The sequence below is a fragment of the Budorcas taxicolor genome, chromosome 9 (genome assembly GCF_023091745.1).
Source record: "Budorcas taxicolor isolate Tak-1 chromosome 9, Takin1.1, whole genome shotgun sequence".
NCBI lineage: Eukaryota > Metazoa > Chordata > Mammalia > Artiodactyla > Bovidae > Budorcas > Budorcas taxicolor.
The window spans coordinates 78,450,500-78,521,509 of NC_068918.1; the positions used below are offsets into that span (position 1 = coordinate 78,450,500).

At 48.0% G+C, this 71,010-nt stretch overlaps 2 protein-coding genes and 1 pseudogene across 2 annotated transcripts; 1 reads left to right on the forward strand and 2 right to left on the reverse strand.

Moving 5' to 3' along the window:
- Positions 1 to 12,788: 12,788 nt before the first annotated feature.
- LOC128053169 (UL16-binding protein 1-like) lies at positions 12,789 to 16,869 on the reverse strand (annotated as a pseudogene).
- Positions 16,870 to 29,331: 12,462 nt separating this feature from the next.
- On the reverse strand, positions 29,332 to 34,493 carry LOC128053443 (retinoic acid early transcript 1E-like). The gene is made up of 5 exons (XM_052645960.1): positions 34,421 to 34,493; positions 33,151 to 33,414; positions 32,629 to 32,910; positions 31,643 to 31,782; positions 29,332 to 29,373 (listed from the first exon to the last, which is right to left on the reverse strand). Exons 1-4 carry the CDS (start codon positions 34,491 to 34,493, stop codon positions 31,673 to 31,675), a joined length of 729 nt encoding a protein of 242 aa, XP_052501920.1. The 3' UTR covers positions 29,332 to 29,373; positions 31,643 to 31,672.
- A 13,620-nt stretch (positions 34,494 to 48,113) lies between these two features.
- LOC128053436 (UL16-binding protein 3-like) lies at positions 48,114 to 59,389 on the forward strand. Its single transcript, XM_052645954.1, has 5 exons — positions 48,114 to 48,186; positions 55,112 to 55,375; positions 56,841 to 57,116; positions 57,730 to 57,886; positions 59,224 to 59,389. Exons 1-5 carry the CDS (start codon positions 48,114 to 48,116, stop codon positions 59,387 to 59,389), a joined length of 936 nt encoding a protein of 311 aa, XP_052501914.1.
- The last annotated feature ends 11,621 nt before the right edge of the window (positions 59,390 to 71,010 follow it).

Below are 71,010 nucleotides of genomic sequence, written 5' to 3' on the forward strand. Positions count from 1 at the left end.
GAGGGGGAATTAAGAGTCAGATAATGTAGACAACGGAAGAACAATCAAATGACTGGCAGGAAAATTTTAAAAATCATACTACAATCTATTGAGACTAAAGGTGAAATAAAGCTTTTTTCCAACAAAATCTGAAAGACTTGACCATTCACAAACCCTTAATATTAAAAGATGCTATGTGTGATTCAGGTTGATGTTTGGCAGAAGCTAACACAATACTATAAAGTGATTATCCTTCCTTTAAAAAATAAATAAATTTAAAATTTTAAAAATTAAAAGATGCACTTCTGTAAGAAGGAAACCTAGAAAGAAGAATCAGTATCTAAGAAGTCACATTGAACAAAGACATTGGCAAACAGGTTGCTAATTTTAAAGAATCAATGACTGTCTGAAAATAACCCCATAATAATAAGAGCAATTATGACAGTAGAGGGAGGCATAATGTGGTATAAAGTATAAATAAAATAGAATTAAATATTATATGACCTATCTTGGAGCACTGGGGATATATATCTTGAGTTACAGAATTCTGAGTACTTTGCATTGTGCAGGAGGAATCTAAGTGAGTGATTACACTCAAAATATTAAAGTCAGGTAGGTATATTGAATCTTTCTACTAAAATAATTGAAATAAGATGTATATTTCCCAAGTAAATGGAACATAGAAAAAGAGGGGAAAAAAGAAGCAAAGACAAATTGAAGTACCTAGAACACTCAAAATAATGAAAATGAATCCACATATATCTGTAGTAATCATAAGTATAAATGGTCCAACATTCCTCATTAAGTGTAGAGCTTCCTAGATTAGATAAAACCGCAAATCCAAACTATGTGCCATTTATAAGACATATGAAGCATAAAAACATGAAAAGATGGAGTGTAAAAGAATAGAAAAAGGAAACCCAAGCAACTATTTGTTAAACAAAGGATAAAAATTCCTAGATGGCAGAAACTGTGTTTCTCCTTTTATTGACAGACTTCATTTTTAGAGCACTTGTAGGTTCAGTTGTAGCTTCACAGTGAAATCGAACAAGTATAGTGAAGTTCCCATTTATCCCCTCCCTCCATTCCCACAGCCCCTCCAACCATCAGCATCTACCTCCAGAGTGGTACATTTTTGTAAATCAGTGAACCAACATTAGCACATCATTATCACCCAAAGTCCACAGTTTGCATTACGTGTCACTCTTGATGTTGTATGTTCTATAGATGTTAATGAATGTATAGTGACAAGTATCCACCATTACAGTATCACATAGAACAATTCCACTTCCCTAAAAAAATCCCCTCTGCTTCACCTGTTCGTTGAGGGTATATTTTCTATTTATCTGTCTTACTCACTACAGTGCCATGATTATCTTAGGGCTTTGAAGTCTATGCTAGGATTTAACTGTTTTTCTTAGTCTCTTCTGATTGAATTCATGATAATCAGAGAAAATGAAAAAAATTTTGGCATTTCCAAATATTAAACCTATAGTGACAGTGCTACTGCCACCACCACCAAGTAATGAAGTCTTTTCCAGACGATTCTCAGAAAATGATATTTCTTCCAAAAACAGAAAATAAACATTTTCAATATTATCTACTAGAATTAGGAATTCTTAGACTGCCTGGAAATGTCCCTCTAATGTTATTCAAATAATTTGAATGTTCTGTAAAGGATTATCAAATGGTCTTATTGTTTTTTGAGTTTGTGATTATTATTAGACAAACTATCACAAGTCACAGCCCTATGTGACAACCATCAGAGATCTTTGGACAGAAAGAGAGTCATCCATCAAGTTAACCATTTATCAATTGATTTTAGCAAAAGACTTCTATAATATTTATACACCTAAATTATATTGAAATTCTCTGTATTAGTTTTTTATTATGCATAATAAATTACTCTAAAACTTTGTGGCTTAAAACAGTTTATTATGCTACTGATATTTAAATCAACATCTCTGTACTCCAGGAAACTTGAAGTGTTTAAGATTTTTGTTTGCTAACCCACAAGAGAGGTCATGATGTTTCACCATTTCTCCGTCTTATGGGATTCAGTGCACCTGGAGATTCTGAGGAAACAGGGTCTGAGAGGACACCCTGTGTTCACGGCAGCGCTGCTCACAGTAGCCGGGAGCTGGAAGCCACGTAAACGTCCACCCACAGGTGAATGGATAAAGAAGATGTGGGACATATACACAGGGCAGTATTACTCAGCCGTCAGAAAGAATGAAATAATGCCATATGCAGCAATTTGGATGGACCTGGAGATTGTCATATTGAACAACATAAGTCAGACAGGGAAGCAGAAGCACCTTCTGATGGCCCTTATATGTGGAATCCAAAAAGTCGTGATACAAGTGCTCTTCCTTACAAAACAGAAAGAGACTCACAGACTTAGAGAATGAATTTATGGTTGCCAGGGGGAAAGGATGAGGGGAAAGGGACAGTTAGGGAGTCTGGGATCAACATGTACACACTGATTTATTTAAAATGGATAACCAGCCATGACCTACTGTATAGCACATAGAGCTCTGCTCAATGTTATGTGGCAGCCTGGGTGGGGATGGGAGGGGAGCTGGGGAAGAAGAGATGCATGTATGGAGGTGAAAGTGAAAGAAGGTTAGTTACACAGTCATGTCCGACTCTTTGGGATCCCATGGACTGTCAGCTGCCAGCTCCTCTGTTCTTGGAAATCTCCAGGCAAGGGAGTTCTGGAATGGGTTGCCATTTTCTTCTCCAGGAGATCTTCACGACCCGGGGATCGAACCTGGGTCTCTTGCATTGCAGGCAAATTCTTTAGCAACTGAGCCACCAGGGAAGATAGAGACGTGTAAGTGAGTAAGTGTTTGTCGCTCAGTCGTGCCCGACTCTTTGCAACCCATGGACTACAGCCCACTAGACTCCTCTGTCTATGAGATTTTCCAGGCAAGGATACTGGAGTGGGTTGCCATTTCCTTCTCCAGGGGATCTCCCCAACCCAGGGATCGAACCCAGGTTTCCTGCACAGCAGGCAGATTCTTTACTGACTGAGCTACAAGGGAGGCCCTGTATGTGTGTGTTAAATCCCTAGCCTAGCTTCTTTGTGCTGCTCTTTCAGAACACCTGCACTCTGGGTGTATATTTCCCCCTTGCTTCCGTCTTAAATAAACTTTTTCTGTATATATCCAGTAATAACATTGGTACCTATTTTTACAGTTTTTGCCTCCTTGGAAGATTCTTGTTTTCAAAGATGGTAAGAGCCAAGGGAACTTTGCATCTCGTGCCTGGTGTTTAGTGTCTAGAACTCATTTTACACCAAGCTCCCCAGGTTCAATTCCCGGGCAGGGAACTAAGCTCCCTCTTTAGCACTGCTCACTGTGGTCCCTCTAGATCAATATTAAGGAAATAGACACCATATACTACTACATCTGATATTAGGGTGTAAATATGCACCTTCTATATACAGGTAGAGGGGCTTCACAATTGTGTCATGGGAGATTTTGCCTCTGCTAAGAGTTTTTAAAAAAGAGAAAGTCTTCTAAAAGTCGACCTGTTTCCTTCCCTTTCTAGGCCTTTTAATGGCTATTGTTCTTTCCTTTCTAGTCCTTGTTTCTTTAACCTTTTGATTGACTTTGTGTCTGTAGGATCTACCAGTTTGAAATAACACTCATGGTGACTCAAGGAATATAGCCCGTTCCAGTGGAGGGTGGCCCAGATCCATGCAGGTCCTTGTGAGGGACTTCTGCACCTTGAGGGGAGGCTCAGTTCAGTGGTCCCTGTCCAGCAGGGAGTTTTGATAGAAGAAAGCTTTGGCCCCTTAACCTGTAAGAATAAGGGTGTAGAACCCCTCAGTAGGTAATGAGACAGGCTGGGACAGTTTGCTGCAGTGAGTGTACCTGGACAAAAGTCACATCAAGCATCACAATACAAATAAATTGTAAGGGGCTAAAAATAATTGCATGCATGTGCAGTTGGGGAAAATAATCAACAACAAGATACAAATAGACCAAAAACCCAAGGGGATTTCAGAGCAGCCAGGAGCAAAAGCAGGGTGCTGGTCATGATTCCTGCACACAGCACCACCAAGGGGGAACAAACACACAGCTCACCCTCTCTGGCCTGAACCCAGGACCCTCCCCACCCTCATCTCATAGGCGGGACCGGCTCCCCCACCGTCTGGACCCAGCAAGGGAACATGTTACTTGTTTTTGCTCCCTCATGAGTCCCAATAAAGCATTTCCCCCCCTGAATTTGTGTCTGGCCTTTTACCAACTTCTATTGATCGAGTCCAGGAGCCTTGGTCGGTAACACAGGAGGGCTTTTGCTGAAGGCCAGGATGCTGCTCGGAGATGGTGTCTCCAATGGGCTTCAAACAGAAACAGGTGTTGAACACATGCAGATTCTAGGTGGGGATGCACTGTATCAGGAACAGAGCAGGTGCAATGGTTGATATGAGTAGAGAGATGGGAAGGGCAGCCAGGTCCTGACTGCAGAGAGTATGATGCTGGTTCAGAGCACAGGGGGATCCTAAAGGCAAACACCTGGATGGGCAGCCAACCTGGACACAAACTGCACGACTGAAAGGAATGAGACAGGGAATGCCCTGGGGCTCCACTGGTTAGGACTCCGGCCTTTCACTGCCAGGTGCCCGGTTTGATCACTGGTCAGGGAGCTAAGATCCCAAAAGCCAGGTGGCCGACCAAGAAACAAAAAACCCAAGAAACGAAAAGAAAATAGAACACAAGCTGGATGATCAGGACGCTGAAAACAGCCATCGCAACAGCTTGTCTGGATACTTTGCCCAGTTTCTAGAACTGAGCCAGTTATCAGAACCGAGAACCGTTACCTGAGAGAGATGCTGTTTCCAGCAGGCGGGCCCTCATCACCATGGCAAGCGCAATGCAGCAGTCCCCTGGCCTTCCCCATCCTTGGGAGCCACATGGCCATTGACTCAGGTAAGTGCCCACTGGGAAGCAGAAGCCACCCCACATTCCTATGGACCCAGGGTGTGACTCACATCATGTCCAGGGATCTAAAGCATCATCGCAGCCCTGCTGTTATTAATGTGATGCCTGAGATGCAGGGTACTGAGTACATAACCGTCCTGCATCCTGCTTACAGGGGTCTCACGGTGTGTGAAGACCCACACAGTGGTTATTTCACATTCTCCAGATTTGAACCAGTGATGGAAAAGTCTCCGAGGCTAGGAATGGGGTGAAGGCTGCCATAGCTGAGAAGTACGAGTACATTCTCATATTGCCTTTCCTTTGCTACAAACAGAATGTTGCAAGACCACCCTTTTCTGGGTAAAATGACAGCAATTAGTGAAGAATCATAATCTGAAAGCACGCAGGGCTGTGATCCCTTCACATCTCCTTTTTATATCCGCCTGGTGTAAAGCATTTCTATCAATGGCTAGACACTAAATATTTCAGAATTTGCAGACCAGAGGCCAATGCAACTGCTCAACTCAGCTGTTGAAGGTGTTCATGGAAAGGACATGAAGGAAGGAGTGTGGCGGGATCTGCCACTGGGACCCTAGGACCCTGTAGCACCCATGACACAGAAGTCCATCAGCGGGGAAATCGTGCCAGAGGTAACCTGCCTGCCTGCTAAGTCACTTCAGTCATGTCTGACTCTTTGCGACCCTATGGACTGTAGCCCACCAGGTCCCTCTGTCCATGGGATTTTCCGGGCAAGAATACCAGTGTGGGTTGCCATGCCCTTGCCCAGGGACAGCTTGTGACATCTAATCAGAGCATCACAACCCAGCCCCACAGGGTCAGAGGTATGGCCACGCCACTTGTAGTGGGGAAAGCCTAACATTTAACCATGGCTTCTGATGTGGTCCTGAGACTGGTAGAGAAGGGACCTCCGGTCTTGATGAACTGGGCTCATCCACTTGGTAATCATTACCGAGAGGCCAGCTGTCATAGGATAGAAGTGATCGTGTGGTTTGGCATAAGCAGGGCCACAGGGAACAAATAAGATGACCAGCAGGGGATCAAGACCTGACACCAGAACTGTGGTACCTCCCAATCCTTTGCTCACCTCTGTGGTTACACAGGGTCCCCGTGGCCCCTTGGACCCAGGAAGCCACTCTACAGCAGAGGAGGGGGATGTTAGCCTGTAACTGCAGGACCCACCCTCCTATCACATTCCCACCACCAGAGGCTACAAGGCAGGACAGGGCAGGGTTGGGATTCATAAACAGGCAGCCAAGGCAGCCGCTGGATAATTCCCCAGGTGATGAGTCGCCCAGTGCTGGGGTTCGCAAACCAGAGCAGTGGTCAGAGGGGTTCCTTTGGTTTTTCACGTTGTCTTTGCCTGTTGTGGCACCACAAACCTGGAGGTACACAGAGACAGACGCCAAAAGGCTTGAAGAGACGAACAGATTTGTGTTCTGTAGAAGAGTTCCCTAGCTTCTGTCTTAATCAATAACTATTACAGGCTGCCATTTCCATAGCCTGTGGATGATATGAATGTGGGACCAAAGGGCAGAAGTGGGAGTGCCCCTCCTCACCCTCAGGCGCCATGTCACACTTTGGAAGAATGGGCTCTCAACCCCCCTGGGGACCAGGCTGGGAGGCTTTTGCTGGGGTGAGTCCTCAGGCAAGGGGATAAGACGCCAGTTGGTGGAGAGTGTGATTCGGGTCCCTTCACAGGTGTGAAGGTATTGGAGGCCCTGGGCTTCTCAGGATGCAGAGAAGTGGAATGAACTTAGTGAGCTGCAGAGGAGAAGCTGTGGCCACTAAGGGGATGTGTTTGGGGAAGGGAGAGCCTGGGCAGCACGGGTGGTTCATGGCTGGTAAAGTGGCCTGGGAGTCAAGGGCAGGGGGTCGTGTGGAGCAGAAGGGTTTGTGTGGACAGATGAGATGAGTGGTGTGTGCTTTTCAGGGGGTGTCTGGGTTCCTCCCCACAGGAAGGTCACCTGTCCCAGCCCTGCCACGGGGGCTCCGACTCCTGGAGGCATGGCTGAGGGGCTGGGAGCTTAGGGATGGCAGTGTTTCCTGCCATGCTCTCCTTGTCCTCTCGCCTCCCCACCTCCCATTGTCTGAGCATTGCTATTTCAACCAGTTTGCGCTTTTGCTGGCCTGAAAGTGGCCAACCAGCCCAGCAGCTGCCAACAAGGAAAGGAGCTCACCTAAGGAGTGAGGAGGAGGAGGCGGAGGCAACACCACGCCCATGGGCTCTCTAACCAAGGCAGCTCGGTCCCGCTCTTTGGATATAATGCATCATCCCCGCCCTCTCCCAGCAGGTTCACTGGCAGCTCACCACCCTGTGCTTCGTGGGCACAGTTGCGCAGCAGAAGCAGAACCAAGATGGCAAGACTGAAGTTGGTGCCAGCAGCCCTTGCCACCTGGAGCCCGGGGTGACCCACCCTTGGGGAGGAGCCAGCGGAGAAAGGAATGAGTCCCCAGAGTCCTCCCACTGGAGTCTCTCCTGGGGGCTCCCTCCATGCTCCCCACACCCTCTGTGGGACTGATGTTCCTCAAAATTTCAATGGTCTGTCCCTCACCTTTCTTCTATCCAGCCCCTTCTCTGGATCCCTGTGTTCCTTGTGCTTTTTTTAAAGCACTAACACCGGATAAGGGGCTTCCCAGGTGGCTCAGCAATAAAGAATCCGCCTGTCAATATGAGAGATGTCTGTTCCATCCCTGGATGGGGAAGATTCCCCGGAGGAGGAAATGGCAACACACTCCAATATTCTTGCCTGAGGAAATCCCATGGACAGAGGAGGCTAGCGGCCTACAGTCCACAGGATCACAGATACGACTTAGTGACGAAACAACAACAACTCCTGGACAGGGGTTGGCGAGTCCTCAGCATATACACACTCGGGGCCACCTGCATGATCTCCTCAGGTCCTAAATGAATGCTCAGCCTCTGTTCATTCCCGTAGGTAGCGTTTCCCATTGACAAATGTGTAAGTTGAGGCATGGCAAGATGAGGAAACTAGCACAGTCAGAATTTTGTCCCGATTCCTGTTTCTGGAGGCATCTATAGTCCACATCCATGAAACTGCCTCAGGTACTAATTGCAACCTCCCCAGCCCTCCACCTCTGACCTCACGCCTGGGGATCTGGAGTAAGCCCGGGGGTCAGGGGCAGGCATGGGGTGAGTAGGGTGCCCAGGTCCCTGGGGCCCGTGCTCCTCACTCGGGGCCAACCCGGCCCATCTGTGGCGGCAACCTCTGACTTCCTCCTGTTCTTCCAGTCCTTCCTCCCTGAATCTACCAGGGGCTTCCAGGTTGCCTCCTCTGGGGAATTCAAGCCAGGCTTCCGCCCCCAGTACTTCATAATGGAGTCTGTCCCCACGCAGCTCACCTGGCCCCACCAAGCTCTTGGCCCACCCAACCCTGAGTTCTGCCCACCCTTGTGGGTCTCTTGTCCTCCAACCAGCCTCCCAGCACAGGTCCATCCCACACAGAGACTCTAGTGAGTCTGCTGAGAACCTTCTTGTCTCCTTTGCACCTGCTGATTCACAGAGTTTGCTGCTCTCCATGGGTGGCAGCTGCGTGACCCCAAGGTAGAGCCTGGTGCTGTACGGGGTGTGAGTCAGGGCTTCAGATAAGCCTGAGTGTGGCAATGCAGTCACACAACTCATCAGGATCCCAGGGACCTGCAGTGATTGTCTTAGCCTGGGCTGGCGTCACATGGAGGTGGGGCAGAGCTGAGAGTTTGGCTAGAGCCAAGCTTTGGCTTCTCCCCGTGTGCCTGTGTGTGTATGTATATGTGTGTGTTGTGGGGATGGGTTGCAGGGAGTCTCCTGTCTGAAGCTCTGTTGGCTGTGAGCCCCAACCAATGCTAGGCATGGTTTCCAAATGCTGGCCAGCACACCAGACACTTTGCAATCTGCTGACTCTGTGCTGGAACAGTGAGCAAGCAATTCTGTGCCCATGGTCTCTTAAGAGTGGAGTCTCCATTTCCCATAGTCCTCCAGTGCTCCAGATCATAAACCCTGTTCGTTTTCAAAATGGGAGTGATGGAATGGGGGCATGGGGCTGCTTCTCCCAGCGCTGCACCAGGGCTGGGGTGCCTGATGTAGGGCCAAAACCTCCTGCTCCTTAGGCAGAATGCTCTAGTTTGTGATGACCCCTCCGTTTCAGAGTACCTGGCCAAAGGGTCCTGAGTAGATCCCTTCTTTTCTGCTCCTGCCCTTCTCAGCATGGTTCTTTCTCTATGCTGGTTGTAGAGGGGATGTTCTGCTGGTTGCAGGTCATTTTCTCAGAAAGAGAGCTGTTCTGTATGTGGTTGCAGTTTTGGTGTGTTCATGGGAGAGTGGAGCTCAGGGTGTCCTACTTGGCCACCTTGATTTTGCCTTTGTGTGATCAATGATCTTTCATGTCAGTATTGTGATTGTTTTGAGGCGCCAGGAACCATGGCACATTGCCATCTGATATGTGTGTGTGTCCTGACTGCTCCGTTGACCCGTCCGTCTCTCTCCTGAGACTCCTGAGTCCCTGAGACACAGGCAATATTAGGCCAATTAATAACATTAAATTAGGCCAATTAATAACATTACCTCGACATGTCCCATTGACAGGAAGAATCACGCCTCTCTCACTTTAAATCCAAAGATAGAAATGGTTAAGCTTTTGAAGAAGGCATGTCAAAGCCAAGATGGGCCAGAAACGAGGCTTCTTCCCCCTGATAGTCAAGTTGTGAATGCAAAGGAAATGTTCTTAAAGGAAATCAAAACTGCTCCTCCAGTGACCACACAAAGGAGAAGATGGCAAAACAGCCTTCCTGCTGATATGGAGAATCTTTCAGTGGACTGGAGGAAAGATCACAAGACTGCCTTAGGCCAAAGCCTAATCCAGAGCCAGGCCCTAGCTCGCTTCAGTGAAGCTATGAAGGCTGAAGGAGGTGAGGAAGCTGCAGAAAAAAAGTTGAAAACCGATAGAGTTTGTTCTTAAGGTTAAGGAAAAAAGGCATCTTTGTAACATAAAGCACAGAGTGGAAGAGAGAGGGTTGATGCCGAAGCTGCAGCAAGTCATCCAGAAGAGCTAATAAAATAATCTCTGAAGATGGCTGTCCTAAATTAGAGCTTTCCAGTGTAGAGAAAAGAGTATTCTATTGGAAGAAGATGCCCCCAAGGACTTGCATGGCTAGCAAGGAGAAGTCAGTGCCTGGCTTCAAAGATTCAAAGGCTAGGCTGACTCTCCTGTTAGGGGCTAATGCAGCTGGTGACTTGAAGTTCAAGCTAAGCCTCACTTACCTTCTGAAAATCCTAGTGACTTTCAGAATTATGCTAAATCTGCTCCGCCTGTGCTCTGCAAACGGAACAACAAAGTTGAGATGAGAGCATCTGTGTTTACAACACTGATTACCAAAAATAGTAAATCCACTGTGGAGACCTAGTGCTCCCAGAGAAGGATTCCGTTCAAGATATCACTGCTCATTGAGAAAGCACCCAAGGGCTCTGATGGAAGTACAATGAGATTCATGTTGTATTCACACCTACTAACACAGCATCCATTCTGATCAAGAAGTAGTCATGATGTTCAAGTCGCGGTATTTAGGAAATAGTTTCTGTAAGGTTATAGCTGCCACAAATAGTGAATCCTCTGATGGATCTGGGCAAAGTCAATTGAAAACTTTCCAGAGTGAATTCACAAAACATTTGTGATTCATGAGAAGAGGTTGAAATAACAACATTAATAGGAATTTAAAAGTTGATTTTAACCTTCTTAGATGACTTTGAGGGGTTCAAGATTTCACTGGAAGTAGTAGCTACAATGTGGTGGAAATAGAAATAGAGCTAGAACTGGAAGTGGAGCCTAATGTGAAGATGGGACTGATTGTTGCAATCTAATGGAGAAGATTCTTGAGAGTCCCTTGTCCTGCAAGGAGATCCAACCAGTCCATTCGAAGGAGATCAGTCCTGGGTGTTCTTTGGAAGGGCTGATGCTAAAGCTGAAACTCCAAATCTTTTGTGAAGAGTTGACTCATTGGAAAAGACTCTGATGCTGGGAGGGATTGGGGGCAGGAGGAGAAGGGGATGACAGAGGATGAGATGGCTGGATGGCATCAGCAACTGGATGGGCATGAGTTTTAGTGAACTCCGGGAGTTGGTGATGGACAGGGAGGCTTCGTGTGCTGCGATTCATGGGGTCACAAAGAGTCGGACACGACTGAGCAACTGAACTGAACTGAATGATAAATATTAAGTTTAGAATAAATTTAGTTGCAAAGGCAGCAGGAGGGTTTGAGAGGATTAACTCCAATATGGAAAGAAGTTCTACTGTGGGTAAAATGCCATCAAAGAGCATTCATGCTAAGAGAAATCTTCTGTGAAAGGAAGAGTCAAACAATGTGGCAAACTTCATTGTTGTTTTATTTTCAGAAATTGTGCTATCCTCCACAACTGTCAGCAACCACCACCCTGATCAGTCAGCAGCCACAGATCTTGAGACAAGACCCTCCACCAGCAAAAAGATGATGACTCCCTGGAGGCTCAGATGATGCTCAACGTATTTTAATTTAGAAACAAAGTGTTGTGTATTAAGGTCTGTACACTATTTATTTAGACATAAAGCTATTGCACCCTTAACAGACTTCCATGTCAACATAACAATACATTGCAGTGGAAATGAAAAAGTTTGTGTGATTCCCTTTATTGTGAAATTCACTTTATTGCCCTGGTCTGGAACCCAGCCTGCAATATCTCTGAGGTCTGCCTGTATTTACATGGCTTTTAGTCCATGTTTTCCAGCCTAGAACTAACATTGGGATGGCTGAGTAGTAGGGTGAACATATGACCTAGTGTTGGGATATGGTGAAATATACATTTAAAAATCCAGAGAATTTAAGGATCACTCCACAACTGGACTCCATGTTTGTTTAGGAGTGATCTTTAAATTCTCTGTTTCCACAAGAAATAAATCATTATCATTCGTTTTATTTAATCCCATAATGTGGAGGAATGGTGAAATACCATGACTTTTCTCCTGGATTAGAAAACAGGCATGAAGTACTTAACTCTCTTGCAATATTAATTTAAGGATCAGTATAAAGGGAGGAGCCTGGTAGGCTGCAGTCCATGGGATCGCTAGGAGTCGGACACAACTGCGTGACTTCACTTTCACTTTTCACTTTCATGCACTGGAGAAGGAAAGGCAACCCACTCCAGTGTTCTTGCCTGGAGAATCCCAGGGACGGGGGAGCCTGGAGAGCTGCCCTCTGTGGGGTCACACAGAGTCAGACAAGACTGAGGCGACTTAGCAGCAGCAACAGCAGCATAAAGGGTTCCCAGGTGGCACTAGTGGTAAAGAATTGGCCTGCCAACGCAGGAGACACAGGAGACAAGGATTCGATACCTGGGTCAGGAAGAGCCCCTAGAGATGGAAATAAGAACCCACTCCAGTATTCTTGCTGTGAAATCTGATGAACAGAGGAGCCTGGAGGGCTACAGTCCATGGGGTCCCAAAGAATCGAGCATGACTTAGTGCCAATAGGGTAATAAATTATGAAGGGAATCAGTCAATGTAAAATTTTGTTCCATTGAAAATACACTGAAGTTGTTTCTCTGGACATAGAAAAAAATCCCTGAGTCCTGTAATAGCAGATGTATTTTTCCAGCAATATCATCATTTGTAAGAATAAGGTCACAATGCAGGGAAAAGTCTAATTTTCCAAAAACTAGAAAAAGACTAAAAGAGTTCTGTTTGTGGAGATCTCCTGTTCAAAGAGTCGAAAGTTTCAGTTCAGGGGTTCCGTCACTCAGCACCAAGAGAAATTAGGTTTGAGAAAATTAAAGATGTTGAGGAGGATGCTCATCAGATGGGACAAGAGACTCGAGATGGTGCAGCCACCGTGTCATTATAACTGGTAGACAGACTTGGGCTTCCTAAGGTCTGCTCTCTTGGCTCTAAAGTGAACGCAGGAGAAGAAAAGCAGCCAAACAAAGACTGAGTCCTCAGGCCGACAGAGCACCTGTCAGGTGCTTCCTGGGAGCACCGTCTTCTGCAGAAAAGAAACAGGTGTTGGTCAAGGAAGCTAAGGAACTCCTGTCACTTTCCTGGGGCTGCCCCTCCCCAGCACCCCCTCCAGCCTCGCCCTCACTGAGGGGCTCCTATGTCCTCCACCCCCACCCCCACCCCAGGCCCAGCAGCTTCTTGTCACCTCCTCCTTCCTTCCTGCATCACAGAGTCACCCCAGGCCCTGACAGCCCCTGCTCAGGCTCAGGACTGGAGCCAGTGAGGAATCAATCTGCTCCCTTTACTCAGGTCTGGATCCTTCCCAAATGGGGCCTAAAAGACCAGGGAGCAGGTCCTCAGAGGACGGGCCTTGCTTCCTGACAGCCTTGGGGGGCTGCAGGGAAACCTCCTTCCTTTGCTCCCCTCCAGCCGCTGAGCCAGCAGCACACACAGCTCTCAGGACCAGGGTCCCTGCCCCCCATCTCTTCCTGGTCCTGCCCAGCTGGGCGCCTCCACCCCAGCTCAGGCCCACCCCTTCCCAGGCACCTCTGCTCAAGGCAGAGACGCTCAGTGATCGGACTCTGGGTCCCCAGGTGGCTGGTGAAGTGCAAACCACAGGCTAAGTTACAACTGCTGCTGCTTCAAGAGCACAGACCTTCCCCCAGTCTCTGCTGTGGGGCTCCTGCCTTGCCTGCTTGACCCACGCCAATTCCTGTGAGGAAGAGGCCTTTGGAGTTGGGTCTGCAAAGGCCTTCCCACCCCTTCATCCTGGGATGAGAGCCCGGCCCCTCTCATCTTGGCCCCTGGGTGGGTTCCCTCCCCGCTGACACATCACGTGGAGCCCCCATGCTGCTCTCAGCCCCCGTGAGTCCTGCCCTCCCCCCGAGTGCCTGCTATTCTCACACCACCTACCCTGGGCCCTGCCAGCCAGCAGTCTGTGCAACTTCAACTGGCCCCCAGCCTTCCTGCACCCAGCTACCCCCAACTTCCCATTGTTATCTGACGGTGAAGAGCTATCAGAACTGAGGCCTGAGCTTGTCTGAGTTCTTCCTGTCAGGTTATATGAGGTCGTACTCACCTGGCTCATTTCCAGGATGAGGAGGTTCAGTGAAGGGCAGGGATTGCATGGGATTCCCAAATCCAGGAGGAAGGGGTGGGAAGGCATTTGCAGACCCTACTCCAAAGGCCTCTTCTCATATGAAGTGGCGGGGCAAGCAGGCAAGCAGGAGCCCCACAGTAGAGACTGTGGGAAGGGGATAGGCTAGGCCTGTGCTCCTGGAGCAGCAACAGCTGTGACTCAGCCTGTGGGATTCTACTCCCTGACCCCACACTAGGCCCTGTGCCCCTGCCTTCCCTCTGAATTCTGCCCGCAGTACCTCTTCTTGTAAAGGATCCAGGCTACGATGCCCATTATGACAAAAACGGCGAGAACCCTGGCGGCGATCCAGGTGATGGGACTGATGGCTGGGGCCGTGGGCTGCACTGTAGGTGGGACCGTGGTCGGTGATGCTGCAAGGAGAGTAAGAGTGAAGCCCTTGTCCAGACTCCAAACTCGGCAGATGCCTCCTCGCTCCCCTGACTCAGTATCCCTACTGTGCAGACAGCTTGCACCCATCACATGGAGGCCCCGAGATAGATCCCCAGGCGAGATGGGGGAAGGGAGGAGTCCACTCCTCACGGGGCTCTGACATCTAATGGGTGAGCAAGGTTTCCAACACAGCCACTCAGTCCCGCTGTGACATCAGAGACGGTGACCTCAGGATGGAGTCGTCAGGAGCTACAGCAGAGGTGGTGTTGACAGATTTCCAGAAGAAGGACTGGTGACATTTGAAAGAAGGTTCTGGAAAGAGGGTACAGGGAGAAATAAATCCCAGAAATCGAAAAGATGTCTACAGGTTTGGGATCAGCAAAAATCCATGTTCAGTTGACCAAAGGCCTGTGCTGTGAGCAGAGACGTCAGGAGGTGGAAGAGGAAGGATATGACAGAGCATCCCCGGGTCATCGCTCTCCCAGGACAACTCACCTCTGACGGATCACTTCCTCAAACACACACACACACACACAGCAGTGGGTCCATGTCACCATGAGAGGACGATCACTTTCTCCTCCCTTCTCACTTACCCGTGGTCTTCAACATTTCCTCCCAGCGCACCACGAAAGCCTGCAGCCAGGCCCGAGAGTCTCCATGGAGACCTTCTTCAGGAAGTCGGTCACCGCTCTGTCACTCTCCCACTTCTCCTTCATGCATCCGCCTCCAGGGTGATCCACTCTCCAGTGTCCATTCTCCGAATCAAAGTGGAGGCTTATTAGTCCACTCAAGCCAAACTGCCAGGATCCACTGATGTGTCTGTCATCCTCACAGTGACATGCCATCCTGGCCTGCAGGGTGAGGGGGTCTGCCCCCACTGTGGGAAACAAAGAGCTCAGCCTCTGGGCTTTCTTTGCCCCACCTGGGTCCACTTCCCGTGGCCCAGCTAATGCGGCCCTGTGCTCTCCCCAAAGGCCACTCCTTCCACACTGGACTACTAGGAAGGACCAATATCCAAGTATATTTTTTACTTATAAAAAGTGAATGGAGCTGAGCCCCTAATCCGGCCCTCCTGTACTTGGACTTTCTAACTCACCTCTGGCCATGCGTTTCTCCAGTGTGAAGTCATGCAGCTGGTCCTTGATCCAGTCCCTGATGTCTCTGAGTGTTTCAACCTGTCTTTCCCAGGCCTTTATGGTTTTCACTTCTCCCAGTAGACTTGAGAATATGAGCTTAGCATGACCAAAATCACAGGAGAGAAAAACGTCTCCGTCCACCTGGCCTTGAACCTCACATCACGGCTCTCCAGGTCTGGGCTGAGGGTCGACGGTGAAGTTATAGGAATGAGAGTGAGTGTCTGTGAAGGCAAAGTGCAGGGAGGGTGAGTTTGGGAGAAGACCCATAGGGCTCCTCCTCCAGTTCTGTGAGAGCAGAGTAGGGCTGCAGGGCTGGGTTGACAAAGCAGGACGGCCCCGCCTGCCCTCCCCAGCCCTTCTCCAGGTACGATGGAGGAAGGCAACGAAGCCTCAGTCAGGCAAGAAACACCACAACCCTGGATATGCCCCATTTCCACTCTGCTCACAAGCTCCCCACGTGGCACTAACTGACACATACGTTTCCCAGGGATGAGCCAGGCTGGTTCAGAAGAAAAGGCCTAAACCCAGAGGACTGTCAGCTTCTCTCTGAGTGTCCTGTGGGAGATGCAGAGGGTGAGGGGGCTGTTCCTGAGGAAGCGGATCACAGACAGTGGGGCTGGGGGAGGGGAGGATGAGCTCAGAACCCGAAGCTGGGGAAGGGAGAGTTTATAATTATGCGTCACTGGGCTCAGCAAGGCCAGCGAGATGTGGTGATCTCCCACTAGGATGGGTCTTTGAAGCCTGGAGAAAGACCTGGCCCACCTGGCATGAAAGAGAAAATCCAGAACATCCAAGGCAGGTGGTAGCGGAGGGGATCCAAGGCTCAGAGAAGTGAATCTGCCAGGGCAGATGCGGTGTGAAAGGGCAGGAAAGAGTGCAGCCCACCAGCTCCATGGGAAAGCCTCATGGACTCCATGGAGCTCGAGAGGAAAGCGCAAATGAGAAGCATCTCCAAGAGCTCAAGGATGACTTTTGCAGAAGGTCAGGGATGGTGGGAGGAGACTATGTTCCTGTGGGCTTCTATCAGGAACAGGGATGGAAGTTGTGGAAAAATCAGATTCCAGGTGGGGGTGCTCTAGGGCAGCAGAAAAGTAGGTGCAGGGGTCAAAGTGGTTAAAGATTCTCAATGCCAGCCAGGGCCTGACTGCAGAGAACATGATGCTGGCTCATAGCACAGGGTGATCCTAAAGGCAAACAGATGGGCAGGAACCTAGATACAAACTGTACCACTGAAAGAAATAAAGAGAGACAGAACACAAGGCTGGATGATCAGGAAGCCAAAGGCAGCCATCCCTACCAAACACCTGATCCAGGCCCATTTTCCGGATCTGAGCCACTTCTCAGATCTCAGCCACCAAAGATAGAAGCCACGTTCTAAAGAGGAGGGCCCTTTCATCACCACATCTAGTGCAAAAGTCCTTCCATTCTTTCCCAAAGAGCCACATGGTTATTTACTGGGGTAAGTGAACCTGCAGAAGCAGAAACTACTCTCACATTCACATTGCACTAGTGTGTTTCTAGTATCAGGCACAGGATCCTTAGCATAATCATGGTCCCCCAAGTGTTGAAGCGATGCTAGGAGCACCAGGCTATCAATGGACAGCAGTCCCAGGCTCTGCTTGCAGCGGTTATCACTGGGTCCACAGACCACACAGCGGTCATTCCACATGCCCTGGACTTGTGACAGGCATGGAGACCTGAGTAGCTAGTAGATTATCGTGGGGTGAAGTCTACCGTATTAGTGAATTCCAGATTCAAACTTCAGACCCTACCTCCCCATCCTCCAATAGTTCGTGTACACAATATCCTGGAGGAAATACAGAGACAAGTACCAATCTACAACCTCTTGAGGGCTGCAGGGGTGTGGTCCCTATCCTATCTCCATTTAACTAACACTGTGGCCTTAGGTTTCCTGTAAGGGTACAGAAGAAATATTTGAGGCTTCACAGACCCTAGGTCTCTGCTGCAACCTGCTGTCCCAGCACAAAAGCAGTTACAATTGCCAAAGGATGAGCATGGCTGGAGCTGCTTCTTGGGCAGATGACCCGGCAGAACTGGTGATGTCAGAGGTATCTGTGGTCAGAAAGGTGCTACGTGCCATTTTCTACTGGAAGGCTCACAACACAGACCCCGAGTGTCCTGAAGCTAGGCCACACCACTCGCAGCGGGGAAAGTCACACCATCTAAACGTGGCTCCTGGTGTGGGCCTGGGGCCTGGCAGAGATGAGGCCTCTGGTCATGGACTGGGGTTGCCCATCGTGATGTGTGCTCATCAACCCCATGTCATTAGTTCAGCTAGGCCAGCCGTCATAGGATAGAAGTGGTTATGTGTTTCGGCATAAGCAGGGCCACAAGGAACAAACAAGACCCACCAGCAGCTGGCCTAGATGTGACACTAGAGTTGTTACATGGCCACTATCCTCTGCTCACACGTGTGGATTCCTGTATGGCACTTTGGACCAAGGTAGCTGCTCTGTAATAAAGGAGCGGGGGCATTAACCCATAACTGCTGGATGGTTTTTAATTTCCTTAGAAAAAGTACTGCATGTTGAAGACAAATCATTCCCAAGACTAGTGAAAGAAAGCAAAACTTTAAAGGTGAATCAACTGCATCACCTTGTAGAAGTTCAGAAAATAAAAAGCAGTTGATAATAAGATTGTTAGTTCAAATATGTGTGTTTAAATAATTGTAAAACTCTTGTAAGAATATACCTATACCTCAAAGGCAACCATGTGTAAAAAATTTACACCAACATTTTTAGTTAGAGCTAATAAAAGTGATATTGAGAAAGTATTCCACATCATTAAGTCTGTCTTCGAAAGCTGAGATGCTAAAGCATTCCTAAGGCACATTGTTCTGTAAGACAAATCTGCTTCCGTGGTGCTGGGTGATGTATGTCACTAGCTGGCTCCAAGTGGGCCTCGACAGGCACCTTCCTCCTGATGCTGGGGGACTGTGAGAGGAGAGTCAGACACAGGCCCCCAGGGCTTCACACAGCTCTGTGAGACACTGGGCCAGCTTCTGGAACTCCACCTCTCCTCTGGATCGAAGGCCCAGTACAAGCCATCACAGAAAATAGTTCATCAGGACAGTTGATAGTCTGGGCTAGTTGGTAACCCTCTTTGAGTTATGCAGCCACATCAAACGGTAGACGTCCACTTAGGGCATTTGGCCAGAGTAATAAACACGTGGGCTCTTTTAGTAGCAGCATGCCGACTTCTTAGTTGTGGCGTGCAGGATCCAGTTCTCCCACCAGGGATCAAACCCAGGGCCCTGCATTGGAAGTGTGGAGTCTTAGCCACTGGATCACCAGGGAAGGCTGGAGAACTCATTATTAACCAGACTTTCAAAAGCCATCCATTAATCCCGTGTTTTTGTTGTTCCCCAGACAGTGAGAGTCCATGGGGAACAAGACTTGGAGAGGGATTGGCTTTGCTCTTAACCTGAAGTTGTCATCAATGATAGAGCTCCTTGCTGCCAGGTCTTTGTGGATGACTTCTTTCTGACCAGGTAGGTAGCTCATTCCACAGGCAATCTGAACAGCCATGTGAACTAGGTTTTGTTGAGAAGTTTCCTGCAGACTATTGGCTTCTAAAACTTTTCACTGTCATAAAAACAACTTAAGATACCCCCAGTTCTTGTACGGCAATCCACCATGGGCTTTTCCCCTTCGTCTGTTCACACATGGGTAATAGGAAGATTTCTGTAGCTCACAACCCAGTTATTGTTTCCAGTGCCAGTTCAGGTGGCAAACTTAATTGATAAATGTTGTCTATGTTCTGGCTGTTCCACTGACCCACCCTTCTCTCATCCTTTTCCCTCTCCTCTGGCTTCCTGAGTCCCAGAGACACAGCAGTATTGAAATTAGGCCAGCTCATCACTCTGCAAGTTTGCTTCGGTCTCATTTGTTTATTTCTCCTTCACAATTTCAATGCCAGTGCATTTTGAAGAAGGATTCTGTGTAATTCTACAGGTTGCTTGCCCCTCCTTTTTTGTTGTTTTTTTTTTCTGTATAATTGTACAACCTTTGAAAATTATATAAGTTATAAAACAGAAAACAAAAAGATGAGGAAAAGCAATAAAGAAATAGGTCCTCATCAAACTTACATACTTTTGCACAGCAAAGGAAACCACAGACAAAACAAAAAAGGCAAACTACAGACTGGGAGAAAAGATTTGCAAATGATGCAGCTGAAAAGGGCTTAATTTCCAAAATATATGAAAAGCTGTTACAACTCAATAATAAAGACAGGGAACCCAGTCAAAGAATGGGCAGAAGATCTAAATAGACATTTCTCCAAAGAAGGCTTACACATGGCCCATAGGCACGTGAGAAGATGCTCAATATCAATATTTATTATTTTAATTAATTACTAGTTTTTATTGTATATTAGAGTATATAGTTGATGAACGGAGAAGGTAATGGCACCCCACTCCAGTACTCCTGCCTGGAAAATCCCACGGATAGAGGAGCCTGGTAGGCTGCAGTCCATGGAGTCGCTGAAGGTCGGACACGACTGAGCGACTTCACTTTCCCTTTTCACTTTCATGCATTGGAGAAGGAAATGGCACCCCACTCCAGTACTCCTGCCTGGAAAATCCCACGGATAGAGGAGCCTGGTAGGCTGCAGTCCATGGAGTCGCTGAAGGTCGGACACGACTGAGCGACTTCACTTTCCCTTTTCACTTTCATGCATTGGAGAAGGAAATGGCAACCCACTCCAGTGTTCTTGCCTGGAGAATCCCAGAGATGGGGGAGCCTGGCGGGCTGCCGTCTATGGGATCACACAGAGTCGGACACGACTGAAGCGACTTAGCAGCAGCAGTTGATGAAAAATGTGTGGTAGTTTCAGGTGTACAGCAAAGGATTCAGTTATACATATACATGTGTCTATTCTTTCGCACATTCTTTTCCCATTTATGCTATTACAGAATATGGAGCAGAGTGCCCTATGCCACACAAGTCCTTGCTGGTTATCTATTTTAAGTACAGTAGGGTGTATATGTCAATCCTAACCTCCCAGTTTATCTCTCTCTGTCACCTTTCACCTCTGGATATATGCCAGGGAGTGGGACTTCTGAATCATATGGTAGCTCTGAACTTGCCTGCAATGCAGGAGACCTGGGTTTAATCCCTGGGTCAGGAAGATCCCCTGGAGAAGGAAATGGCAACCCACTCCAGGATTCTGGCCTGGAGAATTCCATGGATGGAGGAGCCTGGCGGGCAACAGTCCCTTGGGTGGCAAAAAGTCGGACACCACTTAGCAACTAAATCATCCACATGGTAGCTCTGTTTTTAGGTTTGAAAGGAATCTCCATACCATTGTCCACAGTGCGTGTATCAGTTTACATTCCCACCAACAGTGTGGGAGGGTTCCCTTTTCTCCACAGTCTCTCCAGCATTTATTGTTTGTTCAGTTCAGTTCAGTCGCTCAGTCATGTCCGAATTTTTGTGACCCCGTGGACTGCAGCACGCCAGGCTTCCCTGTCCATCACCAAGTCCTGGAGCCTACTCAAACTCATAGACTTTTCAATATGGCCATTCTGACCAGTGTGAGGTTCCTTGAAGGGGGAAGGAGAATAAATGTCAGAGAATGAGCAGTAAAGGCTAAAGTGTCTCAGCCCCAGGATCCAGGGCACCGACTGGGGAACAAGGACAGACTTTAGGAGACAGAGCAGGGTTGGTTGCATAGGCCTCTCATTGCAGTGGCTTCTCTTGTTGCAAAGCACTGGTTCTACTTTGCTTGAGCTTCCAAAGCACATGGGTTTAGTCGTCCTGTGGCATGTGGGATCTTCCCTGACCAAGGATCAAACCTGTGTCCCCTGCATTGGCAGGTGAATTCCTATCACTGGCCCACCAGAAAGCCCTTGCCACATTTTCTTTATCCATTCATTTGTCGGTTGTCATTTAAGTTGCTTCTGTGGAGTCTAAATAGCTCAGACTGTAAAGAATCTGCCTGCTATGCAGGAGACCTGGGTTCAATCCCTGTGTTAGGAAGATCCCCTGGAGGAGGGTATGGCAACCCTCTCCAGTATTCCAGCCTGGATAATCCCATGGACAAAGGAGCCTGGTGGGCCACAGTCCATGGGGTCGCAAAGAGCTGAACACGACTGAGCTACTAAGCACACACGCATTCTCCTTCCCCTGATGGTGTTTAGGCCCTGGTTCCCATCTCTTAATCTGGGCCCACAGTTCTCCAGCTGAACAGCCTCAGGTTCTGAGTCCTTGCCTCATGTCTCCCCCAGGGTCTGGGTCTGTTCTGAGCAGGCCTTCAAGGCGTTAATTCTCCTCCAAGAGAAGCAAGGGTTTGGGCCTGTTACTGTCATAATGAAGGAAAGTCTGTTTCTCCGATGCCCCCGTGGAGCCTCCACCTCATATCAGGGCTGGAGTGACAATGAAGTTGTAGCCAAGTTAAGGGTCTGTGAGGAAACACAGGTGCTAGCTGGCATGGGGAGTGCTGACTCACTCTTCACGTGCCCCACAAAATTCGTCTGTTGCAACTTTGGTCCTGAATGTGATGGTATCGGAAGACAGGTGTGTGGGAAGTGATTGGTGGGTTCAGTTCAGTTCAGTTCAGTCTCTCAGTCATGTCTGACTCTTCGTGACCTCGTGGACTGCAGCATCCCAGGCTTCCCTTTCCATCACCAACTCTTGGAGCTTGGTCAAACTCATGTCCATTGAGTTGGTGATGCTTTTTAACCATCTCATCCTCTGTCGTCCCCTTCTCCTCCTGCCTTCAATCTTTCCTAGCATCAGAGTCTTTTCCAATGAGTCAGTTCTTCACATCAGGTGGCCAAAGTATTAAAACTTCAGCTTCAGCATCATTCCTTCCAATGAATAATCAGGACTAATTTCTTTTAGGATTGACTGGTTGGATCTTCTTGCAGTCCAAGGGACTTTCAAGACTCTTCTCCAACACCACAGTTCAAAAGCATTACTTCTTCGGCACTCAGCTTTCTTTATGGTCCAACTCTCACACCTATACGTGACTACTGGAAAAACCATAGCTTTGACTAGATGAACCTTGGTCACCAAATAATGTCTTTGCTGTTTAATATGCTGTCTAGGTTGGTCATAGCTTTTCTTCCAAGGAGCAAGCATCTTTTAATTTCGAGGCTACAGTCACCATTTGCAGTGAGTTTGGAGGCCAAGGAAATAGTCTGTCACTGTTTCCATTGTTTCCCCATCTATTTGCCATGAAGTGATGGGACCAGATGCCATGATCTTTATTTCCTGAATGTTGGGTTTAAGCCAGCTTTTTTACTCTTCTCATTCACTTTCATCAAGAGGCTCTTTTGTTCCTCTTTGCTTTCTACTGTAATAGTGGTGCTATCTGTGTATCTGAGGTTATTGATATTTCTCCTGACATTGATTCCAGCTTATGCTTCATCCAGCCCAGCACGCAGCGTGATGTACTCTGCATATAAGTTAGATAAGCAGGGTGACAATATACAGCTTTGATGTACTCCTTTCCCAATTTGGAACCAGTCTGTTGTTCCACGTCTGGTTCTAACTGCTGCTTCTTGACCTGCATACAGATTTCTCAGGAGGCAGGTAAGGTGGTCTGGTATTCCCATCTCTTTAAGAATTTAGCAGAGTTTGTTTGATCCACACAGTCAAAATAATGGGTGAGAGCCATTATAGAAAATGACCCTGTGTTCCCTCCACCCTTCCACAAGGTGAGTGCACCATGAGAAGACAGCCCTCTGTGAACCACACATCTTCCAGTGCCTTGATCTTGGACTTGCCAGATTCCAGAACCATGGGGAAAACTTTCCTGTTGTTTGTAAGCCACCCAGTGTATGGTTACTTGCTATAGCAATCCCATGGGACTAAGACAGGGAGGAAGGGAGCTCTCAAAAGCCTGGTGTCTAAGACACGGGGTTCAAGTCCCCTGAAAGGCAGGACAAGCAGAGGGGACCCCAGACTTAGTGTCTTTCCACCCTTCCCACATCCTCACTGGTGTCTCCATTTAACCCCTGATATTCTGTAGACACTGTGGCTGAGGACTTCCCCAGGGTACATGTGGATGCCAGTACAGCAGCCGTAACACACATTGGGGAGAGGAATCAGCTACATGGAAAGGAGAGTGCCAATGGCAGGACATGTGAAAAAAAAAATGTGACCCTGTTTGTATCCTGCAGTTAACACCCTAGCTGAAAAAACGAACCATCCCCTGGAAAGTAGTGCTAAGTATTAGGGCGACCTCCTCAGGACAGCAGGGAGGACTTGGCAAGTGGGCATTGGCTCTAGGGTTTCCTGGATGGGGGCCAAGGGGTGGTGCGGGAGTGGTGGGATGGAGTGTGGTTGGGTTGGCCTGGGAAAGGGAGAGGGAGGGGCAGGGCAGGGGAGGGAGGGTAGGTTGTATTTAAAAGCTGCTGGGGAGTAGTCTCCAAGGTCACAGCTCAGGCTCCCAAGTCCCCACTTTTCTGTCGAAGCTGCTTCTGCTCCCTCTGGACAGAGTCCAGGACACATGGGCCGTGAGTGTTTAACGGTGGGTTGGGGGTCTTGCCATGCAGGTTCCTGGCTTCCCACCTGAGCTGCTGGAGAGATCTGGGAACACCTGTGATGAGCAGTAAGAAATGAGGGAAGGTGGGGAGAAGGGCGAGGTGGGGAGGAAGGAGTTGGGGGACAGTGAGGGGTCTGGGCCTGGAGAGCTGGGAGGGGCGTGGTGGAGAGGGTTGGGTCCCCTCCTCTACCTGTTGCGCCCCCCACAGGAGTCCTTCCCCCTGAGCTTAAGTAGGCAGGAGGGGATTGAAGGGAATCCTATTGCTCAGAGGCTCCAAAGTGAAAGGCACTCAGTCGGGTCCAACTATACAGTCCATGGAATTCTCCAGGCCAGAATACTGGAGTGGGTAGCCTTTCCCTTCTCCAGGGGATCCTCCTGACCCAGGAGTCAAACCGGGGTCTCCTGCATTGATGGCGGATTCTTTACCAACTGAGCTATCAGGGAAGCCCCAGGCTGACTAGAAACTGAGGGTGGGAACGCAGTTCAGCCCCTGAGCCTGGGGGAGGCGTCAGCTGGTGAAGGCAGGTGAACCCAGTTGACACCGGTCACAAGGCAGATATTCTTGTGTGGTGTTTGAAGCTAAAAAAAAGAAAGTACATGATGTGTTGGGAGCCAGCGTGAGGAATTCCGCCCATGGCAAAGGTCGTGAGGAAGGAAGCTTGGCATACGCAAAGGCGTGATCAAGCCTCAGGAAACCCCCTGTTCCTGAGCATCTACCCCCAAAACCAGAGTACTTTACGGGGAGCTCTCCCCCATAACCATTTCTCTCAGAGAAGGAGTTAACTTGCAGCTCCAGTTAATAAAATTCCTGGGCGTGACAAGAGTGTTTCAACTTACGAACTCTGGAGGTTCTCTGGCCTGCCTGATCAGGCTCGTCCGGCCGCATGTGATTGTTTACAGCCTCCCAACTGTGAGAGGCACGGGATGTTTTAAAACTTTCTAAAAACAGACTCTTTTGAGAAGTTAGAAGATCATTAGTATAGTATTAGTAGGATGATTAGGAATTATATTGGTGAAGGGTTTTTTCATTTATCCTGCCAATAATTACTGCTGATTCCCTGCCCTGGGTGTGACAAGGATGTCTCAGGTCAAACCTCTCTGCTGACAGACTAGCTTGTGTGACAGCCTCTCAGCCATAAACAGCACAGAGAGTTTGGAGTATTAGCATAGGGCTTTTTTCATTGATGAGTCAATGATTGCCATCAGGCCTCCATATCCTTAGGCACCTGGGAATATATTAATCAATGTATTTGGAATATAGAAAAGGAAATATAGTAGTTTTTGATGTTAGCAATACTAGACTTTTTGAGTTAATGAATCTTCTGTTATAGATCACTGTACTTTGTTATAAATCACTATAAATCACTGTGTCCTTGCTATGCAAAAATGTAACTTTATCACTGTCTTAAAACAAAACAGATCTTAAGGGGAACATTGGTGAAGGGTTTACATTTGTTGAGCCAATATTTGCTGCTAAATTTCCATATTCCTGCCCTTATAATGAATATAACTAGCATATAGGAGAAATAAGTATTAACCTTTAAGATTAATCATGTTAAACCTTAGGTTAAGTAAATTCCTTTCTTGATTGTAACTCACTACACCCTCACCCTATAGGAATGCAACTTTATTTGGAGGGTGGCGCCTGATTTAAGAAAAAATCACCCTTGGAAAAATAAGTTTTCTGGTTAACCGACCAGTATCAGAAAGGGCCATAAAATGTCAGCAGACGTCATGGCCAAAAGATGATGAAACTCAGAAGACCTTTGTATAATTTTATATGAAGCACCTGATTGTGACAAGGGTCAGGTCTGCTGACCCCCGTGTGACTCTGTATTCATCCCTATGTAGAACAAAAAGGTATATAAACAAACCTGAAAAATAAAGAAATTGGATCAGTTTCTGGAAAGACTGATTCCCCCGTGTCGTTTCTTTCTCGTTTTCCTGGCTGAATTCCCATCTGAAATGTGGGTACTCACCAAGCCTGCTTATTCTGCCTGGGCTTCTGAGATCGGACCGGGGAGGCCTCAGTGCCTCCTCTCTTTGGGGAGAATGGAAAGACGCCTGTGGCCTACGTAGGTGGTGATTGGTATTCCATGTAAACCAGTTATTCAGCCTCTTTTCTCCACTAATTCTCCTAAAACACTATCTGTTTCTAATCTCCCTCTATCTCTGTAATTAAATAAGTTTTTTCCAGGACGCCGACTCCGTCCCCACCTTCGAATCACCCTGGATCCACCAGGGCTGGACCCCGGCAATGATGGGAGTGTCAGCTTCTTCCCTGTCCCTGCCAGTTTTTGGTTCCCTTGGAACCTTGGGGTCCAGGCCAGAGGGTCCAGGCCCAGAGAAAGGAGAACCTGGGGAGCCGGTCACCACTGAGGCCTCTTCAGCAACAGTCCTGACACACTGCTCACCCCACACTCTCCATGCACTCCTGTCTTCCCACACTTCAGCCCCCACAGTTACACACACAAGCCCCCTCGCCGTCCACACTGCCCTCCATCACCCACAGCCCAGCCTGACTCTCCAGCCTCCCACACAGCCCCTCACATACACGTGTTCCCCACCTAGGCTCCATGCCTCTCACTTATACGCCTTCCACCCTTGTGCACGTCTCCCTTCCTGAATCTTTCCATGCAGGTCTCCTCACACCCTCTTCCCTCTGTGCACACCCCATCCCCCATGCCCATACACTTTGTTTCACACACAAGTGCCTGCTTGCCTGCCCCACTGGCTCTCCACCCTCTGCAAAGTCACACCGCATTCCCTTCCCACAGGGACCCTGGCTTCCTCACACTGTCTGTACTCACTGCTTCACACAAATTCCACACTGAAGGCTCCCATCTACTTCCACTGCCATCCAGAAACTTTCCCCTCACAGTCATTTCCCTTCACTCTCTTCCTCCTCTCTGGGTCCCCCAGGGCACCCCTCTCTGGGCCCTCTGCATACGCATAATGTCCACGCCCCTTTGGTCCCAGGCTTACCTGTCCACAGTCACACACACACACACACACCAAGGTTCCCAATATTCTCACACATTAGTTGTGGCTGCTGCCCACACATCCAACACACTCTTTCCAGAATTCCCTCACTCTCTTCACATTCACCTTTCTATCACAATTAGTGTCACTGCCCCACACATGCCTAAGTAGGAAATGGCAACCCACTGCAGTATTCTTGCCTTGAGAATCCCTGGAGGGCTACAGGGTCAGGTCAGTTCAGTTCAGTCGCTCAGTCACGTCTGACTCTTTGCGATCCCATGAATCGCAGCACGCCAGGCCTCCCTGTCCATCCCCAACTCCCGGAGTTCACTCAGACTCACGTCCATCGAGTCAGTGATGCCATCCAGCCATCTCATCCTCTGTCGTCCCCTTCTTTTCCTGCCCCCAATCCCTCCCAGCATCAAAGTCTTTTCCAATGAGTCAACTCTTCGCATGAGGTGGCCAAAGTACTGGAGCTTCAGCTTTAGCATCATTCCTTCCAAAGAAATCCCAGGGCTGATCTCCTTCAGAATGGACTGGTTGGATCTCCTTGCAGTCCCAGGGACTCTCGAGAGTCTTCTCCAACACCACAGTTCAAAAGCATCAATTCTTCAGTGCTCAGTCTTCTTCACAGTCCAACTCTCACATCCATACGTAACCACAGGAAAAACCATAGCCTTGACTAGACGGACCTTTTTCAGCAAAGTAATGTCTCTGCTTTTGAATATGCTATCTAGGTTGGTCATAACTTTTCTTCCAAGGAGTAAGGGTCTTTTAATTTCATGGCTGCAATCAGCATCTGCAGTGATTTTGGAGCCCCAAAAAATAAAGTCTGACACTCTTTCCACTGTTTCTCCATCTATTTCCCATGGAGTGATGGGACCAGATGCCATGATCTTTGTTTTCTGAATGTTGAGCTTTAAGCCAACTTTTTCACTCTCCTCTTTTACTTTCATCAAGAGGCTTTTTAGTTCCTCTTCAGTTTCTGCCATAAGAGTGGTGTCATCTGCATATCTGAGGTGATTGATATTTCTCCCGGCAATCTTGATTCCAGCTTGTGTTTCTTCCAGCCCAGCGTTTCTCATGATGTACTCTGCATATAAGTTAAATAAGCTACAGGGTACAGGGTCGCGAAGAGGCAGACAGGACCGAGCAACTAACACAGTCACTCCTCTCTTCTGCCCGCCTCCTCTCACGTATACCCTCTCTCTGTCTCTCTCTCACACACACACAGTCACACTGACCAGTTCTCCCCAAGATACTGGGCCTTCCAGCTGCCACAAAGCCACACACAACTCAGTGTGGTTCTGGGAAGGGGCTGGCTGCCAGGACTCCGCCCCAGGGCCGAGCAGGAATTTTAGGTGTCTGCCTGGGTCGTACCTGGAAATGTGCCGTCTCCTTTTTAATGGCCCAGCCCCATATCTGAAACTATTCAGCAATTATGCTCCAACTGGCATAAAGCCCCGAGCCCCCACGAACAGTCACCTTCATGCATTAATCAACCTAAAATGAATGTTTGTGTGTTGTGCTGAATAGAAATCCTCTTTTAGTTACAGGATTAGCCAATTCTCCCACTGTCATGTATTGATCAGCATACCCTTCACTGGTATTTCTTTCCTCGTCTACTAGGTGTCACATTTCTAGACGTCCCTGGGTCTGTTTCTTGGCTCTTTTCTAAAACCGCTCTCCTGCCTTCCTTCTTGCTCACCAGTTCCCTTTGTGCTGGGAATGCAGCCTAAGCCCCCACAAGCTGGTCGGGACAGTGAAGTCTTCACAAAAATGACCACAAACTCTATGGCTTGAAACAACCAAAGTTTATTCTTTCAAGATTGTGAGGGTTAGAAGTCTGAATTCAAGCTGTCAGTAGGGCCCTCTCTGAAGGCTCTAAGGGAGGCTCCATCTTTTCTCTTCCTGACTGCTGGTGGTTGCATGGAGAAGGACATGGCAACCCACTTCAGTATTCTTGCTTGGACAATCCCCATGGACAGAGGAACCCGGTGGGCTGCAGTCCATGGGGTCGCAAAGAGTCAGACACGACTGAGGTACTATGCACAGCACTGGTGGTTGCCAGAAACACCTGGCATTGCGTAGCTCCAGTGTCTACTTCTGTCCTTCCATGACACTCGTGTGTCTTGTTTTCCTATATCCATCTCTTCTTTGCGTGTCCACATTTCTTTAAAGGCGTGCCTCCTGGTAAAGGCACTAGTCTTTGGATTAGAGCCCAGCCTAATCCACGCTGACCTCACCTTGGTTGGATTACATCTGCACACACCCTATTTCCAGGTGAGGTCTCCTTCACCTAATGGTAGGACTTCACCACATTTGGGCCCCTAAAATAAAGGAGTTTCAATAAACATTCATGTGATTCTCATTGGGAAAAAAAGGTACAGTGTATAATTGAATTCTCCGCATCACTGAATATATTCCTGACAGGAGAAAACTTCACGTTTGTCTAGACATGAGTGAAAACTGAAAGGTTAAAATTTTTTCCGATGTTGTCTTCTTCTCATCCTGGTATGAATGTATGAGCTCAAACATCCTCTGTGTTTGAGCATTGTTTTTAGGTGTTTCTGAGGTCAGCAGTGTTCTCTGTTAGCCAGTTCAGTGCAGTCGCCCTTTCTAAGTGGGAAATATCCATCCAAGAGTTAATTCTCTACAGTTTTGTTGTGCATGAGCTGGTTTAGAGCACCTGATAAGGGTCCATCTAGGTTGTGGATAGTCTTTTAAATAATATCTTTTCCAGTATGGATAATTTCCTGGTTGCAAGTCATGGAACATCTAATCTTCATCCATAAATTATTGAGATGTGATTTAGAAGCAAGCTTAGAATGTCTTTTTAATAATTCGATTAGGGGCTTCCCTGGTGGCTCATTGGTAATGAATCTGCCTGCCAATGCAGGAGACACGAGTTCAATCCCTATCCGGGAAGATCCCACATGCTGCGAAACAGCTAAGCTCATGGGCCACAAATACTGAGGCTGTGCTCTGGAGCCTGGGAGCCTCAACTGCTGAGCCTGTGTGCCCCAACTTCTGAAGCCCGCAGCCTAGAGCCTGCACTCTGCTACAAGAAGAGTCATCACAGTGAGTGGCTCTTGCACCGTAACTAGAGAGCAGCAAGTAGAGAAAGCCCACACACAGCACTGAAGACCCAGCACGACCAAAAATAAATACATCTTAAAAAGACAATTCAGTTAAACTGCACAATCATGTAACACGACAAATAGGAGTAGCACAGCGTATCTATTCTTTTGTGTCCAGCACCTGCCTCTCAAATCCTTTTTATGAGGCATCTATGTTTTTACTGCAGTAATTCATTCTTCATTTATTGTGTCATAGTGTTCCATTTCTGGCTATATCACACGTTATCCTTTCTTCTGTCCTGGATACATTTTTACGCATTAACATGTTAGTATGTTAATACATATATTAATCTACATGATAATTCAACTGGTAGCCTCATACTTTTGTGTCATGACATCTAGGCAGTTAGCACTTGACTGTGGTTTCTGCATATGTATTAATCTGCTAGGTCTCTAAAGAAAAGCTGTTTTTCTATACTCAGAACACCAAATATGATACCAAAATGTGGGTTTTAGAAACTCTGCTCCAGGAACCAGGACTCCGACCAAACGTATACTTCCTATTGTATCACAACACAGACTATAACCGCACACCACCGACTGAGTGGTTTCAACAAGTCTTCTTGGAGGTGAGGATTTTATCACATGAATTAAGAACATTCAGCCCATAAAAGCATGTGGTAACTTAACTATACATGAAAGTGAGTGTGAACACATAAATTATGTCTCATTAAATCACAGAAGTATATCCCTAATGCATTATCTTCTTAACAGAATTAAAAAAATGCCAACACTGACCCCCGTCCCAATTCCACCCCACATGAAAGGAAGTCTGGCGGAAAGAATAGAATTGGAAGTCTCAACTGATTGTGAGCAAACATTTGACTTTTGCAAATCCTCAAAACTACCAAGTCAATACATCTTAAGGGCCCATCAGCAGTTGTGGAAAGTGAAGGAATTCTTAAGCATAAGCTTCTTTAGCTTCTTATTAAACCCCACTCTGAGTAGAAGGTAGTATATTAGATCAACAGTCAGACTGTCATCAAGGGTCAGTTTTTGCCATCCAGAGTTCGTTTAACGTTGTACTTTCTCATAGTCCAGGGAGAAACATCCAAATGATGGAATAGCTGTTAAAACATTGGGGGAAATGTTCAGCTAGATAGTGGTATCATCAGAGAACAAAAGGTTTTTTTCATCAAAGGTCTGGGAAAGCCTGAGTAAGATCTCAGGACAACACCCCACCCCACCACATCGACATCTCGTACCCGAGGCCCCCAAAAGAGAAGACACTTGTCTTCATCCCCACTCCCACTGCACGGTCCTGCTGCCCACACCAGCCTCTTCTACCCCAACGACAGGTGGTTCCCGACCCTACAGGGAAGTGTGGGGGCCCAAGACAAAGACAGAATGTCATCTTGGTAACCAGTGGACAGGGGCTTGGTGAGACCCAAGGCTCACCTCTCCCAAGTCCTGACCAGAACATGCCTGCCTAGGAGCCAGAGGCCGGCTGGCTTCTCACCTGCTGTGGTGCCTGATATCTTCATAAGATTCATGACGATGAAGCAATTAGAACTAACTGGGTGATGATCCACAGGATCATGCAAGCAACCAGTCGGATGGATGCAGACTGGCTGATATCTGGGGCCATTATTAGCGGTTCTAAAACGAAAAAGCAAAAGCCTTGTCAAATCTAAGAATACACCTTCCTCAGCACCTGCTGTCCTTAGCACCTGTCACCCATATAGTTACTGACTTGTGAAGGCACGCTTCAGGTCCGGGTATGGAAAGATTAATGGGCTTGTGCTCTGTCTTCGTGGAGCTAATATTGCTCCTGAGTTGTGTTAGTTGCTCAGTCATGTCCAACTCTTTTGAGAGCTCATGGACTGTAGCCAAACAGGCTCCTCTGTCCATGGGATTCTCCGGGCAAGAATACTGGGGTGGGTTACCATTTCCTACTCCAGGGGATCTTCCCAACCCAGGGATCGAACCCGGGTCTCCTGCCTCGCAGGCAGATTCTTTACCATCTGAGTCACTGAGACAGCAAGTGTCCATCTGATTATCTTTCAGGTGGACATGTTTACTGTGAGGAGTCCTTTTTGAGGAGGACACAATTGGGGGCACTTAATTCTGTCTGGGAAGGGATAAGGGCTTCATTAAGTGACATTGGAGCTGGTTAAAGGACCAGTATGACAGGAGGGAGAGAAGGCCTGCAAACATAATGCATATATAGATTTGGGGACCATCGTGCAGTGCCTGGGGTCTGGGTCATTGGTTAATGGGGAAGGGGGCTCCTGTGCTGAGGGAGGTGGGCTGGGACAGGAGGATGCTGGCAAGTTCTGTGCTATGCCCATCACTGACTCTCCAGACAGGAAGTCCACCAAGAGATCAGTCACTCCATCCATCCATCATATTTTCAATTACACACACATATGTGCTCACATCCACACATGAAGGCTCTAGACCTTTGAAGAGAGCTGCCACCTCCCTCACACCCCGCTCAGTTACCTGTGGGCTCTGCGAGCAGCATGTTCTCCCAGTGTTTCAGGAATTCCCTAAGCCAATAGCTGCAGTCTCCTGCTGAGATCTTCCTGAAATACTCTGCCAGTTCCTGGTTGTTCTCCCACTCCTCCTTGATGCCTGTGGCTCCAGGATCGATGACTGTCCAGGTTATGCTCATGGTGTCAAGGAGGAGGGCTGTCCGTCCATTGAGGCTGAAGTGCAAGGATGCACCAGAGCATTGCTCAGCTTCACGCTGACAGCACATTTTGACCTGCAGGGTGGGAGGACCTGCACCCCACACACACAATGAATCTTTCTGGACTCTCCAGAGTCCCTCCTCTCCAGTCACTCAAATGTGTCTGCACATCTAGGGGCCTGTGATCTTCCGACCATGACCTCCCCCTCTTACCCATCAGGTCCACCGGGTCTCTAAAGCTGGATCGTGTTCAGTCCTTTCACAGGAATGTCCACCTTGCATGCATTCTTTCTCTTGCTATCTCCAGCTCTCCACCCCCTTCCCATACTTACCCCTTGTCTCCTTTTTGTCCAGTTTGATGAAAGGCAGGACCATCTTGAGCTCTTTTCCTGCTTCTGCCAGTGTTTGGCTCAATTCGGTCCACACTTTCGTGTCGTTTACCTCCTTCCCCAGGAAACCCAAAGGTTTGACCTTGTTGCTGTCACTGTCATAGTGGAGGAAAGGCTTTGTGTCCACAGAGCCCTGGACTTGACACCAGGGCTGGCCAGATTTGGACTGAGATTTGATAGTGAGGTCAAGGCACAGAGAATGGGCATCTGTGAGAGAAAACCACAGGTGTGTCTGGGAGTTTCCTCCTCCAGGGCCTGGTTGCAGAGGGAGGGGTCTCCATCCCAGACCCCCTCCTCTGCTGCATCTTCAGTCCTGCACCTCCTTTAACTGTCTGAGCTTTAGTTAAACACTTTGATGCCACCATGGATCTTTTCCATCCATATACTATTAGCAGGAAGATTTATCTGATATATGGTGGCTCAGGCAGTAAAGAATCTGCCTACAATGCAGGAGACCCAGGTTTGATCCCTGGAGAAGGAAATGGCAATCCACTCCAGTGTTCTTGCCTGGAGAATGGACAGAGGAGCCTACAGAGTCTGTAGGCTGGCAAAGAGTTGGACACACCCATGGACGGAGGAGCCTGGTAGGCTGCAGTCCATGGGGTCGCGAAGAGTCAGACACGACTGAGCGGCTTCACTTTGACTTTTTACTTCCCTGCATTGGAGAAGGAAATGGCAACCCACTCCAGTATTCTTGCCTAGAGAATCCCAGGGATGGGGGAGCCTGGTGGGCTGCCGTCTATGGGGTCGCCGAGTTGGACACGACTGAAGCCACTTAGCAGCAGCAGCAGCAGCAGCAAGTGACTAAGTATGCACATGCCAGCTTGTGAGGCAGCAAAAACAGAAGACAGTGTCTAGTTTCTAGAGACTTAAAATCTATCTGAACTCACAAGACTTTCAACAGAATGGGGAGCAGGATGCCATAGGGCACATGCACATTCACGATGGGCCCCTAGTCATCAGGAAAGTTTTACTGGAGTAGAAGCTGGGACTTGCCAGGAGAGGGAAAGCTGCTACAGGAGCACAGGCCCAGGCACCATGCCTTGGGTGGGGTCCCAGAAGGCAGGGTGTCCCCTCCTGGGCAGCCAGTACAGCTAAACCACACCCTGTCCTAAGAGCAGGTGGACAGGCGCCCACCAGGGTGGAGCCCCTTCCTTCCCCATTTTCTCATGTCCCCCCCTGCCCACCAGAGCCCCAGATTCAGGACACTCACTGCCCAGAGTCTTCCTGGCTTCTGTCAGCAGCAGTATCAGCAAAAGATGACCTGCGGTGTGAGCCACTGACATTCTTCCCTGCAGCTTTAGGAGAGTGACCAGCAAAAGGTAGCCTGGGCTGTGTCTATACCTCTGTCTCCTGGCGCCACCCAAAGTCTTCAGTCCTAGGCTGAGGAAGCCCTGCTGAAAAACAAGAAAAATAACACTTATACCCAGGAAGTATTTCTTAAGTTTCAAATGTAATTACTCATTAAAAAAAAATAGTTATGACATTACAAAGCCAAATTCACTTTGAATAACTATCCTCCCTCCAAAAAAGCCCCTTTCTGGTGTGAGCAAGAAAAGCCCACGTTTTGTTGGCTCTTCTGCTCATTCCTTGAACCACTTCCTGCTCTGATCTTTCTTTGAACGCACTTCCTCCCTTACCTACACCCCACCGCCACTGCCGCTGCCATCTCCTGCTCAGTTATCCCTTCTTTTCTCCTACATCCACTTCCCATCCTAACCTCTCAAACTTTCTCTGTAATGATTACGATTCCCTACATGTTAGTCACTCAGTCGTGTCCGACTCTTTGCGACCCCATGGACTGTACAGCCTGCCAGGCTACTCTGTCCATGGGATTCTCCAGGCAAGAATACTGGAGTGGGTTGTCATTCCCTTCTGTTAATCAAACTAGCAGCGGCCGACCCCACCAGGTCTGTCATATCGGAGGAGGGTGTACAACAGAGTCCAATAGTCCTGTTGGAGCCGAGCCCCAGAACAGCCGGGAATTGATTATCGTTTGCTCACCTGCAAGTTGGCAAAGTCCTCCTAGAGACCCGGAGAAGCAAGCTCACGGCAAAACATTGGCGGATTTTCCCGAGTCAAGCAGCAGCGGCCGCCTCCCGCCTTTCGCAGCTCCCTCCCCTGCGCTACCCGTCTCCAGCACGACATCCGCCGCGCAGGTGGCTCAACCCCGCGGTCTCCGGGCTGGTGGCTTCGGGGTGGCGAGAGAAGACAGAACATTTGCGGGGGCCCGTCCTGGATTCGTACTCTCCGCCCACTCCTTCTCCGCACCCGGGTCCTGCGATCGGCGGGGCGCGGTCCTCGCCTGCCCGGTCCAGCCAAGGTCAGGTTTCGCTCAGGTTGAGGCTGTCGAGTTCGCAACCACAAACGTTCCGGAACTCTCCTTGGGGTTTTCAGTTTGAATCGCTCTTTCGAATCTCAGCCCGACGCCCCGTGGCCCACGGCTCGGGGGAAGCTCGGCCGGCGGCGTTCGGAGAGGCGTCGCTGGAGCGGGGACCCCGGGCGGACGCGGAAGAGGGGCCCCGGGCCGAGGTGCTGCGCTCGGGGCACGGCGCCCCGGGAGGCCCGCCCGGCCGGTGAGTGAGTCTCTGTAAGGAAGTGCCCAGGGCTGGGGGGTGATGACCAGGCTCTTTCCGGTTGTCAGTCTGGGCGCCGCCGCGGTGATTTCGGGGACCCAGGACCTGGGACGGGGGCAGGCTAAGGAGTCACGGGCGACTTCTCGGTCAGGCGCTCAGGCTCCGCCCCTCTCCTCTACCATCTTCTCCTGTGTGTCCTAAAGCGATGTTTCCCTGGCCACCTGACTAGCTGCCCCAAGTCAGTTCTTCATGGACGGCATTCCTTATAAGGGCAGCTCAGTTAGAACTGGACATGGAACAACAGACTGGTTCCAAATAGGAAAAGGAGTACGTCAAGGCTGTATATTGTCACCCTGCTTATTTAACTTATACGCAGAGTACATCATGAGAAACGCTGGGCTGGAAGGAAGCCCAAGCTGGAATCAAGATTGCCGGGAGAAATATCAATAACCTCATATATGCAGATGACACCACCCTTATGGCAGAAAGTGAAGAACTAAAGAGCCTCTTGATGAAAGTGAAAGAGGAGAGTGAAAAAGTTGGCTTGACATTCAGAAAACTAAGATCATGGCATCTGGTCCCATCACTTCATGGCACATAGATGGGGAAATAGTGGAAACAGTGGCTGACTTTATTTTTCTGGGCTCCAAAATCACTGCAGATGGTGATTGCAGACGTGAAATTAAAAGACGCTTACTCCTTGAAAGGAAAGTTATGACCAACCTAGACAGAATATTAAAAAGCAGAGACATTACTTTGTCAACAGAGGTCAGTCAAGTCAAGGCCATGGTTTTTCCTGTGGCCATGTATGGATGTGAGAGTTGGACTAGAAAGAAAGCTGAGTGCAGAAGAATTGATGCTTTTGAACTGTGGTGTTGGAAAAGAGCCTCGAGAGTCCCTTGGACAGCAAGGGAATCCAACCAGTCCATCCTAAAGGAGTTCAGTCCTGGGTATTCATTGGTCGGACTGATGTTGAAGCTGAAACTCCAATATTTTGGCCAACTGATGTGAAGAGCTGACTCATTTGAAAAGACCCTGATGCTGGGAAAGACTGAGGGCAGGAGGAGAAGGGGACAACAGAGGATGAGATGGTTGGATGGCATCACTGACTCGATGGACGTGAGTCTGAGTGAACTCCGGGAGTTGGTGATGGACAGGGAGGCCTGGCGTGCTGCGATTCATGGGGTTGCAAAGAGTCGGACACGACTGAGCGACTGAACTGAACTGAACTGAAATACCCTTAGTTTTTTTATTTAGTAATTGATGTTTCAGTATATTTTATTTAATAAACTTTTATCATTTAAATTAACACAGTTCTAGGACTTTCAGTTAGTCAGTCATTTCAGTTGCTCAGTCATGTCCAACTCTTTGCGACCCCCTGGACTGCAGCATTCCAGGCTTTCCTGTCCATCACCAACTCCTGGAGTTCACTCAGACACATCCATCGAGTCAGTGATGCGATCCAGCTATCTCTGCTCAAACTCAGTTATCAAATATCTAGAAAGATTATTTTAGGTAGACATTTCTAAAATATAATTATTTTAAAGAGTTTATCCCAATGTTTTTATCTCATTTACATTTACTTTCAGATTTCATAATATCAAGTTATTTTTCTTATAACAGATCTAGTAAGGTCTTATGTATTAAATCTAGGTACAATAAGGAGTTACATAATTCTGATGAGTCGTGACATGTCTATATCAATTAGATAAACAAACAAACATTAATACCAGATATTAACTTAATATTGAATATTTGCCAGTTCACGTGAACCTGAAAGTTATTTAGCCACTGTCTTTAAATGTAAGTGCTTTTTAGTAAAATTAAATAGTTATTTATAAATCGAATTTTGATAAAACTTTTTAGAAGTAGAGATAATCATATGTATAATGTGTACACAGAAATATACAGGCAAAACCAGAGATCTCATAGCTTCACTTAAAAGCTTAACCATGAATCGGGTATTACAATATAAAGTTATTAGTTTACAAAGAACAGCTGAAATACATTAACATTGTTTGCTCAGATGACAAAGGCTTTGCTATCTGTGCGGTTTGGTTAACAGAACGTTCCCAGCGCTTTTAATTTTAAAGCTGCCGCCTTTCCCCTTGGTTTCCGAGCTTGTCTGATGGAGCTAATTAGGCTCAGTCTCAGTCCTTGGGGCTTGTATTTACACTTTGGTTTGTAAGAGATTTCTAAGACAAAGCCAGTTGCTTTTTTAGTTTTCTAAAGAACAGTTCTGTCACCTAAAGATATTAAAATCAGGGACAAGATCTTTAACAAAACTGAAATTTCTTTTACTAATTGTCTGTTTTAGAACTTTAGAGTTTAATTTACCATGCCTTCAAAGGTTTATATAAAGTATTTAGCAAAGATCCTTTTGAGTTTACAAATTAAACCCAAAGCAAAATCACTATTTTTATTAGTCCTAGGATGTTAGTTCCCAGTTTTTTGTTTTGTTTTTCCCTTTCTTGTGTGGCTCAGGTAACATTATTGGTTAGTATGTTTAGTTATTATCTCCTGGGTGGCAATCTATATCTCTTGTCTTATAATACCACGCCGGAGAACTATTCTCCAGTGAAACATGTCTATCTCATAGTATAGTTAAACAAGAGATTTAACCATCTTCTATAAATCCATTTAAATGTACCAATTTTATATACTCTTATCTAAATTTCATTAACTTGTATACCTTTTAACTTTAGTTTCTATCGTTATTGTTGTTGTTCAGTAGCTCAGTCACATCCGACTTTTTGTGACTCCATGGACGGTAGCCCACCAGGCTCCTCTGTCCATGGATTTCCCAGGCAAGAATACTGGAGTGGGTTGCCGTTTCCTTCTCCAGAGGATCATCCTGACCCAGCGTTCGAACCTATGTCACCTGCATCACAGGCGGATTCTTTACCACTGAGCCACAGGGGAAGCATATTGGAATTTTTTTTCTTTTGTTCCCTGTCCATTTTATCTAGTTTTATATAAAAAGCTCTGGGATTCCCAGAGTGGGGTTGAGCCAAGATGGTCAGGCCCCTTGGCCTAACTCTTGCCCCAAATAACTGTTGGTCAGATAGCGCAATGTGAATTTTTCTAACCCCTTAAATAACGGCTGCAGCCTGATGGCTGCTAGATCCCGGTGCTCTCCTTCCTGAGTGCCCTTAGGGTCACCAGCTCTCGTAGGAAGGCTGGGCAATCACTGCTGACTATAGCATCCTCGTTTGCTGATATGAGAAGATATTCCATTTCTCACTTTTCTTAAACATCTTTTATCTCCCCTAAGCCTACATCCCTCTCCTCTCTCATTTCCTTGTTAATGAGATATTTTGTGTGTGTATGATATAAACTGCTTTTTATTATTTATTAAAACTTTTTGGATTGTGGTATTGAGATATCTATTATATAAGTCTCAGGTGTACGGCGCAGTGATTCACAATGTTAACATGTTATTCTCTGCTTATAGTTATAAAATATTGACTGTATTCCCTGTGCTGTACAATTAAAGGTAGTATTTAAGTCTGAATTCTAAGGAGATACTCATTTTTCCATGGGTATCTCCCATATATACATGAGGTATACATGTTAATAAACTTAGCCACCTGATGCAAAGAACTGACTCATTGGAAAAGACCCTGATGCTGGGAAAGATTGAAGGCAGGAGAAGGGGACAACAGAGGATGAGGTGGTTGGGTGGCATCACTGACTCGACGGACATGAGTTTGAGTAAATTCTGGGAGTTGGTGATAGACAGGGAAGCCTGGCGTGCTGCAGTCCATGGGGTTGCAAAGAGGCAGACACAAGCCACGGAACTGAACTGAAACTTTTGTTTCTTTTTCTCTTGTTAATCTGTCTTTTATTAGAGCCTAGAACTCAGAGGAGTGGAGGGGAAATTATTTTTCCTCCCCTACAATATGAATATTTTATAAAATAATTTTATGTATCTATTGACTTAGTCGTGGCTGTGCTGGGTCTTCGTTGCTGTGAAGGCTTTTCTCTAGTTATGGAGAGATTTTCTCTAGTCATGGAGAGCCGGGGCTACTCTGCAGTTGTGGTACGCAGACTTCCCCTTGCAGTGGCTTCTCTTGCTGTGGTGCACCGCTACAAGGTGCGAGGGCTCAGTAGCTGAACCACGTGGTCTCAGGACTTGTGGTTCCCCGGCTCTAGAGCAATAGTTGAGACACAAAGGCTTAGTTGCTCTGCGGCATTGGAACCTTCCTGGATCAGGCAACGAACCCCTGTCTGCTGCATTGACAGGCAGATTCTTTACCACTGAGCCAGCAGGGAAACACCCCAGTATTTACAAAACACTCAGTCTTTCTCAAGCTGAGCACTTTGTCTGGCTTTTGCTTGTCGGGCTTGAGAAGGTGTACCTTAGGTCTTGAACTACAGTGTGCTTCCTTGACCGCAACCCCCAAGCGGAGCTCTGAAGTCCATCGCTGTGTTTGTGTCAAGGTCATTCTCCCCATGTCTGCTCCCAGCCAAGTAGTAAGCCTGATAGTCTTGGGGGCTGAGGCAGGCCCCTTCCTGGGGGACATGGATTTCTCGAGAGCCTTAAGGAACTTTCCCCAGATGACATGGCAGTGTGGGATGCCACCACCCTGCCTCCTGCCCCTCTCTCCTTCACTTTGGGTCAGAACTGCGTCCATCGGAATGGTTCTCCAGCCTCCTCAGACTTCCTCCTTTTCTCTCACAGGGGTTTTCTTCAATGAAATCCCTGTAGGTTAATCCCATCTTGAAATCTTCTTCTCAAACCTGGACTCCCGTCTGGATTTATGAGCTGAATGCATCTTACTTATTGACTAGCAGGAGAAAAGTAAGAGAAGGGGGAGCACGTAAGTTAAGCGGGGCTGTCCAGGTTTGGAGTGAGTATGGAGAGTGAAAAGGTAGTCCGGAGAGTGAGCAGCTGAGAGAGGGACACTCAGGTGAGCGCTGGGTGGGAGAAAAGGGCGCTTTATGTCCCCAGTGTCCCTGAGGCCACAAGGAAACCTCTGAAGGGCTGGGCCACCAGTGGGAGGGGCCTCCATTCTGGGTCCCAGCGGTCTCAGCCCCCAAATCCTCAGCCCTAACTCCTCTGACTCTCTGAGGTTCAGAAAACATGGCATATTCTGCAGATCACTGAGTGCGTGTTCACGGTTGCCAGGTGCATTCCCATGGTCAGACGCTGGGGGAGCAGCTACTGTAAGCAGAGCATGAGGTGGGGTGTGGGGAGAATTATGACGGTGCGAGACAGGGTCTGTCCTCCGCCAGGGCTTCCAGGTGGCTCAGCAATAAAGAATCTGCCTGCAATGCAGGAGGTGCGAGTTGGATCCCTGGGTTGGGAAGATCCCCTGGAGAAGGAAATGGCAACCCACACCAGTATTCCTACCTGGAAAATCCCTGCTGGGCTACAGTCAGTGGGGTTGCAAAGAATCAGACATGCCTGACCTACTAACACATGTATCCTCCAAAGGCTCACAGTCTGTCTGGACACACAGGACGTTCAGCAGATAGTGAAGAGGCAGAACATCCGGAAAAACGTGGTAAATGAACACGGGGCACAGGGTGGCCAGAGGACTCCTGGGGAAGAAGGTAGGACACAGCAACAGGCAGAGTGAAGAGGAAGACTAGAGGCAGGAGTTATAAACCAAGGGTCTGCTTTCCAGAAGATCCAGAGAAAGGCGCAGTGCCAGGAGGGGTCTACCTTGGGGTCTAAGAGGCAAGATTCCAGAGCAGTGATGAAAGAGATTTTCACATATTGGGATATAGGAAAGTCATTCTGGCTTATACATGAGTTCACTTGAATTTTATGTTAGTTAAGATAGCCTGTTTGTGGCCTATCAAACATACACTATATGTCTGCTTTAATTACTAGGGAAAAGGACACCCTGACCAGAAGGAAAGAATGTCCATGCTAAAAATGAAGAATTAAATGCCCTTCCTCCTGGGATTCCAATGCTGGTCCTTCTTTGAGGGTAAGACGCCCTTCCCAGGGGCCAAGGCTGTACCGACTGGATGTGTACATGCTGGTCTGTTCTTTTTTGAATCATTGGAGAAATATAAGTCTCACTTCTTTAATGTTCTTTGTTCTGACGAGATATAAGACTGTGCAGAAAACCCTGCTTCTCTGGAGCATCTTCTCAGAGTAATCTGAAAGCTGGCTACTGGGCTAGTTGTTCGTTTGGCTCCAACAGAACTCTTTTCTATTCTTATTATAAACTGTTTCTTGGTTATTTCTGTTGACAGAGGGCCAGGCTCTCTCTCAAACACTGGGAGGGGACAACTTCCCTGCTACCTCCTGGCTAATCTACAGGCCCCTGTAAACACACCTGGAAATCAGACAGACACACACACATCTGAAGAAAGAAACAGGCAAAGCCCCAAGCCCCTGGCTCAGAAGATTGAGGGAAGGATGAGAAAGACTCATCTTCTTCCTTCACCAAGACAGAGTTCCCTCCTCCTTGGCTGAGGGGACCCAGCTCTGCAGAACAATGACCAATTCCAGGCGAGAGAAAAGGCATCGCGCAGCCATGCTCCAGAGACAAGGCAGAGGCAGGAGCCTCAGCTTCACCTAAGGGCACAGGGATGGGAGGCCAGGCCTGAAGCCGCGGCCCCTCCTGCCCTTCCAGGTCCTGTGCTTCCGTTAGGGGTGGATCCCCAGAAGTGGCACCGACCCGGGTTCTGGTGAGGTAGGCAACAGTGGGCCCCTGGGCTGGACACTGGTGTTTGTCAGGTGGAATAACATTCAAGCTTTGTCCTCACTCCAAGGACAAAGTTAGTGGCAAAAGTTGAGCTCTGCTGAAGCAGAGATAAGATGCCCACTCCTGAGGTTAAGGAAGGCTTCTTGGATGTCAAAAGGGAGCCCCCCCCCACCCCCCCGCCAATAAAAGTGTGAACATGTACCTATAGGCCTCTGCGGTGGGATCCAACTTAGAAAAAACATTGCACATGTTACAGTTCGCAAGGGGCTCATAGCGTATTGTTAAAATATGGTCCATTGTGGTGACCTGACAATCAAGGGATGAAGTCACAGTGGCCACATTGCCCTGGAGGGTAGACTGTACCTTCCTTAAGGCGATATCCTGTTTTCCCCTGCTGGTTCCAGTTTCTCAAGACTACGTGACCACCCGACCCTGAGACCCCTTTGACTAAGTGACCGTAAGACCCCAGCTGCAGGCTAAAGACAAACTGAGGCCCCCTTCCTCCAGGGCACAATTTCCCATCCATAGGGTATAAGAAGGGTTGGCTGTAAAAAGAGAGCACTGGTTTCTCTCTCTAGCCAGTCACTTTCTTTCTTTCTTCCTATAATAAATCTTTCTCTGCTTGAATGCCTGGCTCACTCTCTTTTTCATCACGCTTGCCTTACGTTTCTGGTGCTGAAACATGGGAGGGAAGACCCACTGCGACTAGGTGGTCTCCTCTCCTGAGCCCACCTTTGGTGGTTCCCTCCCTTGGACCTTGCTAAGAAACTGAAGGGAGTCCCCAGGATGGGACTCTCCACTTGCCTTCCTGGACTGACATCCACACGCAGGCTCTAATTTCATCAGCTGCAGGGGTGAGTGAATTCCTGCTCTCTGGGATCCTCTTTTTCTGGTCTGGTTTTTGAAGCCCTAGAGCTAGGCAGAGGATCCCCTCAGCGCTTGGGCCCTGGTCCCACTTTGAAATAGGGGACGCCCATTTCAAAAAAATTAAATGCTGAGCACCGAAGAATTGGTGCTTTTGAACTATAGTGTGGTGTTGGAGAAGACTCTTGAGAGTCCCTTGAATAGCAAGGAGATCTAACCAGTCCATCCTGAATGAAATCAATCCTGAATATTCATTGGAAGGACTGATGCTGAAGCTGAAACTCCAATCCTTTGGCCACCTGATGTGAAGAACTGACTCATTAGAAAATACCCTGATGCTGGGAAAGATTAAAGGCAGGAGGAGAAGGGGATGACAGAGGAGGAGGTGGTTGGATGGCATCACGGATTCAATGGACATGAGTTTGAATAAACTCCAGGAGTTGGACAGGGAAGCCTGGCGTGCTGCAGTCCATCAGGTTGCAAAGAGTCGGATACGACTGAGTGACTGAACTGAACTGATTTCAAGGTAGACCCTGCCGCTGTCTGGCTGTCTGAGAAGCCCATGAGAGTGGGTACGCCTTTTCTCTGAGACTTTTCTCCTCGTTTTTCTCTCTCCCCAGTTTGCCCTCCCTCCCTATTCGTCTATAATGGGAAATTCTCAGTCCCAACCTACAAAATCTACCCCTTTAGGCTGCCTTCTCCAAAACCTAAAAACCTTGGGTTTTCAAGGAGAGATAAGGCCAATGCGACTCACTTATCACCCTAACATGGTCTGGCCACAATCTCAACTGGATATTAGGTTCCAATGGCCAGAAAACGGAACTCTCCATTCCAGTACTTTACGGGACCTCTATAACTTCGGCTGCCGCAATGGCAAGTGGTCAGAGATCCCTTATGTTCAGGCTTTCTTTGCTTTCCACCCTTGGTCCTCTCTGTACTTCCTGTTCTACTCCTGAAATACTTTTAGCCCATCCTGGGCCACATCCCCCCAATACTATATCTCCTGATCCCTGTTCAGATTTTTCCTCTTCTTTTGAGCCTTCTGACCACAGTGCACCTCCAATAGCCTCTAATCCCACTGTAGCAGACCCAGTTCCCCAACCTCCACCTTAGGTTCCCCCTCTCTGCTTGCTCTCAGGTGCAGGCTGCCACCACTTCTCACCCTCCCTCCAAGCCTGTTTGGAAGGGGCTCTGGGGCTTTGATCCACCCCTGCTACCAGAGTCTCAAGTCCCATCCCAACCTCCCTAAATCCCCTCCTCACACCTGGCTGCAAAGGGCCATAAAGAAACAGAACCTTGAATCTCTCCTGCTCCTCTCCTTCCCTTAGTACAGGTGGCTGGTACAGAAGGCATTGTTCGGGTACCTGTCTCATTCTCCTTCTCCAATTTATCTCAAATCAAGAAACATCTTGGTTCTTTTTCCTCTGACCCTGACACTTGTTTCAGTTCAGTTCAGTTGCTCAGTCATGTCTGACTCTTTGAGACCCCATGCACTGCAGCATGCCTGGCTTCCCATCGGGAAATCTGGGAGTCCATCACCAACTCCCGGAGCTTACTCAGACTCATGTCCATCGAGTCAGTATGCCATCCACCCATCTCATCCTCTGTCGTCCCCTTATCCTTCTGCCTTCAATCTTTCCCAGAATCAGGGTCTTTTCCAATAAGTCAGTTCTTTGCATCAGGTGACCAAAGTATTGGAGCTTCAGCTTCAGCATCAGTCCTTCCAATGAATGTTCAGGATTGATTTCCTTTAGGATGGACCGGTTAGATCTCCTTGCTGTCCAAGAGACTCTCAAGGGACACTTTTATTTAAAATAATTTAAATACCTCACCCAGTCTTATGACTTGACCTGGCATGATATTTCATTATACTCTCTTCTACCCTCCTCCCAGAAGAGAAAGAACAAGTCTGTCAAGCTTCTCAGGCTCATGCCCATGAAATACATCAAACTGATGATATTAAACCTATAGACCTAGCTGCCATTCCCAGGGACAACTCTGACTGGGCCTACCAGGTAAGGCATCTTGGGTGAACAGCCTATAATCACATGGTGACTTGCCTTACTACAGCCCTCCAAAAAGCAGGACATAAGGCTGTTAACTTTGATAAACTCAGAGAAATAACTCAAAGACCAGATGAAAGTGCAGCATAAATTCTAGCTAGATTATCAGAAGGCATTGTTCTGTTAACCTAGCTAGAATTCTGTCCCTACAAAAATATACAAAATTAGATCCAAGTTCAAAAGAAGATACTGTTGTCCTGAATACCTATTTTATTTCCCAATCATCCCCAGACATTCAAAAAAAGCTAAAAAAGGCATCAGGTGACCAAAGTATTGGAGCTTCAGCTTCAGCATCAGTCCTTCCAATGAGTGTTCGGGATTGATTTCCTTTAGGATGGACCAGTTAGATCTCCTTGCTGTCCAAAGGACTCTCAAGGGACACTAATCCCTAATGCCCTAATCCCTCTCTAGGGATCCAGACATCTCCTGGTCCTGAGCAGGAATCCTCAGACCCAGCTCTGCCCAGGCTCCTCGGACTGGCCACTGAAGACTGAAGGTGCCCAGGGCCCCAGGCCCCAACTCTCATCACCTTTACAGAGTCCAGGGTATCTCACAGTGGCAGGGAAGCCAATCTCTTTTCTTATCAACACAGAGGCCACCTGTTCTGCCACGCCTGCTTATTCCAGAAAAACTAAAGTCTTTCAGATCTCTGTCGTGGGGGTTGACGGTTTAGCGCCTACATCACAGATTACCAAGCCTCTGCCTTGCACACTTCAAAATACCCCATTCTCTCATTCTTTCCTCGTACTCCCAAATTGCCCCACTCCAATCCTTGGAAGGGATCTACTCTCCAAATTCAAGGCTTTCCTCACTGTTCCAAATCTTTCTCCTGACCTGGCCTGGCTACTGCTTCTCGAACCTACTATTTCTTCACCTCCCCCACTACCCTCCTCGTCTGTAAACCCTATAGTCTGGGATACTGATAACCCCTCCATCGCCTCCCACCATACTCCCATTTATATTTGTCTGAAAGATCCAACAAAGTTTCCCAATCAACCTCAATATCCTGTTTCCCAAATACATCAACAGGGATTAAAACCCAACATCTCTAAGCTGCTGCGTCAGGGTCTCCTGTGCCCTACTCACTCTCCTTATAACATGCCTGTCCTACTTGTTAAAAAGCCAAATGGCTCCCACCGTCTGGGTCAGGACCTGACCCAGGGATTAAACCCAGGTCTTCTGCATTGCAGGCAGGTTCAGAGCTACCATATGATTCAGCAATCCCACTCCTAGGCATATATCCAGAGGTGATAGGTGATGGAGAGAGATAAACTGGGAGTTTAGGATTGACATATATACACTACTATACTTAAAATAGATAACAAGTACTTATTGTGTGGCATAGGGAACTCTGCTTAATATTCTATAATAACATAAATGGGAAAAGAATTTGTAAAAAAAAATAGATACATGTATATGCTTAATTGAATCACTTTGCTGTACACCTGAAACTAACACACATTTTTAATCACCTATATACTCTAATGAATATAAATTTAAATTAATTAAAAATAAAAAATATTGATATTGAGCCTCTTTTCACATGCCTCTTGGCCATGTGTATGCCTTCTTTGGAGAAATGTCTATTTAGATCTTCTGCTCATTCTTTGATTGGGTTCCCTGTTTTTATTATTGAGTTGTAAGAGCTTTTTGTATATTTTGGAAATTAAGCCCTTGTCAGCTGCATCCTTTGCAAATCTTTTCTCCCAGTCTGTAGTTTGCCTTTTTTGTTTTGTTTACGGTTTCCTTTGCTGTGCAAAAGTATGTAAGTTTGATGAGGATCTGTTTCTTTACTGCTTTTCCTTATCTTTTTGTTTTCTGTTTCTACCAGAGTAGAAGCCATCTTGAACTGGCCTTCTTTCAGGAACTTTAATTCCCCTTGGCTGGTTGCTGGGAGCAAGAGAAAGTTGTTTTGTTTTGTTTTGAATGACAAATAATACTGGATCATTATAACTTATGTAACTTTCAAAGTTGTACAATTATACAAAAAAAAAACCGAGAGGCAAACAACCTGTAGAATTACACAGAATCCTTCTTCAAAATGCACTGGCATTGAAATTTTGGGAAAAATAAACAAATGGGACCGAAGCAAACCTGCAGAGTGATGAACTGGCCTAATTTCAATACTGCTGTGTCTCTGGGACTCAGGAAGCAGGAGTAGAGGAAGAGAGATGAGAGAAGGGCAGATCAGTGGACCTGTCAGGACACAGACGACGTTTATCAATTAAGTCTGCCACCTGAACTGGCACCGGAAACAATAACTGGGTTGGCTGAAAAGTTCCTTCAGGTTTTCATAAGATGGTATGAAAAACCCTAAGGAAACTCAGTACAATGAAAAGGTCAGTGATCATCCAAGGCAAGCTCAAGATGGGGAAGTAGGAAGCCCCGATCTCGCCCCTCCATGACCTTCTTGCCAGAAACTCTTCCCTGACCTCTGATCAATTTCTATTAGGGAGATCAAAATGACAAAATGATCTAACTAGGAATATTCTGGCTATTAGCCCACGAAACGCCTCCAACAAGTGGGAAGAGGAGGAAGTGGCAACACCCTGGCTGCGAGTTAGCAGTCTGGGGAAGCCGCAGGTTAATGACCGCTGCCCGCGGGGCGGGGCGTGCGGGCGGAGCAGCGCCGGCAGCGCCAGAAGCGCAGTGTCCGCCTCCCCAGAACGGATCGGCTCCTCTGACCTGGCATCCTCCACGCCTGCAAAATCGAGATCCAGGAGGCAAAGTGAGAGATGGGTGGCCCCGAGACCCGTCTTGGCTTCCTGGACTTGCTTCTCATCGTCTGGTTCAGCGGGACTCACGGCGGTGAGTTCCGGGATGAACCTGCGCGCGGGGGGCGGGGGATGGGCCCGGAGGGCGGCCGGCGCGAGGAAGTTGGGTGCGTGGGGGTTCGCGAAACTTCTTGCGGGGTGGCGCAGCCGCCCTCTCCTCTTTTCCCTCCCCCGGGTCCTTTACTCCTCGGGCTCACCCGGGCTACTTGCGGGTTCTCCGGGCCAGAACAGGGGTGCTTTGGTGAAGCAGTAATGCTGGGAGTTTGGGAGGTGACTCTAGGAGAAGAGGGGGCCAGAACGCTACAGGAAATGCTGTTGAGCCCCCCCGCCGCCCCCCCGCCCCAGAGCTCAGCCCGGCCCGGAAAGTGGGAGTCTTGGAGCCGCCCTAAAAACCACAAGCCCTTCTGCGCCGTCGCAGCCGCCTTGCTCCTGTCCCCTGTCGCAGCCGCCGCGCTCCCGCGGCCAGGCTTCAGCAATACGTGAACCGTGAACTTCCAGATGTTCAAGCTGGTTTTAGAAAAGGCAGAGGAACCAGAAATCAAATTGCCAACATCCGCTGCATCATCGAAAAAGCAAGAAGACTTCCAGAAAAACATCTATCTCTGCTTTCTTGACTATGCCAAAGCCTTTGACTGTGTGGATCTCAAGAAACTGTGGAAAATTCTGAAAGAGATGGGAATACCAGAGCACTTGACCTGCCTCTTGAGAAACCCGTATGCAGGTCAGGAAGCAACAGCTAGAACTGGACTTGGAACAATAGACTGGTTCCAAATAGGAAAAGGAGTCTGTCAAGGCTGTAAATTGTCACCCTGATTATTTAACTTACATGCGGAGTACATCATGAGAAACACTGGGCTGGAAGAAGCACAAGCTGGAATCAAGATTGCTGGGGGAAATATCAATAATCTCAGATATGCAGATGACACCACCCTTATGGCAGAAAGGGAAGAAGAATTAAAGAGCCTCTTGATGAAAGTGAAAGAGGAGAGTGAAAAAGTTGGCTTAAAGCTCAACATTCAGAAAGCAAAGATCATGGCATCTGGTCCCATCACTTCATGGGAAATAGATGGGGAAACAGTGGAAACAGTGGCTGACTTTATTTTGTGGGGAGGCTCCAAACTCACTGCAGATGGTGATTGCAGCCATGAAATTAAAAGATGCTTACTCCGTGGAAGAAAAGTTATGATCAACTGAGACAACATATTCAAAAGCAGAGACATTGTCAACAAAGGTCCATCTAGTAAAGGCTATGGTTTTTCCAGTGGTCATGTGTGGATGTGAGAGTTGGACTATAAAAAAAGCTGAGTGCCGAAGAATTGATACTTTTGAACTGGGATGTTGGAGAAGACTCTTGAGAGTCCCTTGGACTGCAAGGAGATCTAACCAGTCCATCCTAAAGGAGATCTGTCCTGGGTGTTCATTGGAAGGACTTATGCTGAAGCTGAAACTCCAATATTTTGGCCACCTGATATGAAGAGCTGAATCATTTGAGAAGACCCTGATGCTGAGAAAGATTGAGGGCAGGAGGCAAAGGGGACGACAGAGGATGAAATGGTTGGATGGCATCACCGACACATTGGACATGGTTTGGGTGGACTCTGGAAGTTGGTGATGGACAGGGAGGCCTGGTGTGCTGCGGTTCATGGGGTCACAAAGAGTCGGACACGACTGAGCAACTGAACTGAATTGATGATCTGCGCACAGAGCCCCTTCGGGTCCCTTCATAGTACTGATAAACTGAAGTAGGTCCCTTCCCTACTGCTCTCTGCCCTTGAAGGACCACAAGGTCCCTTCCCTACTGCCTCTGGTCCCTTCTTGCTAATGCTGAAGGGAAGTAGGTAATTTACCTACTGTTCTCTCGTCCTTTCTTACTACTGCTGAAGGGATGTAGGCCACTTCTCTACTGTTCTCAGCCACGAAGGATCAGCAGGTCCCTTCTGAAATGCTCTCTGGTTCCTTCTTACTACTGCTGAGGGAAGTAGATCCTTCCCTACTGCTCACAGCCCTTGAAGGACCAGCAGGTCCCTTCCCTACTGCCCTCTGGTACATTCTTACTACTGCTGAAGAGAAGTAGATCCTTCCCACAGCTCTCAGCCCTTAAAGGACCAGTAGGTCCCTTCCCTACTGCTCTCTGCTCCCTTCTTACTACTACTGAGGGAAGTAGCCTCTTCCCTACTCCTCTTGGCCCTTGAAGGACCAGAAGGTCCCTTCCTAATGCTCTCTGCTCCCTCCTTACTACGGCTGAAGGAAAGTAGCTCCCTTACATACTGTTCTTGGCAAAAGAAGGCGTGGCAGGTCCTTCCTTATGACTCTCTGGTCCCTTCTTACTATGCTGAAGAGATGTACCTCCCTTCCCTACTGCATTCTGGTCCCTTCTTACTAATGCTGAAGGCATGTAGGCCCCTGCCTACTGCTCTAGACCCTAGAGGGCCACAGATCCCTTCCCTACAGCTTTCTGGTCCCTTCTTACTACTGCTGATGTGAATTAGGTCTTTTTCCTACTTGCTCTGGGCCCTTGAAAGACCTGCGCTCTTTATCACGGATCAGTTAACACTGGCAGTGTGGCTGGGGTAGGAGCTATTTGTCTATCAAGGGCTTGGGCTGGGTGGGCGGCAGCAGGTGGCCTGGCTTCTCCTCGGCGGTGGCGGCGGACACTCACAGCAGGATGGATGTACAGGGCCGTCTCCCTGGAATGGGGATCCGGCTGGCCGCTGCTGGTACAGCTTGGGTCCGCTAGGCTGCCTGCGGCCCAGGCCGCCCCCCCCCCCCCCCCACCCCGGAACTCCCATGCACTGTATCAGTGTTTGGGCTCCAGCTGTCCTGTCCTGGCAAAGTAGATTCTGAAGTTATGATACTAAATGCAGCTCAGCTTGACAGTAACTTCAAAAAGCTTCACATCTCAGAGTTGAAATGAAGGAAAAGTTGCCATCCAGAAATTGAGGAAGGAAAACTTCAGTATTGGACAGAACAACCAGCAGAGGAACCCATTTATGATCCTATACGTGCAGCTCCAGCCGTGTCTACACGTGTGTTTTATATCAGCCTAGGGATTTGCTGTCCAGTTATATTTCTTGCAGTAGTAGTATTTGCATCTTCATCGTATGAAAAGGATTGAACTGGAAGATAGCATCAGCGCCAGCAGTAGTTCCCAAGGGCTGTCTCAGTCCCAGTCATTCCCAGATGTCTCAGTATGTGAGAGGCAACACACCCAACAGTACAACTCCCATCTCCAGTTATCCAACCTTGTGGGTAGAGGAGTGGGACTTGAGAAGTGTTGCTCTTTTGGAGGCCAGAGCTAAGGTGAATGATATCAAAATATCTATCCAGGGAGAGGAACTCAAAAGAAGTACTCTAAGAAGGTACCTTTTGATGTACTTTCCATGGGGTTTATGTAGATGAAAAAGATCCAGATAAAGAGCAACAAGCAGTTGTAAAAACAGTTAGAGATCGAGCTTCTGAAATTCAGGTGACAGCGATGCTCCCTGAAAGTTGTGAGCTACGAGATCTTCATCACAGAAATCTTCCTATTACCCATGTGTGAACAGAAGAAGGGGGAAAGCCCATGGTGGACTGCCTTACATGGACTGGGGGTATCTTAAATTGTTTTTATGACAGTGCAAATATGTAGAGGCCAATAGTCTGCAGGAAACTTCTCAACAAAACCTAGTTCACATGGCTGCTCAGATTGCCTGTGGAATGAGCTGCCTGGTCAGAAAGAAGTCATCCACAAAGACCTGGCAGCTAGGAGCTCTATGATTGATGACAACTTCAAGTTACGAGCAAAGCCAATCCCTCTCCAAGTCTTGTTCCTCATGGACTCTCACTGTCTGGGGAACAACAAAAACATGGGATCGATGGATGGCTTTTGAAAGTCTGTTTAAAAATGAGTTCTCCAGCCTTCCCTGGTGATCCAGTGGCTAAGACTCCAAACTTCCAATGCAGGGGCCTGTGTTTGATCTCTGGTGGGGGAACTGGATCCTGCACGCCACAACTAAGAAGTCAGCATGCTGCTACTAAAAGAGCCCATGTATTTATGACTCTGGCCAAACGCCCTAAGTGGACGTCTACCCGTTTGATGTGGCTGCATAACTCAAAGAGGGTTACCAAATAGCCCAGACTATCAACTGTCCTGATGAACTATTTATGTGATGGCTTGTACTGGGCCTTCGATCCAGAGGAGAGGTGGAGTTCCAGAAGCTGGCCCAGTGTCTCACAGAGCTGTGTGAAGCCCTGGGGGCCTGTGTCTGACTCTCCTCTCACAGTCCCCCAGCGTCAGGAGGAAGGTGCCTGTCGAGGCCCATTTGGAGCCAGCCAGTCACATACATCACCCAGCACCACAGAAACAGATTTGTCTTCCAGAACACCATGCCTTAGGAGTGCTTTAGCATCTCAACTTTTGAAGACAGACTTAATGATGTGGAATACTTTCTCAATATCACTTTTATTAGCTTGAACTGAAAATGTTTGTGTAATTTTTTTATACATAGTTGCCTCTGAGGTATAGGTATATTCTTACAAAATAGTTTTAAGATTGTGTAAACACACATATTTGAACTAACAATCTTACTACCATCTGCTTTTTATTTTCTGAACGTCTACAAGGTGATGCAGTGGATTCACCTTTAAAGTTTTGCTTTCTTTCTCTAGTCTTGGGAATGATTTGTCTTCAGCATGCAGTACTTTTTCTAAGGAAATTAAAAACCGTCCGGCAGCTATGGGCTAATGCCCCTGCTCCTTTATTACAGAGTAGCTATCTTGGTCCAAAGTGCCATACAGGAATCCACAGGTGTGAGCAGAGGATAGTGGCCTTACAACAACTCTAGCGTCACATCTAGGCCAGCTGCTGGTGGGTCTTGTTTGTTCCCTGTGGCCCTGCCTATGCCAAAACACATAACCACTTCTATCCTATGACGGCTGGCCTAGCTGAATTGATGACTAGGGGTTGATGAGCACACATCACGATGGGCAACCCCAGTCCATGACCAGAGGCCTCATCTCTGCCAGGCCCCAGGCCCACACCAGGAGCCACGTTTAGATGGTGTGACTTTCCCTGCTATGAGTGGCGTGGCCTAGCTTCAGGACACTCGGGGTCTGTGTTGTGAGCCTTCAAGTAGAAAATGGCACGTAGCACCTTTCTGACCACAGATAGCTCTGATGTCACCGGTTCTGCTGGGTCATCTGCCCAAGAAGCAGCTCCAGCCATGCTCATCGTTCACCAATTGTGACTGCTTTTGTGCTGGGACAGCAGGTTGCAGCAGAGACCTAGGGTCTGTGAAGCCTCAAATATTTCTTCTGTACCCTTACAGGAAACCTAAGTCCACAGTGTTAGTTAAATAGAGATAGGATAGGGACCACACCCCTGCAGGCCTCGAGAGGACTGTGTACACGGACAATTGGAGCATGGGGAGGTAGGGTCTGAAGTTTGAATCTGGAATTCACTAATACGGTAGCTTTCACCCCACAATAATTTACTAGCTACTCAGGTCTCCATGCCTGTCACAAGTCCAGGGCATGTGAAATGACTGTTGTGTGGTCTGTGGACACAGTGATAACCACTGCAAGCAGAACCTGGGACTGCTGTCCATTGATGGCCTGGTACTCTGAGCATCGCTTCAACACTTGGGGACCATGATGATGCTAAGGATCCTGTGCCTGATATTAGAAACACTCTAGTGCACTGTGAATATGAGAGTAGTTTCTGCTTCTGCAGGTTCACTTACCCCAGTAAATAACCATGTGGCTCTTTGGGAAAGAATGGAAGGACTTTTGCATTTGATGTGGTGATGAAAGGGCCCTCCTCTTTAGAATGTGGCTTCTAACTTTGGTGGCTGAGATCTGAGAAGTGGCTCAGATCTGGAAAATGGGCCTGGATCAGATGTTTGGTAGGGATGGCTGCCTTTGACTTCCTTATCAATCAGCCTTGTGTTCTGTCTCTCTTTATTTCTTTCAGTGGTCCAGTTAGTTTGTATCTACGTTCCAGCCCATAGGTTTGCCTTTAGGATCGCCCTGTGCTATGAGCCAGCATCATATTCTCTGCAGTCAGGCCCTGGCTGGCACTGAGACTCCCTAATCACTTTGACCCCTGCACCCACTTTTCTGCTGCCCTAGAGCACCCCCACCTGGAATCTGATTTTTCCACAAATTCCATCCCTGTTCCTGATAGAAGCCCACAGGAACATAGTCTCTTCCCACCATCCCTGACTTTCTGCAAAAGTCATCCTTGAGCTGTTGGAGATGCTTCTCATCCACGCTTTCCTCTTGGGCTCCATGGAGTCCATCAGGCTTTCCCATGGAGCTAGTGGGCTGCACACTTTCCTGCCCTTTCATACGGTGTTGCTCCGGCAGATTCACTTCTCTGAGCCTTGGATCCCCTCCTCTACCACCTGCCTCGGAAGTTCTGGACTTTATTTCATGCTGTAGGCCAGGTCTTTCTCCAGGCTTCCAAGACCCATTCTAGTTGAAGATCACCATGTCTCCCCGGCCTTGCTAAGCCCAGTGACCCATAATTATAAACCCTCCCTTCCCCATTTTGGGTTCTGTGCTCATCTTCCCCACCCCCAGCCCCACTGGCTGTGATCCGCTTCCTCAGGAAGAGCCCCCTCACCCTCTGAATCTTCCACAGAACACTCAGAGAGAAGCTGACAGTCCTCTGGATTTAGGCCTTTTCTTCTGAACCAGCCTGGCCCATCCCTGGGAAACGTATGTGTCAGTTAGTGCCACGTGGGGAGCTTGTGAGCAGAGTGGAAATGGGGCACATCCAGGGTTGTGGTGTTTCTTGCCTGACTGAGGCTTCGTCGTCTTCCTCAGTTGTACCTGGTGAGGGGCTGGGGGCGGCAGGCAGAGCCGTCCTGTTCTGTCAGCCCAGCCCTGCAGCCCTACTCTGCTCTCACAGAACTGGGGGAGGAGGCCTATGGGTCTTCTTCTCCCAACCTCACCCTTATTGCACTTTGCCTTCACAGATGCTCACTCTCTTTCCTATAACTTCACCATTGACCCTCAGCCCAGACCTGGACAGCCGTGGTGTGTGGTTCAAGGCCAGGTGGACAGAGAGCTTTTTCTCTCCTATGATTGTGGTCTTGCTAAGATCATATTCACAAGTCTACTAGGAGAAGAAGTGAAAACCATAAAGGCCTGGAAAATACAGGTTGAAACGCTCAGAGACATCAGGGACTGGATCAAGGACCAGCTGCATGACTTCACACTGGAGAAACGCATGGCCAGAGGTGAGTTAGAAAGTCCAAGTACAGGAGGGCCGGATTAGGGGCTCAGCTACATTCACTGTTTATAAGTAAAAAATATAATTGGATATTGGTCCTTCCCTATAGCCTGTTCCGGGCGCCACTTGTCAGGGTCTAGTCCTGGTGGATTTAGGGTAATTTGAAGCAGGGATGGAGTCGGCGATTGATTTAAAGAGAGATAAGAAAAGAATGTTGTAGATAAGACAATAGAGAGAAAGAGGCTGATATTTCTTGGTTTACATAGAAAGCCAATAAAACTTCAAGACAATAAGTTTGCCCTGTTCACGGAGGCCACAGGTGTCCTCCTGGTCTCCCGAGGGAGTGAAGACGCAGAACATCTTTCCGTTTAGGTCTTAGAAACCCGGGCAAATAAGTGAACGCAGGGAGCCTCTATGTTCTAAGGGATCAGCCTGAAAAAAGAGAGAGGGAGAGAGAGAATGATTGACACAGGGAGACCAAGCTGTTTTGGTGAGCAAGACCTCATAGCTTTATTTTAAAAAAGGACTTTTATATCTTTTTCACAAATGATGTTGTGTATATTATCTTTTGGCCTTGGAGACCTGTGAAACATTTTAAGACCCTCTTTTGATAAAGGCTGTTCAACCAGAAAAGTTATTTTCCCTTGAAGTGTTTTTTCTTTATATGTCTAATCTATGTCAGCCTCAGAAAGTATCAAACAAAGTTACATTTTTCAATGAGCAAAGGTGCAGTAAGTTACAACAAAGAAAAAACCAATTAGCTCAAAAGTCTGATGCAGTTAGTTTCAAGGCTACATTTTTTTTTATTTTTTATTTTTTTACATTTTAACTATGTTAACAAATATACTCCCAGATGCACAGTGGGTAAGAGATATGGGAACTTAGCAACAGGTATTGGCTCAACAGTGAAATCATATACCAGCGCTACTCTAATAACTTTTTAACTCTTTGAAAGGCTCTATGTTTTAGGCTTTCCGTGCCTCTCACAGTTGGGAGCGTGTAAATAATCACATGTGTAGTTGTAAAGGTCTGGGTAAGGCAAGTTAGAGAGCCATCAGAGGGGTTTGAGCCAAAACACTCCTTTTATATGCAGGAGACTGTTAGCTGGAGCTCTAAGTTAACTCTTTCCAGAGAAAGGTGGTGGGGGGACAGCCCCCTGTTAATGTCAGAGGAGTTGGTGAGAGCATAATGCAGTAAGGCAGGCAGACTGTGGTTTTGGGGGCAGATGTTCGAGAAAGCCCAGGGGGTTTTCCTCGAGGCCTGATCTCGCCTTTGCGTTTTGTCAGGCCCCTTTCCTCATGACCTTTGCCACGGGTGGGATACCCCACGCTGGCTCCCAGCACCAGTGGAAGGAGTGGCCTTTGGGGAGAGCACAGGGCCACATTAGCTGGGCCAAGAGAAGTGGACCCAGGTGGGGCAAAGAATCTGTCAAGCCCAGAGGCTGAGCTCTTTCTTTCCCACGGTGGGAGCAGACCCCCTCACCCTGCAGGCCAGGATGGCATGTCGCTGTGAGGATGACAGACACATCAGTGGATCCTGGCAGTTTGGCTTGAATGGACAAATGAGCCTCCACTTTGATTCGGAGAATGGCCACTGGAGAGTGGATCACCCTGGAGGCAGATGGATGAAAGCGAAGTGGGAGAGTGACAAAGCTGTGACTGACTTCTTGAAGAAAGTCTCCATGGGAGACTGTCGCGCTTGGCTTCAGGCTTTCATGGTGCGCTGGGAGGAAATGTTGAAGACCACGGGTAAGTGAGAAGGGAGGAGAAAGTGATCCTCCTCTCATGGTGACATGGACCCACTCCCGTGTGTGTGTGTGTGTTTGAGGAAGTGATCCATCGGAAGGTGAGTTGTTCCTGGGAGAGCAATGACCCGGGGATACTCTGTCATAGCCTTCCTCTTCCACCTCCTGACGTCTCTCCTCACAGCACAGGCCTTTGGTCAACTCAGCATGGATTTTTGCTAATTCCAAACCTGTAGACATCTTTTTGATTTCTGGGGTTTATTTCTCACTGTACCCTCTTTCCAGAATCTTCTTTCAAATGTCACCAATCCTTCTTCTGGAAATCTGTCAATACCACCTCTACTGTAGCTCCTGAGGACTCCATCCTCATGTCACCATCTCTGATGTCATAGCGGGATTGAGTGCCTGTGTTGGAAACCTTGCTCACCCATTAGCTGTCAGAGCCCTGTGAGGAGTGGGCTCCTCCCTTCCCCCTGTCTTGCCTGAGGATCTATCTCAGGGGCTTCCACGTGATGGGTGTAAATTCTGCATAATAGGGGTACCTGAGTCAGGGGAGCGAGGAGGCATCTGCCGAGCTTGGGGTCTGGACAAGGGCTTCACTCTTACTCTCCTTGCAGCATCACCGACCATGGTCCCGCCTACAGTGCAGACCACAGTCCCGCCTACAGAGCAGCCCATGGCCCCAGCCATCAGTCGCATCACCTGGATCATCCCTGGGGTTCTTGCCATTTTTGTCATAATGGGCATCTTAGCCTGGATCCTTTACAAAAAGAGGTACTAAGGGCAGAATTCAGAGGGAAGGCAGGGGCACAGGGCCTAGTGTGGGGACAAGGAGGGGAGTCCCACAGGCTGAGTCACAACTGTTGCTGCTTCAGGAGCACAGGCCTAGCCTATCCCCTTCCCACAGTCTCTACTGTGGGGCTCCTGCTTGCCTGCTTGCCATGCCACTTCATATGAGAAGAGGCCTTTGGAGTAGGGTCTGCAAATGCCTTCCCACACCTTCCTCCTGGATTTGGGAATCCCATGAAACCCCTGCCCTTCACTGAACCTCCTTATCCTGGAAATGAGCCAGGTGAGTAAGACCTCATATAACCTGACAGCAAGAACTCAGACAAGCTCAGGCCTCAGTTCTGATAGCTCCTCACTGTCAGATGACAATAGGAAGTGGGGGGGTGGCTGGGTGCAGGAAAGCTGGGGGCCAGTTGAAGTTGCACAGACTGCTGGCTGGCAGTGCCCAGGGTAGGTGGTGTGAGAATAGCAGGCACTCAGGGCGAGGGCAGGACTCCCGGGGGCTGAGAGCAGCATGGGGGCTCCACATGATGTGTCAGCGGGAAGGGGACCCACCCAGGGGCCAAGATGAGAGGGGCTGGGCTCTCATCCCAGGAGGAAGGGGTGGGAAGGCCTTTACAGACCCAACTCCAAAGGCCTGTTCTCACAGGAAGTGGCTTGGGTCAAGCAGGCAAGGCAGGAGCCCCACAGCAGAGACTGGGGGAAGGGGTGAGGCCAGGCCTGTGCTCCTGGAGCAGCAGCAGTTGTGGTTCAGCCTGTGGTTTGCACCTCACCAGCCTTCTGGGGACCCAGAGCCCCATCACTGAGTGGCCCTGCCTTGAGCAGAGGTGCCCGGGGATGGTGGGCCTGAGCTGGGATAGAGACGCCCAGCTGGGGGGACCAGGAAGAGATGGGGGCAGGGCCTCTGGTCCTGAGATCTGTGTGTGCTGCTGGCTCAGAGGCTGGAGGGGAGCTAAAGAAGGAGGTTTGCCTGCAGCCTCTCAAGGCTGTCAGAAAGCAAGGCCCGTCCTCTGAGGACCTGCTCCCTGGTCCTTGAGGCCCCTCTCGGGGAGGATCCAGACCTGAGTAAAGGGAGCAGATTGATTCCTCACTGGCTCCAGTCCTGAGCCTGAGCAGGGGCGTCAGGGCCTGGGGTGACTCTGTGATGCAGGAAGGAAGGAGGAGGTGACAAGAAGCTGCTGGGCCTGGGGTGGGGGTGGGGGTGGAGGACATAGGAGCCCCTCAGTGAGGGCGGGTTGGGGGGGGGGTTAGGGAGGGGCAGCCCCAGGAAAGTGACAGGAGTTCCTCAGCCTCCTGGACCAACACCTGTTTCTTTTCTGCAGGAGGCGGTGTTCCCAGGAAGCCCCTGACAGGTGCTCTGTTGGCCTCAGGACTCAGTCTTTGCTTGGCTGCTTTTCTTCTCCTGTGTTCACTTTAGTGCCAGGAGAGCAGACCTTAGGAAGCCCAAGTCTGTCTACCAGTTATAATGACACGGTGGCTGCACCATAAGAGTCTCTTGTCGCATCTGATGAGCATCCTCCTCAACATCTTTAATTTTTTCAAACCTAATTTCTCTTGGTGCTGAGTGACGGAACCCCTGAACTGAAACTTTCAACTATTTGAACAAGAGATCTCCACAAACAGAACTCTTTCAATCTTTTTCTAGTTTTTGGAAAATTAGACTTTTCCCTGCATTGTGACCTTGTTCTTACAAATGATGATATTGCTGGAAAAATACATCTGCTATTACAGGACTCAGGGATTTTTTTCTATGTCCAGAGAAACAACTTCAGTGTATTTTCAATGGAACAAAATTTTACGTTGACTGATTCCCTTCATGATTTATTACCCTATTGGCACTGAGTCTTGCTCGATTCTTTGTGACCCCATGGACTGTAGCCCACCAGGCTCCTCTGTTTATCAGATTTCACAGCAAGAATACTGGAGTGGGTTCTTATTTCCATCTCTAGGGGCTCTTCCTGACTCAGGGATCGAATCCTTGTCTCCTGTGTCTCCTGCGTTGGCAGGCCAATTCTTTACCACTAGCGCCACCTGGGAACCCTTTATGCTGCTGCTGCTGCTGCTAAGTCACCTCAGTAGTGTCCGAATCTGTGCAACTCCATAGACGGCAGCCCACCAGGCTCCCCCGTCCCTGGGATTCTCCAGGCAAGAACACTGGAGTGGATTTATCTCCACACAACTATGGACACCTTATCTTTGACAAAGGAGGCAAGAATGTACAATGGATTAAAGACAATTTCTTTAATAAGTGATGCTGGGAAAACTGGTCAACCATTTGTAAGAGAATGAAACTAGAACACTTTCTAACACCATACACAAAAATAAACTCAAAATGGATTAAAGATCTAAACGTAAAACCAGAAACTATAAAACTCCTAGAGGAGAACATAGGCAAAACACTCTCCGACATAAATCACAGCAGGATCCTCTATGATCCACCTCCCAGAATACTGGAAATAGAAGAAAAAATAAACAAATGGGATCTAATTAAAATTAAAAGCTTCTGCACAACAAAGGAAAATATAAGCAAGGTGAAAAGACAGCCTTCGGAATGGGAGAAAATAATAGCAAATGAAGAAACTGACAAACAACTAATCTCAAAAATATGCAAGCAAATTATGCAGCTCAATTCCAGTCAAAAAATGGGCCAAAGAACTAAATAGACATTTCCCCAAAGAAGACATACGATGCCTAACAAACACATGAAAAAATGCTCAACATCACTCATTATCAGAGAAATGCAAATCAAGACCACAATGAGGTACCATTTCACACCAGGCAGAATGGCTGCAATCCAAAAGTCTACAAGCAATAAATGCTGGAGAGGGTGTGGAGAAAAGGGAACCCTCTTACACTGTTGGTGGGAATGCAAACTAGTACAGCCACTATGGAGAACAGTGTGGAGATTCCTTAAAAAACTGGAAATAGAACTGCCTTATGACCCAGCAATCCCACTGCTGGGCATACATACTGAGCAAACCAGAATTGAAAGAGACACATGTACCCCAATGTTCATCACAGCACTGTTTATAATAGCTAGGACATGGAAGCAACCTAGATGTCCATCAGTAGACTAATGGATAAGAAAGCTGTGGTACATATACACAATGGAGTATTACTCAGCCATTAAAAATAATACATTTGAATCAGTTCTAATGAGGTGGATGAAACTGGAGCCTATTATACAGAGTGAAGTAAGCCAGAAAGAAAAACACCAATACAGTATACTAACACATATATATGGAATTTAGAAAGATGTTAATGATAACCCTGTATGCAAGACAGCAAAGAGACACAGATGTATAGAACAGACTTTTTGGACTCTGTGGGAGAGGGAGAGGGTGTGATGATTTGGGAGAATGGCATCTTACTATCATGTAAGAAACGAATTGCCAGTCTAGGTTCAATACAGAATACAGGATGCTTGGGCTGGTGCACTGGGATGACCCAGAGAGATGATATGGGGAGGGAGATGGAAGGGGGGTTCAGGATGGGGAACTCATGTACACCCGTGGTGGATTCATGTCAATGTATGGCAAAACCAATACAGTATTGTGAAGTTAAATAAAGTAAAAAAAAAAAAAAAACACTGGAGCGGGTTTCTCTTCCTTCTCCAATGCATGAAAGTGAAAAGTGAAAGTGAAGTCACTCAGTTGTGTCTGACTCCTAGCGACCCCATGGACTGCAGCCTACCAGGCTCCTCCCTTTTACTGATCCTTAAATTAATATTGCAAAAGAGTTAAGTACTTCATGCCTGTTTTCTAATCCAGGAGAAAAGTCATGGTATTTAAGCCCTCCCCCTCGTTATGGGGTTAAATAAAACCAATGATAATGCTTTATTTCTTGTGGAAACAGAGAATTCCTAAACAAACATGGAGTCCAGTTGTGGAGTGATGCTTAAATTCTCTGGATTTTCAAATGTATATTTCACCATATCCCAACACTAGGTCATATATTCACCCTACTATGCAGCCATCCCAATGTTAGTTCTAGGCTAGAAGTTCAGTTCAGTTCAGTTCAGTTCAGTCGCTCAGTCGTGTCTGACTCAGCGACCCCATGAATCGCAGCCGCCAGGCCTCCCTGTCCATCACCAACTCCCGGAGTTCATCCAGACTCCCGTCCATCGTGTCAGTGATGCCATCCAGCCATCTCATCCTCAGTCGTCCCCTTCTCCTCCTGCCCCCAATCCCTCCCAGCATCAAAGTCTTTTCCAATGTGTCAACTCTTCATATGAGGTGGCCAAAGTACTGGAGTTTCAGCTTTAGTATCATTCCTTCCAAAGAAATCCCAGGGTTGATCTCTTTGAGAATGGACTGGTTGGATCTCCTTGCAGTCCAAGGGACTCTCAAGAGGCTTCTCCAACACCACAGTTCAAAAGCATCAATTCTTCGGCGCTCAGCCTTCTTCACAGTCCACCTCTCACATCCATACATGACTACTGGAAAAACCATAGCCTTGACTAGACGGAACTTAGTCGGCAAAGTAATGTCTCTGCTTTTCAATATGCTATCTAGGTTGGTCATAACTAAATGGCAACCCACTCCAGTATTCTTGCCTGGAGAATCCCATGGACGGAGGAGCTTGGTGGGCTACAGTCCATGGGTCACAAAGAGTCGGACACGACTGAGTGACTTCACTTCACTTTCTTCCAAGGAGTAAGCGTCTTTTAATTTCATGGCTGGAGTCACCATCTGCAGTGATTTTGGAGCCCAAAAAAATAAAGTCTGACACTGTTGCCACTGTTTCCCCATCTATTTCCCATGAAGTGATGGGACCGGATGCCATGATCTTCGTTTTCTGAATGTTGAGCTTTAAGCCAACTTTTTCACTCTCCTCTTTCACTTTCATCAAGAGGCTTTTTAGTTCCTCCTCACTTTCTGCCGTAAGGATGGTGTCATCTGCATATCTGAGGTTCTTGATATTTCTCCCGGCAATCTTGATTCCAGCTTGTGTTTCTTCCAGTCCAGTATTTCTCATGATGTACTCTGCATAGAAGTTAAATAAGCAGGGTGACAATATACAGCCTTGATGTACTCCTTTTCCTATTTGGAACCAGTCTGTTGTTCCATGTCCAGTTCTAACTGTTGCTTCCTGACCTGCATACAGATTTCTCAAGAGGCGGGTTAGGTGGTCTGGCATTCCCATCTCTTTCAGAATTTTCCTCAGTTTCTTGTGATCCACGCTGTCAAAGGCTTTGGCATAGTCAATAAAGCAGAAATGGATGTTTTTCTGGAACTCTCTTGCTTTTTGGATGATCCAGTAGATGTTGGCAATTTGATCTCTGGTTCCTCTACCTTTTCTAAAACCAGCTTGAACATCTGGAAGTTCATGGTTCAAGTATTGCTGAAGCCTAGCTTGGATAATTTTGAGCAATACTTTACTAGCGTGTGAGATGAGTGCAATTGTGTGGTAGTTTGAGCATTATTTGGCATTGCCTTTCTTTGGGACTGGAATGAAAACTGACCTTTTGCAGTCCCATGGCCACTGCTGAGTTTTCCAAATTTACTGGCATATTGAGTGCAGCACTTGCACAGCATCATCTTTCAGGATTTGAAATAGCTCAACTGGAATTCCATCACCTCCACTAGCTTTGTTCATAGTGATGCTTTCCAAGGCCCACTTGACTTCACATTCCAAGATGTCTGGTTCTAGATGAGTGATCACACCATTGTGATTATCCAGATCGTGAAGATCCTTTTTGTACAGTTCTTCTGTGTATTCTTGCCACCTCTTCTTAATATCTTCTGCTTCTGTTAGGTCCATACCATTTCTGTCCTTTATCGAGCCCATCTTGGCATGAAATGTTCCCTTGGTATCTCTAATTTTCTTGAAGAGATCTCTAGTCTTTCCCATTCTGTTGTTTTCCTCTGTTTCTTTGCATTGATCACTGAAGAAGGCTTTCTTATCTCTTCTTGCTATTCTTTGGAACTCTGCATTCAGATGCTTATATCTTTCTTTTTCTCCTTGGCTTTTCGCTTCTCTTCGTTTCACAGCTATTTATAAGGCTTCCCCAGACAGCCATTTTGCTTTTTTGCATTTCTTTTCCATGGGGATGGTCTTGATTGCTGTCTCCTGTACAATGTCATGAACCTCATTCCATAGTTCATCAGGCACTCTATCTATCAGATCTAGGCCCTTAAATCTATTTCACTTCCACTGTATAATCATAAGGGATTTGATTTAGGTCATACCTGAATGGTCTAGTGGTTTTCCCTGCTTTCTTCAATTAAGTCTGAATTTGGTAATAAGGAGTTCATGATCTGAGCCACAGTCAGCTCCTGGTCTTGTTTTTGTTGACTGAATAGAGCTAGGCTTGAAAACATGGACTAAAAGCCATATAAATACAGGCAGACCTCAGAGATATTGCAGGCTGGGTTCCAGACCAGGGCAATAAAGTGAATTTCACAATAAAGGGAATCACACCAACTTTTTCATTTTCACTGCAATATAGTGTTATGTTGACACGGAAGTCTGTTAAGGGTGCAATAACTTTATGTCTAAATAAATAATGTACAGACCTTAATACACAACACTTTGTTTCTAAATTAAAATATGTTTAGCATCATCTGAACCTCCAGGGAGTCATCATCTTTTTGCTGGTGGAGAGTCTTGTCTCAAGGTTTGTGGCTGCTGACTGATCAGGGTGGTGGTTGCTGAGAGTTGCGGTGGGTAGCACAACTTCTGAAAATAAGACAACTATGAAGTTTGCCGCATTGTTTGACTCTTCCTTTCACAGAAGCTTTCTCTTAGCATAAATGCTCTTTGATGGCGTTTTACCCACAGTAGAACTTCTTTCCAAATTGGAGTTAATCTTCTCAAACCCTCCGGCTGCCTTTGCAACTAAATTTATTCTAAACTTAATATTCTAAGTCCTTTGTTGTCATTTCAACAATCTTCACAGAATCTTCACCAGGAGTAGATTGTATATCAAGAAACCACTTTTTTTTGCTCATCCATTAGAGTCAACTCTCATTTATTCCAATTTTATCATTCAGTTTAGTTCAGTCGCTCAGTTGTGTCCGACTCTTTGTGACCCCATGAATCGCAGCACGCCAGGCCTCCCTGTCCATCACCAACTCCCAGAGTTCACTCAAACTCATGTCCATCCAGGCGATGATGCCATCCAGCCATCTCATCCTCTGTCGTCCCCTTCTCCTCCTGCCCCCAATCCCTCCCAGCATCAGAGTTTTTCCAATGAGTCAACTCTTCACAAAAGTATTGACGTTTCAGCTTTAGCATCATTCCTTCCAAAGAATACCCAGGACTGATCTCCTTTAGAATGGACTGGTTGGATCTCCTTGCAGTCCAAGGGACGCTCAAGAGTCTTCTCCATTAGATAGCAACAATCAGTCCAATCTTTACATTAGGCTCCACTTCTAATTCTAGCTCTCTTGCCTTTTCCACAGCATTGTAGCTACTTCTTCCAGTGAACTCTTGAACCGCATCTAAGAAGGTTAAAATCAACTTCTAAATTCCTGTTAATGTTGTTATTTCAACCTCTTCTCATGAATCACAAATGTTTTGGGTGGAACTTATAATTGTGAATTCGCTCTAGAAAGTTTTCAATTGACTTTGCCCAGATCCATCAGAGGAATCACTATTTCTGGCAGCTATAGCCTTACAGAAACTATTTCCTAAATGCCATGGCTGGAACATCATGACTACTCCTTGATAAGTGGGCTACAGACGGATGTTGTGTTAGCAGATGTGATAACAACGTGAATCTCATTGTAGTTCTCCATCAGGGCCCTTGGATGCTTTCTTAATGAGCAGTGATATCTTGAATCTTTTTTGTGAGTAGTAGGACTCAACAGTGAATTTAATATTTTTGCTAATCAATGTTGTAAACAGATGTGCTGTCATCTAGACTTTGTTGTTCCATTTGCAGAGCACAGGTAGAGCAGATTTAGCAGAATTCTGAAAGTCACTAGGATTTTCAAAAGGTAAGTGAGGCTTAGCTTCAACTTCAAGTCACCAGCTGCATTAGGCCCTAACAAGAGAGTCAACCTATCCTTTGAATCTTTGAAGCCAGGAACTAATTTCTTGCTAGACATGCAAGTCCTTGGGGGCATCTTCTTCCAGTAGAACACTCTTTTCTCTACACTGGAAAGCTCTAATTTAGCATAGCTATCAACATAGATTATTTTATTAGATCTTCTGGATAAATTACTGCAGCTTCTGCATCAACCCTCACTCTTCCACTCTGTACTCTGTGTTAGGAAGATGGCTTCTTTCCTTAAACTTTATGAACCAACCTCTACCAGCTTTCAACTTTTTATCCCTGCAGCTTCCTTACCTCTTTCAGCCTTCATAGAATTGAAGCCAGCTAGGGCCTTGCTCTGGATTAGGCTTTGGCCTAAGGTAGTGTTGTAGCTCTTGTGGTCTCTCATTCAGACCACTGAAACATTCTCCATATCAGCAGTAAGACTGTTTTGCTCTTTTCTCATTTGTGACTTCAGTGGAGGAGCACTTTTGATTTCCTTTATTTGAGTTCACAACTTGACTATTTGGGGCAAGAGGCCTAGTTTCTGTCCCATCTTGGCTTTGACGTGCCTTCTTGAAAAGCTTAACCATTTCTATCTTTGGATTTAAAGTGAGAGATGTGTGGTTCTTCCTGTCAATGACATAATTTCAATATTGCTGTGTCTCAGGCACTCAGGAGTCTCAGGAGAGAGATGGACGGGTCAACAGAGCAGTCAGGACACACACACATATCGGATGGCAATGTGCCCATGGTTCCTGGCTCCTCAAAACAATCACAATACTAACATGAAAGGTCATTGATCACACAAAGGCAAAATCAAGATGGCCAAGAAGGACGCCCTGAGCTCCACTCTCCCATGAACACACCAAAACTACAACAACATACAAAACAGCTCTCTTTCCAAGAAAATGACCTGCAACCAGCAGAACATCCCCTCTACAACCAGCATAGAGAAAGAACCACGCTGAGAAGGAGAGGAGCAGAAAAGAAGCGATCTAGTTGGGACCCTTTGGCCAGGTGCTCTCAAACAGAGGGGTCATCACAAACTGGAGCATTCTGCCTAAGGAGCAGGAGGTTTTGGCCCTACATCAGGCACCCCAGTGCTGCACCAGAGAAGCAGCGCTGCACCAGAGAAGCAGCCCCGCGTCCCTACTCCCTCACTCCTGTTTTAGAAACCAAGAGGGTTTATGATCTGGAGCACTGGAGGACTGTGGGAAATGGAGACTCCACTCTTAGAGACCATGGGCACAGAATTATTTGCTTGCTGTCCCAGCACAGAGTCAGCAGATTGCAAAGTGTATGGTGTGCTGGCCAACATCTGGAGACCATGCCTAGCATTGGTTGGGGCTCACAGCCAACAGAACTCCAGACAGGAGCCTCCCCGCAACCCATCCCCCCAACACACACACATATATACACACACAGGCACACAGGGAGAAGCCAAAGCTTGGCTCTAGCCAAACTCTCAGCTCTGCCCCACCTCCATGTGACGCCAATCCAGGCTAAAACAATCACTGCAGGTCCCTGGGATCCTGATGAGTTGTGTGACTGCATTGCCACACTCAGGCATATCTGGTAGAAACCCTGACTCACATCCGTCCGGCACAAGGCTCTACCTTGGGGTCACCCAGCTGCCGCCCACGGAGAGCAGCAAACTCTGTGAATCAGCAGGTGCAAAGGAAACAAGAAGGTTCTCAATGGCCTCACTAGAGTCTCTCTGTGGGACGGACCTGTGCTGGGAGGCTGGTTGGAGGACAAGAGACCCACAAGGGTGGGCAGGACTCAGGGTTGGGTGGGCCAAGAGCTTGGTGGGGCCAGGTGAGCTGCATGGGGAGAGATTCCCATATGAAGGGCTGGGGGCGGGAGCCTGGGTTGAATCCCCTGGAGGAGGCAACCCGGAAGCCCCTGGTAGAGTCAGACCACAGGGAGGAAGGACTGGGAGAACAGGAGGAAGTCAGAGGCTGCCGCCACAGATGGGCCGGGTTGGCCCCATGTGAGGAGCACAGGCCCCAGGGACCTGGGCAGCCAGACTCACCCTGTGCATGCCCCTGACCCCCGGGCTCACTCCAGATCCCCAGGCGTGAGGTCAGAGGTGGAGGGCTGGGGAGGTTGCAATTAGTACCTGAGGCAGTTTCATGGATGTGGACTATAGATGCCTCCAGAAACAGGAATCAGGACAAAATTCTGCTGTGCTAGTTTCCTCATCTTGCCATGCCTCAACTTACACATTTGTCAATGGGAAACGCTACCTATGGGAATGAACAGAGGCTGAACATTCATTTAGGACCTGAGGAGATCATGCAGGTGGCCCCGAGTGTGTATACGCTGAGGACCCGCCAACCCCTGTCTCAGGAGTTGTTGTGGTTTGGTCACTAAGTCGTCTCTGTGATCCTGTGGACTGTAGGCCACTAGCCTCCTCTGTCCATGGGATTTCCTCAGGCAGGAATATTGGAGTGTGTTGCCATCTCCTCCTCCAGGGGATCTTCCCCATCCAGGGATGGAACAGACATCTCCCACATTGCCAGGCGGATTCTTTATTGCTGAGCCACCTGGGAAGCCCCTTATCCGGTGTTAGTGCTGCTAAAAAACACAAGGAACACGGGGATCCAGAGAAGGGGCTGGATAGAAGAAAGATGAGGGACAGATCATTGAAATTTTGAGGAAAATCAGTCCCACAGAGGGTGTGGGGAGCCTGGGAGCAGCCCCCAGGAGAGACTCCAGTGGGAGGACTCTGGGGACTGATTCCCTTCTCCACTGGCCAACCAGGCTCCTCCCCAAGGGTGGGTCACCCCGGGGCTGCAGGTGGCAAGGGCTGCTGGCACCAACTTCAGTCGTGCTTCCTGGTCCTGCTTCTGCTGCCCAACTGTGCCCACGAAGCACAGGGTGGGGAGCTCCCGGTGAACCTGCTGGGAGAGGGCGGGGATGATGCATTATAATCAGAGAGCGGGACCCAAGCTGCCTTGATTAGAGAGCCCACGGGTGTGGTGTTGCCTCCGCCTCCTCCTCCTCACTCCTTAGCTGAGCTCCTTTCCTTGTTGGCAGCTGCTGGGCTGGTTGGCCACTTTTAGGCCAGCAAAAGCGCAAACTGGTTGAAATAGCAATGCTCAGACAATGGGAGGTGGGGAGGCGAGAGGACAAGGAGAGCATGGCAGGAAACACTGCCATCCCTAAGCTCCCAGCCCCTCAGCCATGCCTCCAGGAGTCGGAGCCCCCGTGGCAGGGCTGGGACAGGTGACCTTCCTGTGGGGAGGAACCCAGACACCCCCTGAAAAGCACACACCACTCATCTCATCTGTCCACACAAACCCTTCTGCTCCACACGACCCCCTGCCCTTGACTCCCAGGCCACTTTACCAGCCATGAACCACCCGTGCTGCCCGGGGTCTCCCTTCCCCAGACACATCCCCTTAGGGGCCACAGCTCCTCTTCCGCAGCTCACTAAGTTCATTCCACTTCTCTGCATCCCGAGAAGCCCAGGGCCTCCAATACCTTCACACCTGTGAAGGGACCTGAATCACACTCTCCACCAACTGGCATCTTATCCCCTTGCCTGAGGACTCACCCCAGCAAAAGCCTCCCAGCCTGGTCCCCAGGAGGGTTGAGAGCCCATTCTTCCAAAGTGTGACATGGGGCCGGAGGGTGAGGAGCGGCACCCCCACTTCTGCCCTTTGGCCCACATTCATATCGTCCACAGACTGTGGAGATGGCAGCCTATAACGGTTATTGATTAAGACAGGTTGGGGAACTCTTCTACAGAAGACAAGTCTGTTTGTCTCTTCAAGCCTTTTGGTGTCTGTCTCTGTGTACCTCCAGGTTTGTGGTGCCACAACAGGCAAAGACAACGTGAAAAACCAAAGGAACCCCTCTGACCACTGCCCTGGTTTGCGAACCCCAGCACTGGGCGACTCATCACCTGGGGAATTATCCAGAGGCTGCCTTGGCTGCCTGTTTATGAATTCCAAACCTGCCCTGTCCTGCCTTGTAGCCTCTGGTGGTGGGAATGTGATAGAAGGGTGGGTCCTGCAGTTATCGGCTAACGCCCCCCTCCTCTGCTGTAGAGTGGCTACCTGGGTCCAAGGGGCCACGGGGACCCTGTGTAACCACAGAGGTGAGCAAAGGATTGGGGGGTACCACAGTTCTGGTGTCAGGTCTTGATCCCCTGCTGGTCATCTTATTTGTCCCCTGTGGCCCTGCTTATGCCAAACCACACGATCACTTCTATCCTATGACAGCTGGCCTCTCAGTAATGATTACCAAGTGGATGAGCCCAGTTCATCAAGACCAGAGGTCCCTTCTCTACCAGACTCAGGACCATATCAGTAGCCATGTTTAAATGTTAGGCTTTCCCCACTACAAGTGCTGTGGCCATACCTCTGAGCTTGTGGGGCTGGGTTGTGATGCTCTAATTAGGATGTCACAAGCTGTCCCTGGGCGAGGGTGTGGCAGCCCACACTGGTATTCTTGCCCGGAAAATCCCATGGACAGAGGGACCAAGTGGGCTACGGTCCATAGGGTCGCAAAGAGTCAGACACGACTGAGGTGGCTTAGCAGGCAGGCAGGTTACCCCTGGCACGATTTCCCCGCTGACGGACTTCTGTGTCATGGGTGCTACAGGGTCCTAGGGTCCCAGTGGCAGATCCCGCCACACTCATTCCTTCATGTCCTTTCCATGAACACCTTCCACAGCTGAACTGACCAGTTGCAGAGGCCTCTGGTCTGCAAATTCTGAGATATTTAGTGTCCAGCCATTGATAGAAATGCTTTACACCAGACAGATATAAAAAGGAGATGTGAAGGGATCAGAGCCCTGCATGATTTCTGGTTACTATTGTTCACTAATCTCTGTCATTTTACCCAGAAAAGGGTGGTCTTGCAACATTCTGTTTGTAGCAAAGGAAAAGCAATATGAGAATGTACTCGTACTTCTCAACTATGACAGCCTTCACCCCATTCCTAACTACAGAGACTTTTCCATCACAGGTTCAAATCTGGAGAATGTGAAATAACCACTGTGTGGGTCTTCACACACCATGAGACCCCTGTAAGCAGGATGCAGGACGGTTATGTACTCAGTACCCTGCATCTCATGCATCACATTAATAACAGCGGGGCTGCGATGATGCTT

Excerpts from the sequence above, each read along its gene's own strand:
- LOC128053443 (XM_052645960.1), bottom strand. The coding sequence starts at position 34,493 with ATGTCAGTGGCTCACACCGCAGGTCATCTTTTGCTGATACTGCTGCTG. Across the intron at positions 33,415-34,420 it reads AGCCAGGAAGACTCTGGGCA|ATGCCCATTCTCTGTGCCTT; the intron begins GTGAGTGTCCTG and ends TTTCTCTCACAG. Across the intron at positions 31,783-32,628 it reads GCTGCTCGCAGAGCCCACAG|AACCGCTAATAATGGCCCCA; the intron begins GTAACTGAGCGG and ends TTTTCGTTTTAG.
- LOC128053436 (XM_052645954.1), top strand. The coding sequence starts at position 48,114 with ATGGGTGGCCCCGAGACCCGTCTTGGCTTCCTGGACTTGCTTCTCATC. Across the intron at positions 55,376-56,840 it reads GGAGAAACGCATGGCCAGAG|ACCCCCTCACCCTGCAGGCC; the intron begins GTGAGTTAGAAA and ends CGGTGGGAGCAG. Across the intron at positions 57,887-59,223 it reads TGGATCCTTTACAAAAAGAG|GAGGCGGTGTTCCCAGGAAG; the intron begins GTACTAAGGGCA and ends TCTTTTCTGCAG.